The sequence below is a fragment of the Thamnophis sirtalis genome, unplaced genomic scaffold (assembly GCF_051295495.1).
Source record: "Thamnophis sirtalis isolate CommonGarterSnake01/CBP01778 unplaced genomic scaffold, rThaSir2_p1.2 scaffold_10, whole genome shotgun sequence".
Lineage (NCBI taxonomy): Eukaryota > Metazoa > Chordata > Lepidosauria > Squamata > Natricidae > Thamnophis > Thamnophis sirtalis.
The window spans coordinates 40618672-40679619 of NW_028261390.1; the positions used below are offsets into that span (position 1 = coordinate 40618672).

Below are 60948 nucleotides of genomic sequence, written 5' to 3' on the forward strand. Positions count from 1 at the left end.
CTCCGAGCGACACCATCTTGGGACAGCCCAGAAGGCGGGCGCAACTCAGTTGGTAGGCCAGGCCGTGGGGGCACGGTGTCTAGGGAGGAGTCATGGTGCCGGCAGGCGGCGGCCGGTAAACCACAATTGTTGTAACTGGGGAAAGGGGCCCAATCCGCTTGAGGTGGAACTAGGGACGTTGGCCAGCAGGTGGTGTCTGGGTAGGTGGAGCCTGCCTGGGGAAAGGCCCGCGTGTTTACATCAGGGAATGCAAACTTGGGTTGAGCAATTGAACGGGCAGGAGGAAGTCCTGCAACATCGGAGTATGAGAGGCCTGCCTGGGGAAAGGCCTCAAACTGAAACCTGTTGACCAGCTGGAAGGCAGCTGTGTCCTGGGCCCCTGGATCAGAAGGGGCACCGGTCTCAGTGGGAAGACACCTCCTTAACTGATCCACGTGGCACCTCCACTCCGATCCATCGGCCAATCCGATCCTATAAGAAAAGGGACCGGTTACGGACAGAATAGAGACAGCCACCCATTTTGTCCCCAGAGAAGGAGCGTGCCCAAACCAAGTCTCCCACCAGGAAAGAGCGAGGGGGAGGGGGAAACCCCAGGTTGCACGACTGCTCCCCTGAATAGAGTAGATGGAGCCTATCCAGGGGAGTCTGCAGGAGCCGACCTATCAACAGATCCACGGGGCTTTTGTTGGTCATTGGGCAGGGGGTGGAGTGTTGGCTTAGCAGGTAAGCCGCCACCCTCGCCAGCCAATCGCCCCATTCCATCCAGCTGAGCGCCTCCTTGGCCAAGCGGACCGCACGCTCCGCCCTGTCATTGCAGGCCGGATGGTACAGGGCGGTGGGCACGTGCTGGATGCCCTGCAAGGCCAGGAATTCCTTGAAAGTGGTGGAAGCAAATTGGGGCCCATTGTCCGAGACTACAATGTAGTCAGCGGCAGCTTGTCACTTGCACTAAGACAGCTGCTGACGTAAGCATGTCTTTGACAGCTGCAAACGCATGTGCTTCGCGGCTGCCCCAGAGCCAGGCCGTGGAACGGTCGAACAACCGATGCAGTGGCTAGATAAGTGACATCTTGTGCGGCACAAATGGCGCGTAGAAGTTCAGAAGCCCCAGGAACGCGTGCAGCTCCGCCTTGGAGGAGGGAGTGGGGGCGTTCTTGATGGCATTAACCTTTGATGGTGTAGGGTGGATCCCTTGGGCGTCAATCATGAAGCCCAAGAACTCCACCCTAGGCACAGCAAAGGAACATTTGCTGCGCTTCAATTTCCAGCCCGTGCCCCTAAAATGGAGGAGCATTTTGATGAGTTCTGAGCGGCTGGAAGCAGCAATCAGAACATCATTGAAATACGGAACCACACCGGGGAGCCCATGGAGCAAGCATTCCATGAGGCTCTGGAAGATCCCCGGGGCCACAGAGACCCCGAATTGAAGGCGGTGACAACGGAAAGCCCCACAATGGGTGACGATGGTTTGGGCTGCCGCCGCATCATCATCCACCGGGAGCTGCTAGTAGGCCTGTGCCATATCCAGTTTTGCAAAGGTGCAGCCCCACCCCAAGGAATGGAGCAGGTGCTGCACAACAGGGACTGGATAGGGGTTTGCCTAGAGGCCAAGGTTGATTGTCTACTTGTAGTCGGCGCAGATCCTGACCGACTCGTCGGGCTTGACAGGGGCCACAATTGGGGTCTCCCATCAAGAGTGGTCGATGGGTTCCAGGACACCCTGCGCCAGCAGCTTATCAAGTTCGGCATCAACCTTGGCCCGCAAGGCAAAAGGCACCCTGCGAGCCTTCAACCGAATAGGTGCAACCTGGGGATCGAGGTTGAGGGAGATGGGGGTTCCCTTGTAAGAGCCCAGCTGGCCATCAAAGACGTCCGCGAATTCCGTGAGGACGTCTTCCAAGGAGGGGGCGGAGCCATCCACCTGATGGATTCCCCCAATTGACAACCCTAGGGGAGGGAACCAATCTAAACGTAACAGGGCAGGCAGGGGCTTTTGAACAATTAATACAGGCAGGCGACCGTGAAAATCCCCATGGTCAACCCAGATGGGGAAACAACCTAGGGTTGGAATAAGAATCCCCTGGTAGTCTCTGAGAGTCATGTCAGCCGACTGCAGCTGGTCATGGCTAACGCGGGGACACAGGCGGGAGAAGGTGGACCAGGAAAGCAGGGAGCGGGAGGAGCCGGAGTCCACTTCCATGCTGCAGGGCTGACCTTCCAGGCTAAGGGCAGCAGAGATTTTCCTGGATCCCGCAGAGGTCTGGCTGACAGTCTCCCTGATGCAGTCAGGCAGGGTCACCGCGTAGCAATCTTCAGCCTGCTGCGGAGGCCGGCGATCCAGCTGGCGGCGTGCTTGAGGCTGGAAAACGGTAGGCTGCTGAAGGACGGAAGGTGCTATGTGGCCTTTCTTGCCGCAACGACGGCAGACGGAGCCCTTGAAGGGGCAAGCAGAGCAATTGTGTCTGCCGCCGCAGCCCACACAAGCAGATGAGGCAGGAATGGGCGGCTGGGGTGGAGGCCGCCTAGGCTGAGCAAGGAGGTGGGCCACTTGCTCGTAATCGGGCTCGTCAAGTGGCACTAGCTCGTCGACGAGGCAGGCACGAGCAGCAGGAGGAGGGAGAGGAGGAGGGAGAGGCTGAAGCTGCTGCATGTCGGCCATGGACTGTTCCAAGAGCTCGGCGAGTCGGGCTTTGTCCACAGCCTGCTGCAAGGTGATCTTTGGGTATGCCAAGAGACGGCATCTGAGGTGAATGTCCTTGACGCCACAGACAAACTGCTCCACAAGGTTGTCTTCCAAGTCCCCAAAGTCACATTGAATCGCCGCTATGCACAAGGATTGTAGAAATTGGCTGATCAATTCTGCCGGTTTCTGTACGCATTGGCGGAAAGCGTAGCGGCGGGCGATTTGCGATGTGGTGGGAGCGTAATGATTTTTAAGTTTGGCCATCAGCATCTCCCAGCTAAGCTGGTAAGCTGGCCGAGGAGAAGCCAGGGCCCTCGCTGAGACGAACATAGCCGGGCCACAGCAGCTGAGGAAGAAACTGCACTTCTCCTCAGGAGGCAGGTTGTGATTTTTTGAGGCTATGAGGTAGCACTCAAAGCACTCGAGGAACCCACCCCATGACTCGCCAGAGGTTCCGAATGGGGCGAATGGTGGCAGAGCTGCCATCGCTAGGTCAAGAAGGTGTGAGGTGAAGTAAAATTTTTGGAATGAAGAGCCGACGAAAGCTCTGCGGATTGTGCGGCTTCGCGGCTGACGGTCTTCTCATTCGTCCTAGGCACCGATCACTGGAATCGCCATGATCCCACCTTCATCGCCAGTTTAAAGGATCGGCGGAAGGACGAGACAGGAGCCAGAAGTGCCAGAACACGAACGGTTTAATCAGGCAACTATTTACAGGCGATTCAGCACCTTCCCTGCTTGACAGCTATTTATATGGAGCTGTCAAGCAAGGAAAACCAATGAGCGCGCCCCTAGCGGCCCATGCTCAGCCAAGCCATGCCTTAGCCAATCAGGGCACAGCTTGGCTTGTTGCTAGCCACTAGGTCCTAAGTCGAGGACTTTTCGAGTTTTCAACAAGAATAGAATGGGAACTCATCAAATTTGCAGATAACACTAAGCTGGCAGGAATAGCCAACATCCCAGAAGACAAGGCGAAGATCCAAAAAGATCTTGACAGACCTGAATATTGGGAGGATACATCACTGCAGAATGTGTTGGATACCAGCAAAGCTTATATTAGTGGTTTATGGTTCTGGTTATGGACTTATGGTTCTGGGGGATTTCAATCTGCCTTCGCTCGGTGATCACTCGGACGGAGCGCAGGAGTTCATGGCTTCCATGACAACCATGGGCTTGACCCAAGTAATCCGAGGACCGACCCACTCAGCGGGTCACACGCTTGACCTCGTATTCCTTTTGGAGCAGTGGAATTGTTACCTTGGTCTGAGGGGTAGTGAGATCTTGCCCCTGTCATGATCAGACCACTACCTATTGAGGCTTGACTTTCGGAGACCAAACCCCCACTGTAGGGAGGAGGAGCCGACCAGGTGGTTCCACCCCAGGCGACTTATGGACCCTTTGGGGTTCCAGACGGAACTTGGGGTTATTCATGATACTCTCGCCCGCAGTCCGGCGGAGACTCTGGTTGCTGCCTGGAACCTGGCAGTGACGAAGTCTCTTAACCGGATTGCGCCTCTACGGCCGCTCCGAGGCAGTGGATCCCGGAGGGCTCCTTGGTTTACTGAGGAACTCCGGGAGAGGAAACGCCAAAGGAGACGCCTAGAGCACTTATGGAGGTCCAGTAAATCCGAACCGAACCGAGCACGTTTAACAACCTGCACCAGAGAGTACATTCGAGCAATTAGGACGGCTAAGAGAACATATATTGCCTCTCTGGTTGCGTCTGCTGAGTCGCGCCCAGCCGCCCTGTTTAGGATAACCCGTTCCCTCCTAAATAGGAGGGATACGGGCGATCCGCTGCAGGGCAGGGCTGAGGATTACGTCCAATTCCTCGCAGACAAGGTTGCTCGGTTCCGGGCGGACCTGGACTCCAATTCTGCAGAACCAGCCTAGGCACTAAGGGATGATCTGGTAAGCCATCGCTGGGTTGAGTTTCAAGCTGTTACCCCTGAGGATGTGGACAAGGCGATGAGAGCTGTAGGAGCCTCCACATGTGTGCTGGACCCGTGCCCCTCCTGGCTGGTTGTAAACAGCAGAGAGGTGACACAAGGCTGGATCCAGGTGGTTGTTGCCGCCTCTCTGCGGGAGGGGGTCTTTCCCCCCGCTCTAAAGGCGGCGGTGGTGAGACCCCTCCTGAAGAAACCATCTTTGGATCCAGCTGTTTTAAATAACTACCGTCCGGTCTCCAACCTCCCCTTTGTGGGGAAGGTTGTTGAGAAGGTGGTGGCCTTTCAGCTCCAGCGGTCCTTGGAGGAAGCCAGTTATCTCGATCCTTTCCAGTCAGGCTTCAGACCCGGCTGCAGCACAGAAACCGCTTTGGTCGCGTTGACCGATGATCTCTGGAGAGCCAGGGATGGAGGCCACGCCTCCATCCTGGTGCTCCTTGACCTCTCGGCGGCTTTCGATACCATTGACCATGGTATCCTTCTGCGACGACTGCGGGAGGTGGGGGTGGGAGGCGCTGTTTTACAGTGGTTCTCCTCTTACCTCTCGGACAGGTCGCAGTCGGTGTTAGTTGGGGAGCAGAGATCGACCCCTAGGCCCCTAACATATGGGGTGCTGCAGGGTTCGGTCCTGTCCCCCCTTCTTTTCAACATCTACATGAAACCGCTGGGTGAGATCATTCGACGGCATGGGATAAAATACCACCAGTATGCGGACGATACTCAGTTGTATCTATCCGCCCGTGCCAACTCAACGAAGCGATGGATGTGATGAGCCAGGATCTTGAGGCTGTTAAAGACTGGATGGGGGTCAACAAACTTGTGCTCAATCCAGAAAAGACCGAGTGGCTGCTGTGTTTCCCTCCCGCGAATTGGCCAAGTGTTCCATCTCTCAGGCTGGGGGGTCAAATTGTACGCCCCTCAGACAGGGTTCGCAACTTGGGAGTCCTCCTGGACCCACAGCTGACCTTTGACCACCATTTGTCAGCTGTGACCAGGGGGGCATTTGCCCAGGTTCGCCTGGTGCACCAGTTGCGTCCCTACCTGAACCGGGAGGCCCTCACAACAGTCACTCGTGCCCTTGTGACCTCTAGGCTGGAATACTGCAATGTGCTCTACATGGGGCTGCCCTTGAAGAGCATTCGGCGACTTCAGCTAGTCCAGAATGCGGCCGCGCGAGCGATCGTGGGTGCACCTCGCTTCACCCACGTAACACCTATCCTCCGCGAGCTGCACTGGCTGCCTGTTGATCTCCGGGTGCGCTTCAAGGTGCTACTTATCACCTATAAAGCCCTTCATGGTAGTGGACCTGGGTACTTGAGAGACCGCCTACTGCCAATTACCTCCACTAGACCGATACGATCGCATTGATTAGGCCTCCTCCGAATACCATCTTCCAGCCAGTGCAGACTGGCAACTACCCAGAGGAGAGCCTTCTCGGTGGCTGCTCCGACCCTCTGGAACGAACTCCCCGTGGAGATTCGGACCCTCACCACCCTCCAGTCCTTCCGCACTGCTTTAAAGATCTGGCTATCCCGGCTGGCCTGGGGTTAAGATTCTAACCCCACCCAAATTGTGTGACTGTTGTGTTTTCTTTTAATATGTTGTACTGTCTTCATGTCGGAAAATTGTTTGTCCTTCCCCCCCCCCCTTTTTTTGAACTGTGAGCCGCCCTGAGTCCCCCCAGGGAAAAGGGCGGCATACAAATAAAGGGAAATACAAATACAAATAATAGTGGACTGGTAATGACATATTCAGGAAAAAGGAATAAACAGAATAGACAAACACGAAAGAAGAGAGAGGAGGAATATAGGAGGTTGGAGATAGAACTACAGAAAAACCCACAAAATATAAAGATTACAAACTTGATGGACTTGCAAAAACGTAAGTTGAACTTAATAGGACCCGGATTGTTGTTGGGGGCAATATGCTGACTCTGTAAACCGCTTAGAGAGGGCTGAAAGCCCTATGAAGCGGTATATAAGTCTAACTACTATTGCTTTTAATAGAAAATGAAGAAGTGGCAAATAAAATAAGACTTAAAAGACAACATTTCTTTGAGAATGCAAATAAACCAGGATGATGGTTGGCATATAGGATGAAAAAGGAGAAAAGAAAAAAAATATAAATCAATTAACAGATCAAGAAGGAAATACATGTTACCAAAATAAAGAAAAGAGAAAAAGAGTGGAAAATTATTATAAGAAGTTATACCAATGGGAGACAGTGGAGGGAAAAAAAAAACAGTATTTAGAAAATGTGGAAACACCTGAACATTGGGCCCTATGTAACAAAATGAAATTCAGCATAGATAAAAGTAAGGTTTCCACTTAGGCAAGAAAAACCAACTACGGTATATAGGTACAGACTAGGTGAAACTTGGCTTAATGACACTAACTGTGAAAGGGATTTGGAGTCCTAGTGGACAGTCACTTAAATATGAGCCAAAAGTGTGTGGCAGCAGTCAAAAAAGCCAATGCAACAAAAGGCTGCATTAATAGAGGGATAGAATCAAGATCATGTGATGTACTACTGCCACTTTACAAAGCCTTAGCAAGACCATAGTGGGAATATTGCATCCACTTCTGTCACCACAATATAAAAGAGTTGAGTTGTTGAGACTCTGGTAAGAGTGCAGGGAAGAGCAAAAGAATGATTAGGGAGCTACAGGCTGAAGCATACAAATTGGGTATGTCTAATCTAATAAAAAGAAGTACTAGGGATAACATGATAACACTGTTCCAATATTTGAGGGGGGTGTCAAAGATAAGGGGGTCAAACTATTTTCCAAAGCATCAAAAGGCAAGACAAGAAACAATGCTTGGAAATTAACCAGGGAGAGAAGCAACTTACTAGAGCAACAAGATTGCTCTTAACATTGAGAGCAATCAACCAGTGGAATAGCTTGTCTTCAGAAGCTGTGGGTGCTCCATCACTGAATGCTTTCAAAAAGAGCCTGAACAACCATTTGTTTGAAATGCTATGGGGCAGTGATGGCTAACCTTTTTTTGGCTCCTGTGCCAAAAGCGGGGGGAGTGCAGGGGGGATCGTGCACCGGCATGCCACACCCATGCTATGCATGCAAACACAGCGCGCATACGTGTGTGACACCCCCCTGCTTTTGGTGTGGGTTTTTTGCCTTTCTAGGAGGCCTGGGGAGGGTGAAAACAGCCTCCCCCTCCCGAGGCTTTAGGAACTTTCCTAAAGCCTCTGGAGGGTGAAAAACAGGCCTACGAGCAAATCGCAAGTCCATTCCTGAACTTCCGGTTTGCCCATAGGACTGGTTTTTCATGCTCAATGGCCTCAAAAGAAGGCTGAAATCAGCTGTCCAGCGTGCACATGTGCGCTGGAGCTGATAGGGCAATGCCTCACATGCCCTAATAAATGGCTAAGCATGCCACCTGTGCCATAGGTTCGCCATCATGGGTATAGGACAAGGGTGTCAAACTCAATTTCATTGAGGGCCACATCAGGGTTGTGTTTGATCTCAGAGGGCCAGGGTGGGTGGAGTGGTGCATCCATGGCCATGATGAGTGTTTGACACAGGCTCAGGATGCATTTTTTGCCCTTTGCATTCAAAACAGAGATTTACTTTCTGGCACAAATAGTCTGTCAGTGTTCCAAATATCATCCAGAATTAAATCAGAGTTCAAGGCATAGCTTTCATCAAAGTTCAAATTTAATAAGAGAGACATGTTGATACATTTGTGGAAAACCCCAATCTGAAAGCTTCCTGGATTTACCACCCAGTTGAAAGTTCAAAACCTTACCCCCACACCCACACGTTCATCACATGGTCCAATCTTCCTCTGCCACACTGGCATTTCCACTCATCTAGTTCCGGTCAGGTGCAGAGATGCAGAGACAAAGTCCACCTTGGGCTTCTAGAAAGGAATGTTTTATTTTGACAACACCACATTTTTCAATTCTACTCCTTACTGTTTCCCCTCCCAACTACCCCACTAATGAAACAGCATAGTAAAATAATAGAGGTTGTGGCAGGCCAAAGATCCTAAAAGGAATATGACTGCAGGCCTGACATAGTCTCAATTTCATAATGTAGAGTTTAAAGACATGTAAAGTCTCCAGCTGCTATGGGACTTGACTCTTTTGTATAGGAACAGAGCATAAATGAACTGACAATTTCTCCAAATGTCTCTAAAAACTGTTTGTCCAACAGTCTATCAATCTTTGTTACTGTTATGGGCTGCCAGCTGCCAGTGGAGCTGGCAGCAAACTGAGATGATGAGGAGGTTGGGAAGAACTTGGGCCAGTTCTGGAGCCTGGGGAGGCTTTGATGGATGCTCAGCGTCAGACACAGAGATAGAGCCAGGGCCATCCGGCATTTCCCAGAAAAGCAGTTGTCTTTGAAGTCAGAGATGACTGAGGAGGAACAGCTGGGGCCTGGTCCAGATGTATGTACAGGGCGGGGCATAACCTTTTCCTAGGGGGTCACAGCAACACTTGTAATAACAACACAAATAATTCATACACCATTCGAAAGCCCATCAAAAACTGAGTTTATTGACACGATTTAATAGTCAGTATGACCACCATTAGCCCTTCGAACAGCATTCAAACGAGGTGGATAAGAACACAACAAATCTTCAAACAGTTCCGTTCGATTTTCCAGATTTTTCAACACAGTTTCCAAATTCATTCTCAAAGTTTCAACCGAATATCGATTTTGACCTTGCTCCTGAATCATCAGAGCTTCCACTTCATCCTTAATTATGGCCCCAATGTTCTCTGCCGGATTGAGATCTGGCGAATTTCCCGGCCAGACGTCATTGCCCCAAAATTCGACATTGTTTTCCTTTAACAATTGCTGAGTCGCATTTGCACGCATGCAAGGAGCTTTGTCATGAAGAAAGACAGCCTCACCAACCACCAAGACATTGTCTGGATCACTGAGAAATGGAATGACATTCTCCAATAAAATTTTCTCACGGAAATAACTGCCATCCCAGGATTCCCCTTTATCCTTCAAAACCCAATGCAGTTTCTTGGCTGTGAAAATGACGAAAATCCCGATGCAAGTCGGATTGCGAACGATTTGTCGATATCGTTCATGTTTGGCGATGTCGTCGACGTCTTTAGCCCAAATTCGATCGTTCTGGAAATTCGGTTTTCGAATGGCATAAACGAAGAATTCGTCAGATGGCGCCAAATGAAGAAAATCTTCCTCGGTCCATTCAGACAACCAATCGCACAACCAAAGCCGATCTTGAACGTGTGTTTGAGTTTTCAATGGTTTGCAAATGACGTGGAATGGCTTCAAACCTTCTCGTTCTCGATATCGGCCGATTGTCCTTTGATCAACTCGTTTTCCACGAATTTGAAGGATTTCTTGGGCCACTTTTCGGTTTCCTTTTCGTTGTTTGCGACTGCCAGTTGCAATGATGGCTTTGCTTTCTTGGGACAGTTGCAGAGGACGCCCTTCTCCAAATTTTGTGAAACATTCTTGGGCTGTTTTGTTCCAATTATCAGTAACCCAATCCGGATGACGTTTCAATTTGTTTGCAATCCATTTTCGATTGATAAACGTCGCTCCAGCATCGCGAGCCTCTCGAAAGGCAATGCATTTTATTCTGTCAATGATCCTTTGTTCTTCCGAATCGAATTTTCCAGCCATTCTTAAAGCAAATTTAACATTTAATAGCTCATTCAATTCAGTTTTTTATGGGCTTTAAAATGAGGTGTCGCGGAAGTTGTAAACTGCTGTCGATCTTGCTGTGACCCCCTAGGAAAAGGTTATGCCCCGCCCTGTATGTGCAGAGCAGATAGGAGAGTTGAAAATGGACGACAATGAGCTGGCTCAGGAAGCAAAACAAACGTGGACGCTGACTGCCCCCTCCCTTACTGGGGAATAAATAGGAGGAAAAGGGAGTAGTTTGGTTGTCACAGACAATCATTCGCATTTCTGGACTGCCTTGCCAGAACACAGGTAAAAGATTAAGATAAAAAATGACAAACTCAGTGACACGAGGAGGTCATCAAAGACCTGGGTGAAGAGCCAGATGTTTTTGGCTCTTCTGAACAACAACCATCCAGATCTTGGAGGGTACCTAGTTTTAATTGGCAGATGCTGCTAAAGAGAAAGTGAAGAAGGTGCTCCCTCCTGCAGCACTCTGCTGGCCAAAACGGGTCGCAGGGTGCCTCTGCCTCCTGCCCACCGGGCTGGCCTTGAAATATCAAAGGATCGGGCCACGGTGCCTCTGTCGGCCAAAACAGGACACAGGGGGCCTCATGTGGCCTCTCATGGCCCATTTTGGCCAGCAGAGGCCCCATGGGCCAGTCTTTTGATATTTCCAGGCCGGCCCTGCAGGCCAGATCTAAGCACTCTGCAGGTCGATCCGGCCTGCGGGTCTTCAGTTTGACACCCCTGGTATAGGGTCTCCTGCTTGAGCAAAGGGTTTGACTAGAAGACCTCCAAGGACCTTTGAATTCTATAATACCAGTTCTATGAATTCTCTTTTCCCCCTGAGCAGAAACAGAGAAATGTGGAATTAGGGACAGCAGATATGAGAGAAATAGAGCCAAAAGATAATATGATTTATAACTTTTGTTTTTTTATTAGTCAAATTATTTTGAGTTTGCAAGTAGATGTTAAGAAATAAAAGCTGAATGTGATGCATGCAAAAGTAAATCAAGGAAAACTTGTTTCAAAATATTAAGATCCGGTAAAGATAAGAGAGCAAAATAAATTGTTCAACTATCTGAAACTATTAATATTTTCAATTAAAAATATTCAGATACTGATAGCTATCTTATTCAATGAGTTTTCTAATGTAAGGATGTTAATAAGATACATGCTTGCTTGACCTTGAAGCATTTTAACATTACCACCTCAGTTTCAATTCTTATCCTGTCATACAGTAAAAAGATAAAGGTAAAGGTTCCCTCACACATGTGCTAGTCATTCCCAACTCTAGGGGGCGATGCTCAATTTTGTTTCAAAGCCAGCGCTGTTTGAATACGTCTCCATGGTCATGTGGCCGGCATGACTAAATGCCGAAAGGCCACAGAACGCTGTTACTTCCCACCTATTTTTCTACTTGCATTTTTAGGTGCTTATGGCAGAAGCTGGAACAAGTAACAGGAACTCACTCTATTACACGGAGCTAGGGAATTGAACCTGCCGACCTTTCTGATTGACAAGCTCAGCGTGTTAGCCACTCTGTCATATAGCATATATGTACTTTTTTGTGTTTTTCCAGCTTTTCAATGCTTATATTTTTAAGGTACAGTAGCTAACATAATACAAATTCCCTTCTTAATTTCCTATTACTTAGATCAGGACTAGGCTAATTTTAATTACCACTAGGATTACTCAATAAAATTCATGGCAATCGGAGAATTTGTACCCAGTCCTCCTCTATTCAACCATCTTTGGAATGTGCTTACTATTTACCTGGAGATCACTATTTCTGCAACTGCTGCCTTTTCTCTCTTATTCATATTCAGATGTAGAGCCCTGCTGTCATTACTTTGTATTTCTTTTATTTTCCTGGGAAGACAGTTAAATTGTTTACACGGAAACTTAAAAATAGATTTCCCCCCACTGTTTTAATCTTTTAGACCCTGCATCACAATGAACATATTTTATCTGTATATATCTGCTAATTACATTATATAGTACTGAATATATAGTACTGAAATCTATACAGACAGCATGAACTTATCTTTTCTTTATGGTCTATATTAAGTGGGTTGTTCATGGCAATTCAGTCTGAAAGCATTCATCTTACAGATGTATTAGGAATGCAGGCAATTGGTACCACAGTGAAAAACATGGATAAAAAGTCAGGTATATTGCACAAAAATGTCAAAAATGATGTGTGGTTACAGAAAACTTTATTTGGCTTAGCTATCCAGACAGCTGTTTATCCTTAGTGGGGGGAATAATGGAAGCAGTTTGCAACACATTTTATTGAAAAAACATGACCTTTCATGAGCTATACCTCAGTTTATGTCCTTAATAACATTTTCTACTTAGAAGAGGTGCTATTAAAGTCTGATATATTGCTATCATAGACCAGCATGGCTCTCTTCCTACAATATCTCAATAGTGGGACATCACATGAGTACTGGTACCTGCAGAATATTTTGGGCTCATTTAAGATTTAATAGTTCCAAAGGTGGGTAATAACTAGATCTAGTATCTTAAAGGTAAATGTAAAGATTTCCCCTTTCCTGTTATGTCTGACTCTAGGTGCTCATCTGTTTCTTAGCCAAGGAACCAGGATCGTCCGAAGATAATTTCTGTGGTCACAGGACCAGCATGACTATAAGCTGAGGTACATGGAATGCTGTACCCTTTCTACTGTGGTACCTATTTACAGTACCTATTCACATTTGCATGCCTTCAAACTAATAGATGGGAAGAAGCTGGGGCAAGTAACGGGAGCTCACCAAGTTATGTGCCCTCAGGTCTCCAAAACCGGCTGTCAGCTTTCCACCTGACAATTCCATGCTAGGAAGGCTAGATCAAAAGATCTGAGTAACATGTCTACAAAATGGGGAAGAAAAATAGGGGGTTGATTAATAGTTTTTATTGGGGAGGTGAAGTGGTTCAGCAGTTAGGACACTGAGCTTGTTGGCTGGAAAGCCAGCAGCCCAGGTTCGAGATCCAAGCGCCATGCAACAGGATGAGCTCCCATCCTCGATCCTGTCAACCTAGTAGTTTAAAAGCATGCAAATGTGAGTAGATAAATAGGTACAACTTTGATAGGAAGGTAACAGATCTCTGTGATGTCATACTGACCACATGATCGCAGAGATGTCAAACAGTGCTGGTTCAATGGCCTTGAAATGGAGATGAGCACTATCTCCTATAGCCTGCAACAACTAGCGGAATAAAATCTGCAGAGTCCTTTTACCTTTATTAATCAAAGTAAGCTTTGATGAATAATTTTATTATAGGATTCAAGGATAAAAAGGATAGATAGTAATGAACTGATTTAGGAAACCAAGTCCTTGGAAAAGAAATTCTTAGCAGATATTGTAAAGAAATGAAATTGTGTGACAAGCCAGGTAATCGTCTCTTTTGCCATAGCACCTGCTTCCAATGTACTGGGATATCAGCTTCTTGCAGGAGAGATTTATAAAAATGTTTCAATGACTAGTAAACCATTCCTAATATGTGAGCTAGATTGACCACAAAAACAAGCCCAGTGTCAAGATTGATGTGATAACTAGTTGGCATAGCTTCTGCATTTATATACATTGCCCCGCCTTCAGTTTTTAAAGGTGTGGATGTAGAATAAAAGCAACCAGCAGTTGTTTTAACTGGTCCCAGCATGGCCATATCTTTGCATAATGCTTAGCTGGAGATGGGACGAAACTGCAAAGACAGCAACCAAAAGCGAAATGCAATTTTCAGAAGAACATTAGTTCTTTTTTATGATCTAACTCAACCAAACAGCCTTTGGTTCTTTAAACAGCATTAGATAGCATTCTATTTATTATAGATCTTCCTCCTGGATTTCAACAATTTATTATAGATTTTCCTCCTGGATTTCAAGGATAATAAGATCCTTGGTCTTAATATTTCATGCTATCCACTTGACTGAACATTAAACAAAGCATTGACAAAATAACAATAACCCCTCTAAACACGCCAGAGAATTAAAGCAGCTTTCTTCAATGTGTCCTCTAGGCGCGCCAAATGCAAAGATTGTGGCTAGAGAATGTCATCCAATGCACCTGGGTTGCACCAAACTGGGAAACCACGTTTAAAGAATCCTCCGGTTCCTGGCGCTCCTCAGGCTCTTTCCCGCACAGCAGCAATCCTCCTACGCATCTCCTCTAACATCCTTCTCCCAGCTTGCTTGACTGGCTGCATTTCAAGTCCTTACCAAGCGCCAATTCTCGCAGCAACACACGGCGGCTTCCTCACTTTCTTCTTTCGCTACTCAACCCCTCGCTCCGCTCCAAGCAGCTGCCACTTCGGAAACTTTCAAGGTGGAGAACCTGCGGGGAAGAGCGGAGGAGCCGCCTTTCTCGACCGGCTAGTGACTTGGATCAAGCATTCCATAGGACGCTTCATTAGCACGGGCTTTTGCAAGCCTTAAGGGCAAATATCAACAGCAAAGGGAAGTGCGGTTAGTTTGTCGCTCGGCGTTCTTTCGTCTCTAAAGTTTCGGGTTTCTCGGGCGGGATCCTCCGTCGCCCAGTTGTACTTCATTCTGCAGCGAGACGCTCGAACTTTAAGGCGGTTCTTTCGAGGACCTCGCCCAGGATCTCTTCACCCAGTCTAAGAAAAAGGCGGGCTCTTAATTGAAGGAGACTCTAGTTCTTATCCTTCGAGTTTAAACAAAACAAAACAACCCCGACGACGCCTGCCATGTCCGAAGAGCGAGGGAAGACAGAAGCTCGATCCTGAACTATGCAATCCCTGAACATTACGCCGGAACAGTTCGCGCAGCTCTTGCGCAACAACAACATAACCCGCGAGCAGTTCATCGCGCTCTATGGGCTCCAGCCTCTGGTCTACATCCCAGAGTTACCTGAGGGCGCCAAGCTGGCCTTCATGCTCACTTGCGCGGCCATCTTCGGCTTGGCGCTCTTTGGGAACTGCCTGGTGCTCTACGTGGTGACCCGCCGCAAAGCCATGCGGACCGTCACCAACATCTTCATCTGTTCGCTGGCTCTCAGCGACTTGCTCATTGCTTTCTTCTGCGTTCCTTTCACTTTGCTGCAGAATATCTTCAATAATTGGCTGGGAGGTGAGCTGGAGAGGCTGTTTAGAGCCTCGTCCTAGCAGGCGGGCGCTTTGTCTGCCAGCAGTGTGTGTGCTTTTGCTAAGAATCTGTGCCTCAAAGGCTGCCATCCCCTGCATACCTTTCTGGTTTCTTAAGGCTGGGTTTCCTTTTAACCTTATGTTTATGTGCACAAAGAAGGGAATGTAGAAATGCGGGAAGTGGGTGTGAGTAACTGACTTTGTAATAGAGAAAAAAGTATTCTTACATCTTTGGAGAGGTAACCTCTTTGTCACTTCTTTCTATTGCTCTTGTTGAGGTGTAGAGTATATGTGTAAAGGGTTTTCAAAAGTCCTTGCTTAATGGAAAGATATTCCCTCATTACATCATTCTTAACAGGTGTATTGGCTTTAGTGCTGCGTTGGGGAATCTTGAACCTAATGTTAATTCTTAATGTTTGAGAATTCTCTATTGGCAAAACTCAACTTCGTGCTGGACTTCAGTTTCCATAATTTCCAGAGTCAACACATTGGGAAAAGCTGATTTCCATTTTACAACCATTCACTGTTATCATACCATTATTAGTAGCTCAAAAGTAGAAGGTGGCTATCATACAATATAACATTTATATTTATGCAGTTAAAACTTTTAATATGTATAGGTGCTTATTATCTCAGATGCAAGATATAAATTATAATCTTACTAGGATCTAATTTTAATAAGTACAGTGTTTCGTATGGATTATTTTCATGGCCATTTCTTTATAACTTGCCATGGCAGAATTAAAGTGTTCAGAAAACTGTCTTGACATTGTTAGTACATAATTAGGAATCATACAGTATCTGTGTGTATACTATCAAACTTAAGAAAGAGTATAAATATATAACATTAGCTCTCTTAGTATTTTAAAAGTATGCATTTGTTTTATCACTGTCTTCACACTGAACAGTATTTCTCATTCCCAATTATCTACTGACTTTTTAAAACCTGGGGGTAGACTATTGAGAAAATAAGATGTTTGTGCTGCTGGAAAGGACCTCTTGCCTTTGCAGATCTAGTATTCTATTGAATTATTTGAAGAAATTGATTAGTTTTATATTAATATTAATTTCATATTTGTAGTAGATTATGATCCATTATATAATAACACTCTGGATCCCTATTCCCATCTTCTAGTTTTGTTCCCTATCAGAATTAGAAACTGGTAAATGACTGTCCAAAATAATCATTCCATTCATTTCACTTCAGAATTAGATTGCAGGAGAAGCTTAAACTAATAATGTTATGTATTCAAAATCACAGCCCTGTGGTTTTATTATAATGCACAATAATCATGTGTAAGACTGGAGTAAGTCTAGAAATTAATTGGAGTAAGTTTAAATGGGCTTCATCATCTATAATCCCAGTCTGAGACAACAACCCCTTTTAACAGGTTTTATGTTATTTATTTATTGGAATTTGTAAGCAAAAACGAGAACAAGAATAAAAGAATAAAAATAAAATGACAGGGACAATAGACATGTTGGTGCACTTATGCACACCCCCTCTGCTGACCACTTAAGTATAAAGTCCACAGAAGTCAACAAGTTTAGAACGATTTACATTGAGTTTAAAGTGGTTGTTCACGCACGTATTATTGTGATTAAAATGGATAAAGTCATTTACAGGTAAAACAGGCGGCGGACCACAGCAACCTGCTCAATCTTCTTCTGAAGCACTAGATATTTTGCAGTCAAAACCACATTATTTGTGTTTATGTATGTTCTAGTCCCATGATGGCAAATCTATAGCACGCATGCCAGAAGTGGAACGCAGAGCCCTCTCTCTGGCCGTGTGCGCTGTTGCCAACTGCTCTTCAGCTTTCTGGCATGTGCATGGATGTTGGCCAGCTAGTCTTTGCATGTGATGTAGCCCCGGAAATCCGAAGAGCAGCTGGCCAGCGCACATGCACGTGTGCCAAAAGCCCAAAGAGCCTCTGGCTGGTGCATGCATGCGCACTGGCCAGCTGCTTTTTGAGCTTCTGCGGCTCTGGTGTATGCGTGCACACGCATATGCCTGCATGTTCCAGTTTCAGCACTTGGTGCCAAAAAGGTTCGCCATCACTGTCGTAGTCCACGGTTTCCTTTTAAGCTTTCTAAATAAAGTGAAGTAACAAATTCAAGGAAAACACATTTACCACTAGTTACTACGCTATTTGCTAATCAGTTAATATTATGTATCTGTGTGTATGTATACATAGATACATACATCATCAAGGTGTTTTTGATCTTTAGCAACTACTACATTCTCTCTGATGATCTGTCCCTAACCTGTTCTTTCAAGTTTACCAACTGATTAGGCAGGCTGATGTTACCAAGAGAAGATAGTCTGTAGATATCCAGACCATGAACGATGAAGGGATTTGAAAGTAAAAATGAACATTTTGAATTCATTTTATAAAAAAAATGGGAATCAGTGTGGTGGGTTGCTGATGTGTACCATATTTTTCAGAGTATAAGACTCACCGGAATATAAGACGCACCCAGGTTTTGAAGAGGCAATTTTTTTAAAAAAAGTAGGTAGGTAGATGGAGAGAGAGGGAGAGAAAGAGAGAAATACAGTAGATAGGTAGGGAGAGAGAGAGAGAGGTAGGTAGATAAAGGGATAGAGAGAGAGAAATAGAGAGAGATAGAAATACAGTAGGTAGGTAGGTAGGGAGAGTGTAGATAGGTAGGTAGGGAGAGGGATAGATAAAAATAGAGATAGAGAGAAAAACATTAGATAGGTAGCGAGAGAGAGAGAATAGGTAGGTTGGTAGGTAGATGGGATAGAGAGAGAAATAGAAAGGGAGAAATATAGTAGGGAGGGAGAGAGTGTAGATAGGTAGGTAGGTAGAGGGATAGAAAAATAGAGAGAGATAGAAATACAGTAGATAAGGAGAGAGAGTAGGTAGGTTGCTAAATAGAAGGATAGAGAAAAATAGAAATACAGTAGATAGGGGATAGGTAGGTAGAGGGATAGAGAGAGAAATAGAGAGCGATAGAGAAATACAGTAGATAGGTAGGGAGAGAGAGTAGGTAGGTTGCTAGGTAGAGGGATAGAGAGAAAAATAGAGAGAAATACAGTAGATGGGAGAGAGAGTAAGTAGGTAGATATATAAGTAGATAGAAGGGGATCGAGAAATATAGTAGGTAGGGAGAGAGAGAGTAGATAGGTAGATAAAGGGAGAGAGAGAGAGAGAGAGAAATACAGTAGGTAGGTAGGGAGAGAGACAGAGAGAGTAGATAAGTAGGTAGATGTTTCCAGGTGTATTTATCCATGTGCTGTAGAAGGAAATCGCTGACAACCTGTAGTGCCTAAAACTCATAAAACACTCTTAACTAAACAGCTTTCCAAAAGGAAAAAAACGGTTTTGCACTCTGCAAACCTCCCCCAAACGGCCTGGTTTTTGCAAAAACGAGCCCGTTTTTTGCAAAAACAAGCCCGTTTTTTTGCAAATAAAAGGCATGAATAGCCTTTTGGGGGGAGGGGCTTGCAGAGTGTTCCTGGGGGGTGGAACAGGACAAAAAAGAGCAAAAACGACCAGTTTTTCACGAAAACTGGCCGTTTTTTGTAAAAAAAAATATATGCATACATAGCCTTCTGGGGGCTGGGGGACAAAAAAACGGCCCATTTTCTGCTCATTTCTGACCTCTCCAGCCCTCAGGAGCTGTCTGAAAGCCTCCATAAGGCTATGCACGGCCATTTTGGTAAAGGGGCAGGGCTTCAGGAGGCAAAAAATGCTGTATTCAGTGTATGACACATCCAGATTTTCAGCCTCTTTTTAGAGGAAAAAAGGTGCGTTTTATATTCCGAAAAATACGGTACTTAACACCACTGTAACTTAAGTCCATCCACTTTGCTGCTGGTTCCTAGGTTTTTTCTTTAAACTCTTCCTAGCATTAGAGGGTTTTTAGAGAGATGGGTCTTTGCATAATGTATCTAAACTGGATACTGTATGTATGTATGTATGTATGTATGTATGTATGTATGTATGTATGTATATATGTATATGTATGTATGTAAATAACTATAGATAGCTATATTGATATGCTTTATTATAGTACTTGACATTAATCTGCATTTTTACGCTTAGTAGCAAAACAGGCCATATTTAAAGATAAACTTAGTTTTCTCTTTTTTTCTACTCCAATGTTCTATAGTATTTTTTGATAAAAGCATTTCAATAATTGATTATTTATTTACAGAGCTGCTCGAGTCAGTTGATTGCATAGCTCCTGGTTATGTAATTGAGATTGAAGGAATCTCTTTGTCAGCACTCCTTCATTGAGTAATTAGGAAAGAAAACCACAAGACTCCATTGATAGAAATCAAGTGTACTTTTACTAATTATAAATGATCAGAAGCGTAGCAAAGCAAAGACTGATTATTTAGGCGCGAAAGCGAGTGATATATAAAATAACCCATTCCCCACCCCTTGGCATCCCAGTTGCAGTCCAATCATAATTCTCCCAATTGTCAGGTATGAGATAACTTCGAAAGGCATCACCAAGATGGAATGTCGGTGCCGTTGGCCTTGGCGGGAACCTCCTCCGCATGCGCAGTCCGACAGGCAGCAGAACTCCAGAATCTTCCTCCAGCACAATTAGTAAACCCCTCCCAAATACCATGCCCCCCCCCCCGTTTCAATGGCAGCCGAAGCAGCAGCAAAGCAGAGGCTGACATCCGGCCGTCCTCCGGAAAAAGACGGTCAGGCCTAGAAAACGACAAAACACAAACAAACAGATGACCAACAAAAAAAAGAAAAAAGGGGGGGGGAAGAGAATGTCAGGAAGGAGAGCCAATCAGGGTTTGTCAGGATAAGTAGAATAAAACTGGTGGAGCAGCCGGGGAGCACGGACGTGGGACTTGTCCACCCATTCGGCATGAGATGGAGGAAAATGCTTCTAAGCCACTAGGTACTGAATCTGATTCCACCGCCGCCGAGAGTCCAATATTTCCCGGACCTCAAAATGCTGTTCACCATCAATCAATAGGGGGGCAGGCGGTGGGTCCACTGGTGGACGTAAAGACGAGAAACGAACAGGTTTAATGAGATTAATGTGGAAAACGGGATAAACACGGCTGAGGTGTTTGGGTAGCTGCAAGCGAATCGAAACAGGATTGATGGCCTTGAGTATGGGAAACGGGCCCACGTACTTAGGCCCCAACTTCTTAGACTTCAGCGTAGTTTGAAGGAACTCCGTGGATAAGTAAACTTGGTCACCCACCTTGTACTGATAAGGTTGCGCACGTTTCTTATCAGCCTGTTTCTTATGCGCACGATGCGCAGCATCCAAAGTACTAAGTGGCAAAGGCCAAATATGCCTCAACCGCTCACTCCATTCGGAGATGGACGAAATCTGTGGCTGCTCAAGAGGAACCTCGGGAATAGGAACAAAGTCCTGGCCAGATACAACTCGAAAAGGAGTGAATCCAGTGCTGCTATGTACGGAATTATTATAAGCCACTTCCGCGTGCGGCAACAAGTCCACCCAATCATCTTGCTGGTAATTGATGAAACAACGTAAATATTGTTCTAGAACAGAATTAGTCCTCTCGCAAGCCCCATTAGTCTGAATGTGGTGGGCGGAGCTTAGACCCTGGGCGGAGCCAATGCGCTTAAGAAATTCCTTCCAAGTGCATTCATTGTTCTGAAAATTGAGTCTATATTTCCACCCTCCCCCCCCCACCCCCTGAACCCCCCTACCTGACCCCCTTCCGACTTCCCAGGTCCCATTCCCGGCATCGTTCTTTATCAAGCAAAGTCTGGAGTATATATATATATATTTCCTTTTTTTTTTTTCTTCGTTCTTTTCCTTTTTTTTCTTTTGTTTTAGTATAAAACAAATAGACCAATGAATACTAGAAATACACCGAAGCGAGGTGTAGAGGGAAAGAAGAGGGGGGAATTAAGAGGGAGTGAGAAGGTAATGTAAGGAGGGTGAGATGGTGGGAAGGGGAGAAAGGAATGGCTGAGGGGGAAGGGAAGTAGAAGAGGGGATTGTTGGAAGGGGGAAATGAAAGTTGGAGGGGTAGAAGGAAGGGTGTATGTAGGATAGAAGTGTTATGAGTTGTTTATTGTTTCTTTTTTTTTAAACTGCACAGTATTTAAGTGATTGTATAAAGGAAAATGAAAATGTAATAAAAGAATCTTTGACAAAAGAAATTCCTTCCAAAAAACAGAAGTGAATTGTACACCTCTATCAGAAATGATGCGATCAGGCACGCCGTGCAACCGGTAAACGTGAGAAATAAGAGTTTAGCAAGCGCCTTTGCAGAAGGAATCTTATGGCACAGTATAAAATGAACTTGCTTGGAAAATAAGTCAGTAACCACCCATATGACAGTGTGTCCCTGGCTCTCAGGAAGTTCGACAATAAAGTCCATAGAAATCTCCTTCCAGGGGGCGACAGGGCGGGCTACAGTCTGGAGTAAACCCTGCGGTTTCCCCGGCGGGCGTTTAGCGGCTGCACAGACCGGACAGCTGGCAACGTAAAGTTCAATGTCCTTCTTCAAAGATGGCCACCAAAACTGCCGTTTCACCAGATGCAGCGTCTTCACAAATCCAAAATGCCCCGCAAACTTGGAATCATGAGCCCATTGGAGGACAACAAGATGAAGAGAGGCAGGGATGTAAAGTTTCGCTCCAATCCATGGCAAATCGTCTCTCATTGTACATTCACCTTGATGCTGCTGGAACCAGTCATCCTGGGGAAGGGCCTTTTTGAGATCAGAGAGAAAATCTTGAGACACTTCCACCTTCGAGCATGCCTGCTGCCTAGTAACAACAGGAGCAGCGAGGCCAGACGTGGGAACCACGGGCTGGATAACGCTGAGCTTAGAGCAGTTGTATTGAGGAAGTCTGGACAAAGCATCAGCCATAAAAATTTCCCCCCCTGGGATGTACTTAAGCGTGAAATTGAACCGATTGAAATGCTGAGCCCAGCGCATTTGCTTAGGGGAGAGGCGCCTCGGAGTTCTCAAAGCTTCCAAGTTCTTGTGGTCAGTCCACACCTCAAACGGGTGCTTAGCGCCCTCCAGAAAGTGGCGCCACGTGGCCAAAGCCCAACATACAGCAAATGCTTTCTTCTCCCAGATTGCCCAACGTCTTTCCGTGTCTGTGAGTTTACGGGAGGTGTATGCACATGGTTGTAAATTACCTTGGTCGTTAGTCTGAAGTAAGACGGCCCCTACAGCCACGTCACTGGCATCAGCTTGAACGACAAAAGGCTTGTCCATTTCCAGATGCTTCAGAACTGGTTCCGTGGCAAAGAGTCGTTTCAACTTCTCAAAAGCAGCTTGACACTCCATGGTCCAATTCAACGGCTTGCTAGGCTTAGGTTTAGGCCCACCTTTGGACTTCAGTAAATTAGTGATGGGAAGTGCAATTTTGGCAAAAGAAGGGATGAACTGACGATAGAAATTGGCAAAACCCCAAAATTTCTGTAATTGCCTACGTGTACGGGGCGCCTCCCACTCAGTGACCGCCTTGACCTTAGCGGGGTCCATCTCAATACCAGCGGGGGAGATACGATACCCAAGGTAGTCTATCTTCTCCTGGTGAAATTCACATTTGGATAACTTGGCATAAAGTTCAGCAGCTCGGAGCTTCTTCAGGACAGTGCGGACCAACTTGACGTGTTCGTCATATGTTTGAGTGTAAATAAGGATATCATCTAAATATACGATAACGCCCTTGTAAAGGTGGTCATGCAAAATTTCATTAATTAATTGCATGAAAACTGCAGGCGCCCCCTGCAGGCCAAAGGGCATCACCCGGAACTGGAAACAACCTAGGGGGCTGTTGAAAGCTGTCTTCCACTCATCCCCCTCCTTTATGCGGACCCTATAGTATGCTTCTCTGAGGTCCAATTTAGTGAAAATACGGCCCTTCCCCAGTTGGGCCAGCATGTCCTTCATCAGTGGTAATGGGTATAGGTTCTGAGCTGAGATGCCGTTCAAGTTTTTGAAATTAACACATAATCTGAGGGAGCCATCTTTCTTTTCTCTGAACAACACTGGCGCTGCTACCTTGGGCCGTGCTGGCTCCTGGTGGGGTGTGATTGAGTCTTCGCTTACTGTCAGCACTCCTTCATTGAGTAATTAGGAAAGAAAACCACAAGACTCCATTGATAGAAATCAAGTGTACTTTTACTAATTATAAATGATCAGAAGCGTAGCAAAGCGAAGACTGATTATTCAGGCGCGAAAGCGAGTGATATATAAAATAACCCATTCCCCACCCCTTGGCATCCCAGTTGCAGTCCAATCATAATTCTCCCAATTGTCAGGTGTGAGATAACTTCGAAAGGCATCACCAAGATGGAATGTCGGTGCTGTTGGCCTTGGCGGGAACCTCCTCCGCATGCGCAGTCCGACAGGCAGCAGAACTCCAGAATCTTCCTCCAGCACATTAGTAAACCCCTCCCAAATACCATGCCCCCCCTCCCCATTTCAATGGCAGCCGAAGCAGCAGCAAAGCAGAGGCTGACCCTCTTTTGTCATTTTCCCTTACCACTTTAACTTTTTTGGCTTAAATTAAAACTCTTTTTACTTCAATAAATTTCTTCTTCTACTTGTTGCAATATTATATTGGAGATACCTAAGGGAAGAGGTTTTTAAAAAAGATCGAATCTGCCACTTGAACGCCCAAATCTGAAGCTTTTTTTTGCTGCTGTAACTGTTTTCTTTGTTTACTCTTATCTGACTATACTGACTGCAACAAAAGGACTTGGAACATCTCTTTAAAACCTGATAAAGACTCAAGGTTACAAATAGTGGTGTATGGAAAATACTTTGACAAGAATTGGAAAAGGAAAGACCCCTCTTTCTTTGAAAACCATAAAAGAACATTCGTCTAAAATAAAAATAGATATATTCTTCAAAATTTGTGATAGGCTAGGGTGGCAGATTGCGTGACCCGTCAAAAGCGTGGAGGACAAAATCGCGCTCGACGAAAGCGCGCATGTGACGTCATCACAGCGCGACGAAAAAAATTAAAAATTGAAATAAAATTAAAATTAAAGCAAGCCGATTCACATAAAGGTAAGGGTTAGGTTAAGGGTTAGGGTTAGGGTTAGGTTAAGGGTTAGGGTCAGGTTTAGAGCGTTAGCGTTAGGTTTAGCGTTAGGTTAAGGGTTAATGTTAGGTTTTTCGTTACGTTAACGGTTAGGTTTAGGGTTAGATTTAGGGTTAGGTTAAGGGTTAGGTTTAGGGTTAGGTTTGGGGGGGTTAGGGTAAGGTTTTAGCTTTATTTTTACATTTTTCGATCACAGCGCGATGTTTTCGTCGCGCTGTGATGACGTCAAATGCGCGCTTTCGGCGAGCGCGATTTTGTCCTCCGCGATTTTGTGGTGGAACCGGCAGATTGTACCTAAACCCTCCTTTTTTTGCTCTTTGCCTATATTATTCCTTATTCTAAAAAATGGAGCAATACTCAGATAAAGAAAACTTGTTAATCCAAAACATTTTGGCTGGACTTCAAAACATCTCAGAAGGATTTGAGAGATTCCACAAGAGATGGGACAGGCTATGGGATATCACAGAAAAAGATGATGGGGTTATAACCCCAGAAATTAAGGAGGTGAATGGAAATACAGAAAACAAAGATAAGAACTTAGATGAACTTATAAATGGAGTAAATGTGAGTGAAAGTGGAAAGAAGAGAAGCTGGAAAAGTGACTTTGATAATTTGGTGTTCCACCCCAATCTTCAAGATGTAGGAGAAAAAGAAAGAGCGAAAAAAATGGAGGTAATAAGACAAATCTATTCAGAAACAAACCTGACAACTAAAGTTAAGCTTACATTAATAACAACTCAAGGGCAACAAAACTACATGAGAGATTGTTTAAGCTTCAGTGTGCGGAGAGAAGTTTTAAACCCTGGGAAGGTTCTGGACACAGAATTGGCACAACAACTGGCGAGAGATGAAAGGCTATTTTGTTACCTTGAAAGATACTGGTTAATAATCCCAATTGATGGAAAAAAGCTAGTTAATATTTGACTGATTATTAAGTAGAGATGATAGTATCTTTTAGAATGTTTTAAATTACCACTGAATGTTTATCCATTAACATAAATTTACTATGATACTAATAGAGAAATAATAACCCTAGTCAGGATAAATAACCAGACCATAGAAATACTAACCTACATTCTGGGTGATTGTCAAGTAGAAATGTTAGTATTTCTTAGATTGTCTTAGATGTTTAATGTTTTTTTTCCTTAGCCTGTAATTAACTAATGTGGGATTGAGGGAAAAGTCCTATAAATTTTGTTAATAAATCATTGTTTAAAGATGGTTATAAAGTTATAATATTGTGTGGGCCTGGAGAGGAGAGGTGAGATAATTAGTAAATAACCTTTAGTTAACTACAATAATAACAATGAAATGTTAATGGACAATACTTAATGATACATACAGGTGTGTTGGTGGGGGAATGCTCAGATATCCTACTTAACCGAATTAATTTTGGAATATGTCATTAAGGTGTAATGGTATTGGAGATATATTGAAATTGCAAATGAACGCCAGTGGATGGTTGTGTCTTCTAATGTAGATGATTCTAGATAAAAACATATTTGATCAATGGTAGCCAAATGAGAATTAAGGTACAGGGATAGTAATTAGTAATTTAATAAATTTATATGCCGCCCAATCCCGTAGGACACCTTCTCTACAACCTTCCCTACAAAAGGGAGGTTGGAGACTGGACGGTAGTTATTAAGGATAGCTAGGTCCAGGGAAGGCTTCTTAAGGAGGGGTCTTACCACCGCATCCTTCAAAGGGTGCGGGAAAGATCCTTCCTGAAGAAAGGTGTTAATAATCCTCAGGAGCCAGCCTCGTGTTACCTCCCTGCTGGTCGAGACCAGCCAGGAGGGACACGAGTCCAGTAAACAGGTGGAGGCACTCACCGCTCCCATGGCCTTGTCCACGTCCTCAGGAGCGATAAGCTGGAGCTCGCTCCAAGAAATCCGATCAAGACCCTCCCCCGGCATCTCTACTGGTACTGACAAAGTGGAGTCCAGGTCTGTCCGAATCTGAGCGACTTTGTCCGAGAGAAACTGAACAAATTCCTCAGCTCTTCCCTGTAAGGGCTCTCCCACACCCCTCCCTTTCAGGAGGGAGCGGGTTATCCTAAACAGGGCGGCCGGGCGAGATTCTGCGGACGCAATAAGAGCGGAAAAATGAGCACATTTTGCCGCCTGTATCGCCACTAAATAAGTCCTAATAAAGGCTCTTAGTTGTGTTCGGTCAGATTCGGAGTTACTAGCCCTCCAACGTCGCTCTAGGTGTCTCTTTTGGCGCTTCATCTCCTGGAGTTCCTCGGTAAACCAAGGGGCCCTCCTGGATCCACTGCTGCGGAGAGGCCGCAAAGGCGCAATCCGGTCCAGAGCCTCAGCCGCCGCTGTATTCCAAGCGGCGACCAAGGACTCTGCCGGATTGTGGGCAAGGGAGTCAGGTATCTCTCCAAGCGCCGTCTGAAATCCCAAAGGGTCCATCAGGCGCCTGGGGCGGAACTACCTAATCGGTTCCCCTTTCCTGCAGTGAGGGAGGAGTTTCCGAAAATCAAGCCTCAGTAGGAAGTGATCTGACCATGACAAGGGCGAGATCTCAATGCCCTTCAATTCCAGACCACGTCTCCACTGTCCCAAGAGAAACACGAGGTCGAGTGTGTGACCCACTGTATGAGTCGGACCCTGAATTACCTGGGTCAAGTCCATGGTTGTCATGGAAGCCATGAACTCCTGCGCTCCATCCGAGCGTTCGCCGAGAGATGGCAAGTTGAAATCCCCCAGTACTATCAGCCTGGGGAACTCAACCCCCAGTCCGGCTACTAACTCAAGGAGCGCAGGCAGGGCTGTTGTAACGCAGCTGGGAAGTAGGTACGTTAGAAACAAGCCCACTTGACCCCCTAGGTCCAACTTCACCAGAAGGGACTCTCACCCGACAGTCTCCGGAGCAGGGATCCCACGAGGGACTAATGACTCTCGGATGATGGCAGCCACTCCCCCACCCCTTCCTTGGTGTCGCGGTAGGTGGAGCACCTGAAACCCTTCTGGGCACATTTCTGAGAGGGGGACTCCTCCCTCGTGGCCCAGCCAGGTTTCAGTAATACATGCCATGTCTGCCCTCTCATCTAATATTAAGTCCCAGATGAGGGGAGCTTTATGAATCACAGACCTGGCATTTAGCATAGTAAAATGTATAACTTTTCTTTCTTGATATAAAATGTACAACATGATTTAAATGAAATATATGTAAGGACTGTGGAAGAAACACACGGAATATATTAGTAACCAATCGATACGCTTTCAACAAGATGTAACGAAATATGATTTTTTTCTTTCTGTTTAATTAAAACAATAAAAAATTGTCTAAAAAAAAAAAGTATGCGTCTCGAGCCTTATCATCCTCTGTAGCGTCCAGGCGCCTGCAATGGTTGCGCCACTGGCAAGTGGAGTCCAGGGCTAAGTGGCACCTGGCAGGAGCAGACTACGCCGGGGACAAATTTTTCGGTGCTTCGCTGGATCCTATACTGGTGGAGGACAAGAATAAGCGGAAGGTCTTCCCGGCTACGACCAGACGGTCAGATCACCGGCATTCTCCATACCCCAGGAGAACATCTTACTGCCCGCCTGAATCGGATGTTCAGAACCAGAGGTACCAGACCCCCAGGTTCCATCGACAGGGGGATAGGCAGTTCCCTAGGGATAGGTTCAGGGGCCAGCAGCAGAGCAAGCAGCCTTTTCGAGGAAGGGGCGGCCGCCCTTTCCGCAGGTTCAGGTGATCCGTTCGCAGATCACCCCATCGGCGGTCGCCTCTCACTTTTTGTGGATGCCTGGGAGCGCGTCACTTCGGACGAGTGGGTCCTCCAGACTGTTAAGCTCGGGTTACAGCTGGAGTTCCGCTCGCAGCCCCCTAATAGATTCTGTACCTTCGCCTCCTCCAAATATCCCACCAAGGCCATCAAAAACCTGTTAGATATCAGGGCCATTGAGAGGGTCCCAGAGGGAGAGAAGGGCTCTGGATTCTACTCGAACCTGTTCCTGGTTCCCAAGAGTTCAGGGGGATGGAGAGCCATCCTGGATCTTAAACTGCTCAATTCCAGGGTGGTCTACCATAGGTTCAAGATGGCCTCCCTGAAATCCATATTAGAAGGCATCCGACAGGGCGATTTCTTGGCCTCCATCGATCTCACAGAGGCCTACCTTCACATCAGAATCACCCCGGAACATCGTAGGTTCCTCAGATTTTCGCACGAGGGCAATCATTTTCAATATAGAGTTCTGTCCTTTGGGCTGGCTTCAGCCCCCAGGACCTTTACCAAGGTGCTGGCCACGGCCCACCTGCGTTCCCTTCCAGTCCGCCTTTTTTCTTACCTGGATGACATCCTCGTCCTAGCCAGGTCCCCAGACACTGCCAGGCAGGACCTGGGGCTCACCATCGACACCCTCAGGTCCCTGGGATTCTCTATCAACCTAGAGAAGAGCCAATTGGTCCCTTCTACCAGTCTCCAGCACCTAGCTTCCATCATAGATTCAGTGTCTGGGAAGGTTTTCCTTTCCCAGGACCGAAGGGACAGCATTGTGCAGCTCATCCATGAAATTTGCAAGTTACGCTCTGTTCCTGTAGTTCTCCTTTCCAGGCTCCTTGGGAAATTCATTTCTTGGACAGAGATCGTGCCTTGGGCCTGCCTACACGCCAGGGAGCTTCAGCGGTTCCTGCTGCCATACCAGAGAGCCGGGACGAGCGACGCCAACTTCAAAGTTTGAGTGTCACCCCAAGTGCTACTCTCTCTCCGTTGGTGGCTGACTCCAGCGTTAGACAAGGGATCCCTCTTCAAGGAACCAGCAAGGAAGGTACTCACAACAGACGCAAGCCTGTTCGGCTGGGGAGCACAACTGGAGGCCCAGATAGCCCAGGGCCGCTAGACTCCAACAGATCTGCACAACAACATAAACTGGTTGGAGCTCAGGGCCATCCAACTGGCCCTACGTCACTTCAAGACCACGGTGACCAGTCACCACGTGGCAGCCAAAGCACATGTGAACAGGCAAGGGGGCACCCACTCCAAGGCCCTCTGCGACGAGGCTCTCCGATTGGGGAACTGGGCAGAGAGGCATCTCCAGTCCATCAGAGTGGAACACATCTCCAGGACAGAGAACCAGCAAGCGGATTGGCTCAGCAGGGAGACGATCGACAACGGAGAGTGGCAGCTCCATCCCAGCATCTTCCTGCAGATCTGCGAGAGGCTCGGTTCTGCAGGGAGTCCTAGACTCTCGAGGGGCTCAGGCCCATTGATCCCTCCCAAGGACATCTAGCTTTGGTATGTCCCATATGTTACTCCTCCCACACCTCACTTCGGAAACTGGCAGTTGGTCTTACCTGAACTGCATGTTTAGAAGAATGTGTGGGAGGAGTCACTTTCCCCCCTTTTTTCAGGGCGCCCCGGGCCAGGGGCCTGTGTTAGCTCAGTGGTCAGTCAGGGCCAGGCAGGAAGGATGTGTGCTTGCGCTGTTTCTTTGTTCCTTCTTTCCAGGTGCTCTGCTACGAACCATCGGTTAATCTGGGAGGTCAGAAGGAGGATCGGAGATGTGGCCTCAAGATTTACCTCAGTCTCCAGGGCAAAAGGGCTGGGTTAATACCCATATGTTACTCCTCCCACACCTTCTTCTAAACATGCAGTTCAGGTAAGACCAACTGCCATTTTCCTTGAAATACACTGCTCCAGAGTTTCTCTTTTATTATTGTATGATAATCAATGTCTTATTTTTTACATGGTGCAATTGGGGATATAATGGTTATACATTGAATTATACTCCTATCTTGTTTGCATATGTGAATATTTAGCCCACTAGTTCCACATCTCTGAGCTATTGCATTTTATGACTCCTTAAGGGCTAATAGTGAGCTTAGAAAATGTTGTTGATTTTAGAAATTACTGCATAAATGTTAAATGATGAATAAGAATAAGCATTTCAAATGTAGGCAAACTGCATCAATGAAGTCTTTGTACTGAAAACTAATGTAGTTCACTATTAGTAAATTTTCATGTCACTAAATAGAGTCATAAAAAATCCATTTTGTATTTACATAGGAAAATATGAGCTGTTCTAAAGGGATATTTACACACATGACTGCTTCCCTAGATTGTATGTGTGTGTGTGTGTTTAATAGAGGAAGAGGAAATTGATTTCAAACAAAGCCGCAAGAGTCTTGTAGCAAAACTTAAATAAAATCATACTCATTTGTATTAACTAAAAAAGGCTAAAATAAGTACAAAGCTAAACTACTGAATGCTACTTGATTAGATTTAGGCACTACCTGCAGGTAGTACTCTGGTACAATGGCAATTGAGATTGAAATTCTTATTGCTAAGCAATATGATTGTAAAGTGTGAGGTCACATCAGTGACGTGCGGTGAGGTTTATGGCTGGTGAGGCAGCAATTGTTTTAGACTTGTGGACTTCAACTCCCAGAATTCCACAGCCAGGCATGCTCAGTTCCGATTTAAAGCAACAGCATTTGTTTTTCTCCTTTGCTAAATAAGTTTCCTCCTTTTTTTTTTCTCCCTTCCCCTCCTTCCTCCCTCTCGCCCTCCCTCCCCCCTCTTTCAAACACACACACACACACACACACACACACACACAAAGTTGCACCAGGAGGATGAAGTTTGAATTCCTCCCCCTCCCTCCAACCCACACGTACCTTTTCCAGCTGTTTCAGAGAGGATTTCAACTCTGCTCTTGCCTGCCATCATGAAAAGAAAAAAAAATGTAAAAGGAAAAAGGCAAGAGCTGAGGTCAGGCTGGGCTAGTTGCTGCCAGAGTCACCGTGGATGACTCTGCTTAACTGTTTAAAAAAAGCCTCTAAAAAGCACCCTCTACAGGAGGAGGCAGGAGAACGACGTGCCTCATCTATGTCAGGAATTTTTTGGCTTTTAACCCTTAGTTAACTCTGCTCGAGTGATAATAAAAAGTCAGACTAGATGAAGCATGTCATTCTCTGCTGCCTCCTGTAGAGGGCGCTTTTTTAGAGGCTTTTTTAAACAGTTAAGCACTAAGCAGAGTCATCCATGGTGACTCTGGCAGCAACTAGCTCAGCCTGACCTCAGCTCTTGCCTTTTTCCTTTTACATTTTTTTTCTTTTCATGATGATAGTGGTGAGTCTCTACCTCCAGTGTCTCCCCTGACTGCATGTCCCTGGGTCACATAATCATGTTGCTGTGACAGCAATTCTAGCTCTAAGTTTCAGTGGAAGCCTCAGGTGATCATGACATCTTACTTTTTGCTGGCTTCCCCATTGACTTTGCAGGAAAAATTGTAAGATGTGACTGAGGGGATGCTATGATAGCCAGAACTCCAAGGACTGGTTGTAAGTTCCTCCTTGTTCTGCACTGTCATAAGTTTGAACATTCACTTAATGAATAATCCATAACCTGAGGGTTACCTGTAACGATGAACTAAAAAATAACATCACAAGACAGAGCTGCTATATCTGAGATTATGCAGAACTGAATGTATATTAAACTGAGTCCATTACACTTTTCTCTTCTTCCTGTTATGTCCCACCTATTTAGCTTTATATCCTTTATCTGAAAAATGTTAAGTACTAGTTCTTCGTCAAAGAATAAGGTGAATATTCATTTAGTAGATGTAAAATATCTACTAAGATTGCTTATGCTATTTGGATTCCTTGACTCAAAAGAACAGGAATATTTCTGATTGCTTTTATCAATCCATCCATCCATCCATCCATCCATCCATCCATCCATCCATCATCTATTTATCCAGAATAAGCTTTCTTATGCTGCAACTCAATCCATCAGATCCAAGTGATAAAGTATGCTGCAGCTCACAAAAATGTATTTTAATACATTTTGTTAGTTGGAAAAGGTATTACTAGATTCCTTGGCTTTTTGCTAACATACAGTAGATAACACATTTCTCCTCTTACAATTGCCTTCATGGATTGTTACCTTGCAGTACTAAACATTTGTAAAACACAATAAACTATAATTTTGGGACTATACAGTCCTAAAAGGGACATGCATGATGGCAGTCATAGTCAGGGGTGGGTTCTGGCAAGCACTACTGCCAGTTCATTCGTGTGTACTTTGCGTGCTTCGCGCAGATGTGCAGTACAATTAAAATTGTTATATGCATGCGCAGAACTGAAAAACAAGATGGCAGTGCATATGACGCCGCCCGGAGAACCGGTTTGGGGGTATGGCAGGCCTGGGTCGATGCCGGTTCCACTGACCCAGGCTGCCAAACCATATCAGTTTGGCCAAACTGGTCGGAATCCACCACTGGTCATAGATAAGGTAGCAAAACTGGAGAAGAAAGTGACAACCTGTCCCAGAATGCTGCCAAAAAAACCAATGAACATTCAAAAGTAAGATAATACCAATGTTTGTATAATGAACCCTCTAAATTGGTAGGCATCCAGTGAGTTATTGGAAAAGTGTAGAAAAAAGGGCAAGGATGAGTAGTACTGCTCTTTTGGTAGCAGGCTTAAAGTTGAAAAGAAGTTTAACTCTGGGTGTGTCCAGGAGCAAAAGGAAAACTTAATGTTGCACACAAGAAAGATGTATTTATTTATTTAATCAGCCAGCCAGCCAGCCAGTCATCATCAAATGTCTGACAATGCCAAGTCATCTCATGAGAGAGTGACTTGGCATTGTACAGCAAAACTATGAAATAGTAATATAAGAAAACATTTTTATACATGAAATATGTGAATCAAGATCAAAGTAAACTTGATTGGATAAGAACTGGAATACCAACACTGAACACTGACATCCTGATGCTATAATTGCTATTGACTAGCAGGTGGAATTACACAACCACTTTCATCTTTATTAAGGCTTATCAGGAAAAAGTAGTGTTTGTATGTTAAAAATCTCTACCAGGATTTGGTTTGGATAATCCCTAAAGAGGGCTGAATATAAGGACTACCTATGCTAATGCATCGCAATAAGGATGCAGATGTTCCCATAGTGACTTTTACTGGTCAGTAGTAATAATAATATCTGTAAAATCTTTATAAACCCCTTCATAAGTGGGGAAAGTCGAGTCTTTTAGCATGAGGCCCAGACACATAAGAACCGTAAGGTCGCTAATCTGACAGTATATAAGAAAGGAAATCTATTGTAATATCTATTGACATTCCAGGAATTAGCAGACCAAAATGGACTGGAATTGATTCAAAGCACATCTTCTGTTGATAAAAAATCATAGAATAGTGTAGCTATTGACAAAAAGATATCAATCAGTGACTGAATATCTTCCTTCTTCGAACAACCTAAAGGATGCCACATGGGCCACAACAAAATTTAATTGGCAATATGGTGTGCAAGCAAAAATGGAGAGGCATTATTAAGTCAACAAAAACACAAAAATCTTGAAAAAATACAGCTTAAACTAAAATAAAAATATCTGACCAAGAAGATATATTCTTAGCAATAGTTTATGTGCTTATAACAGAACTAGAGCTAGACATGAAAGTGAAGTCAAATTGTCTCTAGAAAATATTGCTAAGAATAAACATTGAAATATCATGGTTGGGAATAGTGTTAGCAACAGGAAATATTGTATTTTAATAATAACATATGATCCAATGTCTCAGTTGATGTTAGAAAAATTATAATAATAAAAAACAAAAAAAAATCTGATTCCATGGTGTTGCCTTATGTTAATAAAAATTTTTTCTAGTATCTATTAATTAAACTATTAATTATATAATGCTTTATTCACTAAAATTTTCAAAGTTAGTGATGCTTTTTACTTTACCTCATGGCGCTTTAATTATTCATTAGCCATTGTAAAAGCAAATACTGCAGTCTTCATTGTTATACTGTATGTAAACTCACCTGGAAGTGCTACTTAAGTATTTGCGTGAAGCAAATTTATTTTACGGAATCATAGTTGGCACAAAGATTTTCTATTCCCTTCAGCATCTTATATTCTGTGTAATGAATTTATAATTATTTCTATGTTCCATGATAATCAGGAATACTTGATTTCCTGGGAAGCTCTGGGAAATAAAGTGGCAGAAGAGATCCTTGGAAAATCTGGGAGACAACTCATCAGACACAGGAGGGTTCTCATCAAAGTCCAAGATTAAAGTCTACATTGTGATGATGAAGGGGTGTCTTTACATTAGAGGTTTTAAACAAGCATATGTGTTCCAAGAGTACCAAAATTAATCCATAATTAATAACTTAATAAATCAAACAATTTATTAAGTAATCTTTGGAATTAAAGTAAAAAATCAATCAAATAAAGTGGCTGACAGTTTATTGGGAATATAGTACAAATATCTAAAACCAATAAACACTCGAATAACAAACAAATAATAAATAATTTGAGAGAGAGGCAAATATTTCAGAGAGTAGCATGTTTATTTTAATGATACAAAAGCAGGAGCTTCAAGGAGTAACATTTAATTCAGACCTTGGAGACCAACAAACTGAATTCAAGAGGAAAATAGCCTGGAGTCTGAAGAGCAGCATACTGAGTGCAGAATGAGATAAAAGCATGGACATAAGAAAATGGCATGGGAAATGATTGATGAATTACAGTACGTGCCATCAGCTCCTACCAACTATATAAAGATAACCTTCAACTTGGGACCAAAATTGGGAACAGAATTTTCATTACTAAGTGATGTGGTTGTAAAGCAAGACATCAAATGACAGCAATGCTTAACAGCAATCCTGACACTTGCTGTTGCCATCATTAAATGGCAATCTTGAGTCGTTAAGCGAGTACCCACTCCAAGCCATTCTCAGCTTAATCCTTCCCAGTCCTTAGTCTCAGGTAAGGGACTGCCTCCCACTCCTCTCACCTGTGTATCTCTCTCCTGTCTATTTACTTTGGCTCCATGCCGGTGGTGCAATTCAGCCTGTTCTATCCAGTTCGGGTGAACCGGTAGCATTGGCAGGAGGCTCCGCCCACCCACCTGGATGTCGTCATGTCCCATTTTTGATGCTCTGTGCATGCGTGGAAGGTCACATTTGCAAACTGGTAGCAAAGGTAAGTTGTTCTCACCCCTGCTCCATGCCCCCCTTGGCTCATGTACTGCCAAGATCTCCAGACCCAACCTAGGGCACTGCAAAAAGCAGAAGCAAGCCAGAAGCAGAGCCAGATCCATGGCAGTTTAGGAAGCCCAGTTCAGTGCAGGGCAAAAGGAATTCTTGGGGTGAAGGACAAGGCTGAGCATGCCTAGTGAGTAGCGGGAGCAAAAAGATGTTGAGTTTCAGCTGGAGCAATGGACTGCAGAATGGCAGGGGCCAAAAAGCATAGACAGAGGACATAGGCTATTGAAGTGGGATGCATATTCACTTAACAATCCAAGATTCTCCATTGTTGATAACTGTCGGGATTGCTGTCACTAAGTATCTTGGTCATGTGATATAACTTGCTTAGCAATAGAAATTCTGGTCCCAGCTTTGGTCGTAAATCGAGGATTACCTTTTTGTAGTTGGTAAGAGCTGATGGCAAATAATCCACCAATCATTTCCCATGCCATTTTCTTGCATCCATGCTTTTATCTCATTTTGTACTCAAGTGTGTTATTCTGGACTCCAGGCCATTTTCATCTTGAATTCAGTTTGTTGCTCTCCAAACTCTGAATTAAATATGTAACTCCCTGAAGCTCCTGCTTTTTTCTATTAAAATAAATATGCTTCTTTCTGAAATCTTTGCCTCTCTTTCAAATTATTACTGTAAGTTATTTGTGTGTTTGAATTTTGGTTTTAGAAATTTGTACTATATTCCTGCTTATTTGATTGTTTTTCTACTTTAATTTCAAAGATTACTTAATATTACCAGTTGCGACCCTACCTGAATCGGGAGGCGCTCACAACAGTCACTCGGGCCCTTGTGACCTCTAGGCTGGAATACTGCAATGTGCTCTACATGGGGCTGCCCTTGAGGAGCATCCGGCGACTTCAGCTAGTGCAGAACGCAGCCGCGCGAGTGATTGCGGGTGCACCTCGATTCACCCGCATAACACCTATCCTCCGCGAGCTGCGCTGGCTACCTGTCGATCTCCGGATGCGCTTCAAGGTGCTATTAATCACCCATAAAGCCCTACATGGCGGTGGATCTGGATACTTGAGAGACCGCCTTCTGCCAATTACATCCCTGCGACCGATAAGATCCCATAGATTAGGCCTCCTCCGTATTCCATCGGCCAGCCAGTGTCGGCTGGCGACTACAAGGAGGAGGGCCTTCTCAGCAGTAGCCCCGACCCTTTGGAACGAGCTCCCCGTGGAGATTCGTACCCTCTCCACCGTCCAAGCCTTCCGCATAGCCTTGAAGAACTGGCTCGCCCGTCAGGCCTGGGGATAAGGATAGTTACCCCTCCCGAATGATGAATGTATGTTGTTTACTATTTTATTATATGTTTTTGTCTTAATGTCTGTATTCCCCCTTCCCGGTTTTGTGTGAGCCGCCCTGAGTCCCCTCAGGGAAAAGGGCGGCCTACAAATACTAATAAAATTCTAAAATTCTAAATTCTAATAAATGGTTTGACTAGTTATTAATTATAGGTTCATTTTGGGCCTCTGGAATCCATGTGCTTGTTTAATAACCTCTAATGTAAAGATTCCCTCTACTGCCACCTTAAAGTAGAACTTAATCTTGGGTTTTTATGAGAACCCTCATGTGTCTGATGAGATTTGCTCCCAGCTTTTTCAAACATCACTTTAAGGATCTCTTCTGCCACTTTATTTCCCAGAATTTCTCAGTAAATCAAGTATTCCTCATTAACATCATATATAAAAATAACTATAAATTTGTTGCCAAGAATAATCCAGCAATATGCATCATTATAGCAGAGATTTTATGATATTTTGCAATAACACTTTTTATAGATTTTATTGTAGTAGTGAATTTATTAGCAAGACAGTGACTGTTGAAAAGTTAAAAAAAGATAAACTCATGATTTCTCTATACAATTGAGTTCTCATTTATTATGTTGAGGATAAACAACAGGTAGCTACATATCATATTTATCTTTTTTAATGCTTTAGTTTCATTACATTTTCTGTTCTTTTATGTATCATAAACAATTATGATCTATTATGACAAAGAACATTTGATTTTATATGCGTACTTCCAAACTGTCTCCTTAGAATGTGGATGCAAATCTAATTTTGCCTTGCTATTGCACAACTTCTGATTATATTAAATCCGGAGGGGAACTAATAAAATAAATTCCTGGGTTTTTTCTTTGGGGGGGGGGGGGAAATGGTGTAAATACAATCTTGACCTTTATTTTTAACTTTAGTATTGATTTTGGTTTAGTACTTTAGAATGTGTTCATATGTGAACAGCTCCTGCAATTAACCAGAATGTTAGTGCTGACTGAGAATGTCAAATTCTTGACATCTGCTGGGAACACAGTCTAGCTTTGGAAAAAGCTGCACTAAATCATAAACTATGTATTACAAATTGCAGGGGAAACTGCTTGTAATACCAATGACTAGATAATTGATTTCAGGGGTGGGTTGCACCAGGTTTGCATTGGTACGCCAAAGGGGTTCGTCAAATTTACTGTACCTTTTAGAACCCCTTTGTCTGGTGGGATAGTACCGGAACACTCCCTCCTGCCTGCCTCCCTCACTCGCTTACCCCGCCCATCCGGTCGCTGCTCGCTCGCTTGCCCCACCTGTTCTGTCGCTGCTCGCTCGCTCCCCCCAGCCGTCCGCACCAAGCTTGCCCCACCCGCCGCTCACTCATTGGCTGGCTCACCAATCACCCCGCCTCTGAGAGGCAGTGAGAAGGGCTTTCTCATATGCCTTTCTTTCTCTGAAGGCATGCGAGAAAGTTCCCTTCCCATTGCCTGAACGTGTGAGAGAAGGAAGCTGCAGGCTCATTTCCCTCAGCTATGCTATCTCCTTTCGTTCTCTGATTCTCGAACGAGTGAATGAGGCAGACCGAGAATAAAAGGAGACAGCATAGCCGAAACCAATGAGCCTGCAGCCTCCTTCCTTCACACGTTCTGGCAATTGAGGGGGGGGGCTTTCTCGCATGCCTTTGGAGAAAGAAAGAAGGTTTGAGAGAAAGCCCCTGCCCATAGCCCAAATGTGTGAAGGAAGGAGGCTGCAAGCTCATTTGCCTTGGCTACGCCATCTCCTTCCATTCTCTGTCTCCCTACTTCACTCGTTCGGGCAGCACAGAACGAAAGGAGATAGTGTAGCCAAGGCAAATGAGCCTGTAGCCTCCTTCATTCCTTCCTTCCCTCAGCGCCCACCAAAATGTTCCCCCTGATCGGTTGCCATCGCTGTCAGCATGTCCCCTCTGTGTGCCCGCCCGGCCTCCGGCCTGAGTGGTAGCAAACGATTGCAGGGTGGCTGGTGGCGGCGGCTACTGCTCCTGGGCTAGCTGTGGTTTGCACTGCTCGTGGGCAGTGCCCTGACTCCCCCGCTGCTGCCGCCACCGCACCAACTCAGCAGCAGCACCTCTTGCCTGCAGAACCAAGGCGGGAAAGAAGATTGAGAGACGTGGAGCCACAGACTCCCCCCTTTTCCCCGCCTCACAGCTCGCCTTCTTGGGTGGGACCAGGGCACGCGCAGGGTGAGTGGAGTTTGCAACCAACTTTAAAGTGAATGGGGCTGTTTATGACTAAGTGGGACAGAGAGCATAGAGCGATGCAACTGGGCATAATATCTTATTCTTGCTGTGGCTGAAACTTTATTAGACTCAGATTACAAGGCATGCTGGCTAGGCACCTATCTACAAATTCCCCACACACTTAGTGATATGACAATGTTCAAGAAAAGTTTTAGTACCTTTCTTTCTGCTGTTTGATGGAGTATAATTTACCACATGTATCTGCATGCATATTAATTTTGTGTGTCACTGAGTTTAGAATTTATTTTAAAGTTCCTGACATATATACACAATTATTTTTTCTTGTTACGTTAACAATTTGTAGTTTATAGGACTGGAAACATAAGATTGGTGCCACTTAATAATTTATATGTACTATGTGGGAAAGTTATAAACTTTAGTCTATCCTTTTAATTGCTAAAAGTATACTGGGTATGTTTACTACAATATATGTTCTAGTTATGTTCAGTGCTATTTACTAACTATATACAACAGGAATGGGCTGATTATACACACACACACACACACACATATATATATATATCAGCATTTATTCTCCTGTTTGTTTGTCCTATGTATGTGGCAGGGCAGATTTTGCATGGTATTTCGTTGACTCCTTGGTTTTCTAGCTGGATTTTGTCTTTGGGGATTCTTAAGAGGTTGGCTATTTTTTGGTCAGTGTTGAAGGCTGTCTTGATATTGTGTTTGTGGAGAATTTTGCTGATTTTATCTGTGGTGCCTTTGATGTAAGGAAGGAGGGCGTTGCCGTGGTCCTGTTCTGTGTCTTGGTTTTTGGGGGGAGTCTCCCTTTGGATTAGGTTGGTAATTGTTTTTCTTTGGAATTCGTTGGAGATTAATACATACATCGGACAAACGAACAGGAGAATAAATGCATGCATCGCAGAACACAAGAACGCAGTAAGAAAAAAAGAAAAAACTTCCTCCCTTTTCCAGAACTTTAAAGCTATAGAACATGAAATTAATTTTGAAAGAACCAAGTTAATCTCCAAAACAGAACACTTCAACAAGAGAATAATTATGGAAGCGATCGAAATAGAGAAACACCCCCACAACATGAATAAATGTGACGATACCTCCCGCCTACCAGACATATGGAAACCAGCCCTAGTCAACAAATGAGCCCCACCCACCACTCAGGCTGTTACAACACGAAACAACAATAGACACACAGCCAGCACCAATCAACACCAATCTACCAATCATGATACAACCACACAACCAATCATTCCACTTACTGAAGCAAAGCCAGCACTCCACACACCCCTACCAAGATTTATAGAAAGATGGCAGCTCCGATCACACTTTAAGCCATGTATGTATGTATGTATGTATGTATGTATGTATGTATGTATGTGTTGTGACTCGGCTAGAGCCTTGGGAGCTGTTATCAGACTCTGACAGCGAGGGGGCTTTTGAGTCATATTTGGAAGAGGAGGAGGGTTCTGGACAGGGGTCTGCCTCCGAGCAGGGCTCAGAGAGACTAGTTGGTCCCCAGGTAATGGCTGAGCCTTGGGCCAGTGGGGAGGACATAAGAGAGACTGAGCCTTGGAGCAGTGGGGAGGAGACAAGAGAGGCTGAGCAAGAACCCTTCTGTGAGTATTTTCAGGATGCACGTAGGAGACGAGCTGACCGACGTAAGGCACAACGGAGGACTCCGAGGAAGTGATTGCAACCAGATGTGCCTCGTTAGAGGCTTCCCTTAGGGATAAAAGGACTGGTGGTGCCACGCCCTGCGTTCAGAAGTCAACGTTCCTTGATCCTGGAGTGTGGTTTCTTTGCTGTGCAGTTCGAAAAGTGGTTTGACTTCTGTAACCCTGATTCGCAGAGACTTTGGGAAGAAGGGCTTTGCTTCCATTTGGATTCTTCTTGTATTTACTGTAAGAAAGATTTATGTTTGAGTTCGTTATCTTCTGGCAGAGACTTTAATTACTTTAGTTTGGCTCGCAGCTGTTTTGAAACTGAGAACTGATAAAGAGAATTCCCTTTCCTTTTATTTGCCTGTCGTCTGTTAACAAGTGAAGGAGGGGGGAACAGAACATGTATGTATGTATATATGTGTGTGTGTGTGTGTATGTATGTATGTATGTATATATATATAATGTGTATGTGTGTGTATATATATATATTTGCAGATTTTCACGGGTACAGGTATGCAGGACTTGTCGTATTCGGGTCTTTTCGCGTATAAGATTGAGAGTATCTTGGCGACGTTTCGACGAGGTCCTACTCGCCATCTTCAGGCTGGTGTTTTTGGCTTTGTGCTTGTGCGAGCAAAGTGTGATCGGAGCTTCCGTCTTTCTATAAATATTGGTGGGAGTGTGTGGAGTGCTGGCTTTGTTGCTGTAAGCGGGTTGGTTGGCTGTGTTGTTACATCTTGATTAGTTGATGGAGTTGATGCATGCAGATTAGTTGGCTGTTTTGTAACATCCTGTGTGGCTGAGGTACTAGCTGTGTGCCCATTAGTCTTTTGTGTTGTAACGACCCGTCGTTTTGTGTCATTACAACACAAAAGACTATTGGGCACACAGCCAATAGTCGGCTCAATGTCACCAGGAATATGAGAACTAGCAGGAGGTTATTTTTATTTGTCTACTTGGTATAACCAAATATATATTTAGATTGATAATAGACATAATATACATTGCCATGAAGAGTAAGATTACTATTTCCCTCCCTCTATCCATAAATTAATGCAGATTATTTTATTAATATTATATCTATTTGGATAAATAGGTCATGAGAGGTTTGATTGCTATAAAAAATTAATTCTCACAGTTTTTTCCATTATGCTATCTATTATATTGTTACAGGTGTATATCAACCATTGCATTCTGGAAGAATTTTATCCTTCCAGATTTCTCTTTTACTTGAGGAAAAGAAAAAGGGAAATATATTTTTCCTTAAGGAATGGTAGACAGGGAAACCAGATATCAACCACTTCCTGCCTTTAAGAGGGCTTGCTATATTCTATGAATGGTTGACCCATGTATGACCTTGATCATGGGAAGGATTTGTTTTGTGGTAGATGTTTTTAAAGAAAGACTTTAGCTTTATCTAGATAGAGACATTTCTCTGCAAATTCATATTTCAATTTTTAGTCCTTTGTTTACTGGATGGTTGAAGTGTTCTTACATTTGCTATCTAAATATATTAGAATGTGTTTTAAGTAATTAAATTATAAAAAAAATAAAAATTGAAAAAGAACATCCCGTCACACACAAACTCAAAATAGTTTCAACTGGCACAGAGCAGAACATATATGTATAGAGTAGACCTAGGAGAATATAAGGGAACATGGAGGTAATCTAGTCCAACCCCTTCCCAAGGCAGGACTCCTTCCTTCTCTTTGAGAACTGTCAGTGGCAGACATAAGGGAAATGGTGTGTGTATGTGTGTGTGTGTGAGAGAGAGAGAGAGAGAGAGAAAACAAGTGGGAGAGAGATAAGAAAGAAGGAAGGAAGGGAAAGAAAGAAAATAAGTGTGGGAGAGAGACACAAGAAGGAAGGAAGAGAAAGAAAGAAAATAAGTGGGAGAGAGAGACACAAGAAGAAAAGGAAGGAAGGAAGGAAGGAAGGAAGGAAGGAAGGAAGGAAGGAAGGAAGGAAGGAAGGAAGGAAACTTATGATTACAATTGAGCCCAAAATTTTGGTTGCTAAACAAGAGCGTTGTTAAGTGAGTTTCACCACATTTTCCAACTTGGCCATGCCCACAAAGCCAATCCCACCTGGTCACTTGACTGCCGAGCCACTCCCACAAAACAGGCCACACCTACAGAATAGGTTCTAAAAAAATTGAAATTCACCACTGGTTGATTTGCATTTCTAGGTATCATGACCTTTGATCACTGACTTTATTTAAATATAATTTTGTTTAGGTCTTACCTAGATTTGGTATATAAAAGTGGAAATTTTAGTCAAGGCACCCGGACTATAAACCAGGAGATCGTAAGTTCTAGTCTCACTTTAGGCACAAAGCCAGTTGAGTGACCTTGGTTCAGTCACTTTCTTTCAGCCTTAAGAAAGAGGCAATTATTTCCATTTCAGAAAAACCTTGCCAAGAAGGGAGCAGTGAAGTCCAGGCAATCTCTGAGAGTTGGACATGATTGGAATAAAAAGAAAGGGAAATTGTGCTTTTCCTTCTACCTTTATTTTTGAAATAAAAAAGAAAGCTGAATTATAGCAGTTTGATTACAACATATTGAAGAGGTTACATCAAGCAAGGCACTATCTATTCTGCCAATTTGTTAAAATTTTATCATTTTCTCTACATTTAAATTACATTTTGAGTCTGGTCTGATGTTTGATATGTTTTTCTCTACATTTTGAAGCATAGCTTTGTTACCGAACTAACTGAAAATTCAGCATTATAATTGGCTAGTCTCTTGCCCTTAAATCTGAATAAAACAGACATTGACATGACCATATTTAATGAGCTGTAATTGTCATTTATTCCTAAAAGATCTGGTGAATGATTCTGTAGAGGTAACAGCTAGGGCTTTTCATTGTAACCGAGAAAGAAATACTGGTAGTATATTTTTCTGGGGGCGTGGAAAGACCAAACATCTTTTATATAAATGCCTAGGTGCGGATGATTTGTGTTGCTCTTAACAAAGAGACAAAGTTGATTTGTAAATGAGCTTGAGCAAAAGCATCACAGGATACATGGGGTGGAATTGGTAATGACATTTTTAAATACCTCTAAAAACTAGGCACTTATAGTATCTGAGGAGAAAACAAAGCTATTTGGGAATGCTGAATGAAAGGCATTAGTCATAATATTAGATTAACCTGTATAGCTGTCTTAATTTTAATGGTTTTGCAAGATACTGGAAAGGTCACCCAAGTCCTAATTGACATGTAGTTAGCTCTGCAGAATTTTTGCAGTGTGGTAGTTGTCTCCTCTTCTATCATTTACCCATCACTACTTCTTTCAAGACTAGGCTTTTCAATTTGAGTCAATTAGGCGGAAGCTTTCCGAAGAAAGAAATGCGAAGAGTAGTAAAACAAACACTTTGCATAATTGGTTGAGTCAGTTTGTGGAAATGCTTTCTTCAAGCATCTTTCTGTTAGTTTCAATGTAAGGAATTTAAACATTCAGCATACTGCATTCTATAGTTAGTGCTTCTCTCTGCAGTTGTAATGTTTCTACTGTGTATAATAGGGGATTTTACTTTGAAGGCAAGCATGCTCATTCACCAAAGACAGGAGAAAAGAAAGAAGCAGCATTTCCTTGTTTTAAATCAGTTTCTGTTAAACTTTATGTTAGATACCATCAAATAGTCATGGGCAAGATAATTTTAATGTTGTTGCGCTTTTAGAAGAAGTGTACATACTATTAATAATGTTACATAGTGTTAGACTCAAGTGGCATTCCTTAAATACTTTCAATTGAAGTGTTTCATATTATAATACTGTATTAAAAAAAACATTGGAGATCCAGGAAAAGGCACTACTATATGTAGTTCTTACAGGTTTATCCACCATTTTTCAAACAAGGAAAAATATATAATTTTTTAAGCAAGTGTGCTTATTGAACTTAATATTGATAAAGTCAAGGCTTAATCCACACATTTCAAAGAAATTACTTCTTATTCAAAATTGATGTTGCTTCTTGAGATGTTGCCTGTTTCATGATAAATAAATAAGTCAATGTGAAGAGAATATCAATTCTGTTAAAGTACATATCACATACAATCTATCCCCAGAAAAGAGATAAAGATAAAATGTACTCAAATAAAATTTGACACCTGGGTATTTCATCCATGCAGCTTTTTGGCAACATTATTGATGTTATTGGCCATTGCCTTTTTCTGAAGTGCTTTTCTTCTTAGTCCAACCAACTCCCTGGAGTTCCTACATTGTCTGTCTAGTTTGTCCTTTCATAAAGTGACCCTGCAGGCTCACTTTATGGCAAGATCAATAGATGTGACCACCTCCACATTCCTCAGAAATAAGAACAAATATAGCTGAGCCTGGTTCTGAATATATTAATAATATGATTAATTTCTTTTCTTTATAGGTGCTTTTGCTTGCAAGATGGTGCCATTTATGCAATCTACTGCAATAGTTACTGAGATACTTACAATGACTTGCATTGCTCTAGAAAGGCATAATGGCATTGTTCACCCTCTAAAAATGAAATGGCAGTATACCCACAGAAGAGCATATACAATATTGGGTAAGGTCCCATATAATTTTATTACTTGTTTTTAACTTTTCTTTCTTTTCTTTAAAGAACATCAAAATATTCATATAATTGAAAGACAAAGATAGAAAGAAAGAAAGCAAACTGTTGAGCTCACACAAATTAGAGTAATAATGGTCTGCAAAGCTGAGTGTTGTCATTACCTTGGCTGCTCATTTTTGTGAAAATGAAAGCTCTTGAGTTCCTTAACCAAAGCTCCCTTTTAAAGGCATTTATCTGCATCTTCTATCACATTAAACATGCCTTATCCCTAGTATACAATGGTGATAACATTGTGTAAAGATGAGAAGAGGAAGAAAAATGTCTAATGATTTTATTTAAATACTTTACTGTAATCCAGTATTTTTTGATTAGTAGTTCGTGAAATAATTCTAAATCTCATTCAGACATTTTGGCTAAGTCGGAGCAATGACATTTTGCCCATGCTGTCACCTCTACTTTCTCATTGCTTTATCAGGTCTCCATGTGCAAATAGTATTTTTATTAGATTAATAGAAATAGAAATCCACTTTAATCAACCTAGGAAGTGATGAGTAATTGAAAAGGAGCCAATTTATATTGGGATTTGGTGTGGGGGCTAATGGATATAATTTTCCTCTGAATGACTGGACTGGTAGGGCACAGTACAGAATGACTAATATTGACCGCAAATCATCCACAATGAAGTAACAAATAAAAGTATTTACATTCAAAAGAGTTTGGACTACTTGAGCATTCTTGAAAGTGCTATTAAGCTACTTATCTTAAATAGAACTTAGCTAGGATGACCTTAGCTAGAATGACTCACAAGGACTCACTGGAGAAGAGCCTAATGCTGGGAAAGATTGAGGGCAAAAGCAGAAGGGGATGACAGAGAATGAGGTGACTGGATGAAGTCACTGAAGTAGTAGGCTTAAGCTTAAATAGACTCCAGAGGATGGTAGAGGACAGGAAGGCCTGAAGGAACGTTGTCCATAGGGTCATGATGGGTCAGATACGACTTCGCAACTAACAACAAGAATAAGGTGACCAGACGTCCCGATTTTGGCGGGACAGTCACGATTTTGCACAATTTGTCCCGTGTCCCGTGGCGTTCTTAAAAAGTCCCAATTTTTGTGACTGGACCCAGAAGTAAGCCTGCCCCGTCCCCAGCCCTGTATACCCATCCCGGCCGGCCAGTATTTTGTCCCTTCTATCTCCCCGTTGCTCAGAAAAGCAACTTCGGGAAGGTCCTTTGCTAAAAGGCAGGTTCTAGGACGCCTGCCGCCACCAAAGGACCTTCCCGGAGTTGCTTTTCTGAGACAGAAGGGACACAATCTCCTTTCATTCTAGCTCGTTCGGGCAGCAGAAAACGAAAGAAAATCGCATAGCCGAGGACAAAGGAGCCTGCAGCCTCCTTCATTCAAACGTTCAGGCAGTGGGGAGGGGGAGGGGGCTTTCTCGCACGCCTTTCACTGAAGCTGTGCCGGATTCAGCAAACCGGGTAGCCCGTGCGCTTGGGCTTGTACAATAGCCGAAGAACAGGAGGCGAGAGTTCGGGTGCTGCACAAGTCCACGGGCACACCCTACCCTCTTCTCTCTGATAGCCGCCTGGTTAAAAAGGAGGAGGTGGCATTGCTGGTCCGGAGCCCATCCAGGAAGATGAGGAACGCAAGGGGGATCCCTCCCCTTGCAGATGGGCTCCGGACCAGAAGAGCCTCCTCCTCCTTTTTAACCAGGGCAGAGAGAAGAAGGCCACGCATGCCCATGGGCTTATGCAGCAGCCGAAGATCGCCTGGTTAAAAAGGAGGAAGAGGAGGCTTCGCTAGTCCGGAGCCCATCCGCGGGGCCAGGGATCCCCCTCGCGTTCCTCATCTTCCTGGATGGGCTCCTACTCCTTTTTAATCAGATGGCTGTCAGAGAGAAGAGGGCAGCGCATGCCCATGGGCAAGAAGCACAAAGGAAGAGCAGAACGGCCTTAATCATGTTGAGCTGCCCAGTCAAAAAACCTTTTCCTTCTGTAGAAAAAAAAAGGGGGGGGGGAAATTCCAGAGACCGACTGAAGGAGGGAATCCTCAGCCAGGGCACCCTTTACTCCGCCACAGCAACCTTTTCAAGCAGGATCAGACTAGTTTGAAAGCCTTGCCTTCTACTTCGGCAGGGAAATTGCCTGCCGCCCAGGCTCCATCCCGCAGAAAAAATCCCCTTCCCCAAAGCTCGAGAGGCAAGGGCTGCCTCCGCCCGCCAGAATCTCTGGAGAGAACTTTGCAACTAGTTGAGGAGCGGCGAGCAGCGGACTTGAGCATTTTCACGCATTCAGCCAAGGTCCTGCTGAGCCCCGCTACTTTGGACAACCCGATGGATTTTACGATGGACGTGCACCCCCGGGAGGTGTTGAAGAAGGACAGGCAGCTCAGCCTGATCCAGGACGACAGGCGCAACAGCAGCTTACAAACAGAGACCGACACACACAGAGAGAGTGAGAAACACACACACACACACACAGGGAGGGAGGAGAGACAGAGACAGAGAGAGACAGACACACAGAGAGAATGACACAGAGAGAGAGCCGGAGGGAGGGAGGGAGGGAGATAGAGGCAAAGAGCCACACAGAGAGTGAGAGACAAACAGATACACAGAGAGGGGGGAGGGGACAGAAAGAGTACCGTCTGTTTTCCCCGTGCCATGAGGGCAGCAGGAAGACTAGGACAGGGATCTCCTCTCGGCTCCAGCCTGGGAGAGAAACAGCAGAGAAAGGTATACCAGCATTTTATATTTTATTTGCTTTATTTGCTTTCGGCCCGAGCGGGGTGGGGAAGACACCTTGCCAGAGGCTGCTGGAGTTTAGTGACCAAAGTTACAATGGCATTGAAAAAAGTGACTGATGACCCTTTTTCACACTTAGCGACCGTTGTGACCATTTTTCACACTTAGCGACCATTGCAGCATCCTCAGGGTCACGTGATCAAAATTTTAATGTATGGCAACAGATTCGTATTTATGATGGTTTCAGTGTCCTGGGGTCATGTAATCGCCTTTTGTGACCTTTTGACAAAATATAAAAATTTTAATCAACACCTCCTCCCCCCCCCCCCCCAAGTCAATGGTGTCCCTCTTTACCAATCTGAAAATCTGGTCACTTTAAACAAGAATGACATTTATTTTTTAATGAATGGGGAATGGAGAAATATAATAATTAGAATATCCATCTGAATAGTACTATTTCTCTTCCCCAAATATTGGTATTAAAAAAAATAGATCAAAACTATAGGATTCTGTTATTAACCCTTCTTTAAATAAAGCTCATTACTTTGAATCTTCTGAGAGTAGATCAAAAAAGTTGCATCTCACCTCTCCCTTTGATCATATACTGGCTAATCTTAAAAACAACTACCAAATGCCAATGACCCATATATTATATTATTTTAATTTTCTGTGTTGTTTTTCTCACATCACCAAAAACTATTTACTTTTAGGCATTGTTTGGCTGTTGGCTGCTGCTGTTGGCTCACCAATGTGGCATGTACAAAGAGTGGAGGTATGGTCGTGTTGTACACTGGCATTTATTCAGGATTGTAATTTGGGATGTTTTTGTATAATGTGTTCAGGAGCTGAATATAATCTATAATGGAAAAATGTAAAGATCACATTTCATGTCTGCAGGGTTTGATAAATGTCAAAAAGTAGAGCGATTAAAACTCTACCTTTATAAAAAAAAATATGCATCACTTGTACAACACCCATAAAAATGGACTGAGCTTTAACCTCAGCATTGTGGCCATCATCTTGACTTTTCTGCAGATACTCCTGCTATGTAGCATATAGTTAGAAATAGCATTTACGATAATTATGGACTGAATTGCTGAAGTATGAATCAAGTAAGTTAATGGAAATCATTATCAAATTTAATAGGATCGGAAATATACATAGGTAGTCCTTGTTTAGCAATTGCTTAATTTAGTGACCATTTGCAGTTATGAAGGTGATGAAAAAGTAACTTTACAATCAATTTTCATATTTATGCCCTTTATAGTTCTGTAAAGCAAAGTAAAGTTGAAGTCATATCATGGGCACAGTTGTGGTTTCACTTAGTAAAAGCTTGCTGATCCCAATTGTGGTTGCTAATTTGTATATGCAGATTGCACGTAGAGTGCAATAAAATCACAGTTTTTTGCAGATAAAACTTGTAGCAGCCAGATTTGCTTATTAAGTACAAAATGGGTGAGATGCATGCTAGAGTATTGGTCCATTTCCTGGTGTTTTATTGATATGTATAGATAAGTAGTCCAAGCTTGGATGACTTAATATGAGATCCACATTTGGGGTTATAGTTTCCTATAGCTGAATGTTCCATCTTTTGATATTTTTTCTTACGGATAATATATTGAAAAAGGAATCTGTACTAATATCTGCTTAATGTCTTGCAGAACAAATATGACTTCCTTTATGAAAAGAAATATGTTTGCTGCTTGGAAGAATGGCCAAGTCCTGTCCACCAAAAAATTTATGCCACTTTCATTTTGGTCATTCTTTTCCTTCTCCCATTGATGCTAATGCTATTGCTTTATAGCAAGATTGGTTATGAGCTCTGGATTAAGAAAAGAGTTGGAGATGCTTCTGTTCTCAGGAGCATTCATGCAAGTGAGATGTCTAAAATTTCTCGGTTGGTACATAAAATTTTATCTTTATGTTTGCTATGTTGAAAAAGGTTGTTATATTGCTTTCTGTAATTTCCATATAATTTTTATATTATATATTTATATTTATAATATTTATTATACATATATACACATACATATATATATATACATATATATATATATATATATATATATACGTATATATACGTGTATATACGTATATATACGTGTATATACGTATATACGTATATACGTATATACGTATATACGTATATACGTATATACGTATATACGTATATACATATATACATATATACATATATACATATATACATATATACACATATGAGACGTGCAATGAGCTTCATGGCTGGTGAGGCAAGTGCGAAAGCCCCGCTGAAGCCCTGGCACAGCTTTAAGATTTGTGGACTTCAACTCCCAGAATTCCTCCTCCAGTCATGTTGTGATGACATCATCTGCATGGATCTGCACCACTTCACTTTATTCACGGGGGGGAGGGCTGCCGCTGAAGATGCCGACGAGCCCCCGCCGCCACCAGAATAACTGCTGCTGCCTCCTCCTCCTCCTACAGCACCACCACATTTGATGCCCGGCGCTGTGGCCTTTTTTCCTGCTCCCGCTCCCTCCCGCGGACTCATGGCTCCTCAAAAGCACGGCGGAGGAGGAAGGGCAGGGGTAACGTGGAGCCCAGCTCAGGTGCTCCAAGCGAAGGGGGAGACGCCGCTGCCACGGGCGGGGGTGCCAGTGGGACCTTTGCCGGCTTCACCTCAGCTGCAGCGTCGGGCGGCAAATCCGGCAGTGCTGTTGGAGGAGGAGGAGGTGGCAGCAGATATTCCGGTGGCAGCAGGGGCTTTGGGGCTTCACTTCAGCTGCAGTGCTGGGCGCAAGCGGCTAAGACTGGCCGCCCTCACCGGGCTTGCTTTGCTGAACACGGGGTGACTGGGGCTAGTTTGAGCGGGTGCGGCTGGCGCAAACTACTGTCAGTCGCCCCGCACTCATCCAAACAAGTCTGGGGAGGTCTTTTGCGGGCGGCCAATCTTAGCTGCCTGCAAAGGACTTCCCCACGCTTGCTTTGCTGAACACGGGGTGACTGGGGCTAGTTTGAGCGGGTGCGGCTGGCGCAAACTACTGTCAGTCGCCCCGCACTCATCAAAACAAGTCTGGGGAGGTCTTTTGCGGGCGGCCAGTCTTAGCTGCCTGCAAAGGACTTCCCCACGCTTGCTTTGCTGAACACGGGGCGACTGATGGTAATGAACAGTGCAGCCGGCGCCTAGCAGGTTCTAGGAGACCTGCTGTGCCGCGTAAGCTTCTGCTGCCATCCCCGCGCCCGTGCTAAGTAGATTTTCTGAGGCCCCTCAGCTTTTGGAGCCTGTGACCGCCCCTCGTCCCCCAGGCTGGTTCACCTGCCCGAGCAGCCTCGTTTCGCCACTTGCCCATCGCCTCCAGTCCTCCCTCGCCCTGAATGGCCGGCCCAGAATGGCCGGCCCGGGCCACCTCGGCCCACCATAGAGCGAAACATGTCCTGGTTTGTGGCTGGGAGGCACGCTGGCACTTTAAAGTACATGCCGCCGCCCCGGCCATACAGCGGGGCGGCGGCATACACTTTAAAGTGCCAGTGTGCCTCCCGGCCAGAAAGCAGGACATGTTTCGCTCTATGGCGGGCCGAAAAATGAAAAATAAAAATAAATGTGCGACCCGCACGCCAGCAGAGGCGGGTAAAACACACACACACACACACACACACATAATAAAAACAAATTACAATTACTTACATTACAAATAATTTTGAATTCCTCCCTCCCCCTCTGACCCACAGTCCTTCCAGCTGCGTCAAAAATGCAAAATTTGGTCTAGCCAGGGCCAGGCGGGCTAGGATAGTTGCTTCTAGAGTCACCACGTGGATGACTCTGCTTAAATGTTTTAAAAAAGCCTCTAAACAAAGTGCCCTCTGCAGGAGGATACGAGAGAATCACGTGCCTCATTTGCATAAGGAATTTTTTGCTTTTTAACCCTTGCTTAACTCTTAAAAGGTGAAAAATTCCTTATGCAAAGGAGACCCATAGTTCTCTCGCTTCCCCCTACAGTTAGCACTAAGCAGATTCAGAGTCACTGTGAGTTGGAGTCTGGCAGCAACTACCTTGGCCTTTTTAATTATTTTAAAAATTCTTTCCTTTTCCTCAAACATCAGCATATTGCCCACAATAATCTGGGCCCTCATTTTACTGACCTCAAAAGGATGGAAGGCTGAGTCAACCTTGAGCTGGTGAGAATCGAACTGCCAAACTGCTGGCAGCAGCAGTCAGCAGAATTAGCCTGCAGTACTGCACTCTAACCATTGCGCTATCACAGTTTTAAAAGCATACCTTTAAATTAATTTAATTTTGGATTGTCATTTCCTACCTTTCTGTATAGAGAATGTTCTCAAGAAGGGCAGGATATAATTTATTTTAAAAATAAAATGTAATAAAAAACAAAATAATAAAATAAAATGTTAAACATTTAATTAGATATATGAAAATAGGATGTTCTGAATGCAAAGTATCTTCCTTCCTACTGAGATCTATGTTTTCATCATACAAATTATTTGTATTGCCTCCTTATTATCAAAATTATTTCGATCAACAGTCGAAAACTATTTCTCTTTTCAGAAAGAAGAAGCGAGCAATTGTGATGATGGTGACTGTTGTGGTTTTGTTTGCTATTTGTTGGACACCCTTCCATGTAATGCACATGTTAATAGAATACAGTGAGTAGTTTTTTTAATTAAATAGTAGCAGAGAGGGTTGTTTTGTTTAAAGAAAGTAAACAAGATAATATATTAAACTATACCAGAATATTGAATTTTATATGTGCTATTATAATAACTCTAGTCCAATAAAGACAATTTTTCATGTTTACTGGGATGTATGAGTCAAGTTTAATCAAGTTAATAAATATGTAATCCCCTGCAATCTATTATTTATACATAAAAGCTATTAACACTTGAGTGCATTGAAATTAGTTTTATCTGTTTTTCTTTATGCTTTTCTTTTATACCATACTGAGTATATACATTTCCCTCTTATCCCTTCCTTGCAAAGTTGAATTACAGTGCATTTTGAGAGTCCATTGAGAATGGTCCATATAAATAAATGACTTGTAATTCAGTCTGATTATGAATTGATTTTTATAAATTCACCCGTACTTTTTTACTTCTCATCAATATAAACCTTCTTCAACAATCAGAGTTTTTAAAAGAAAAACTATCCCAGAATTGTTCAGATACAATTCTGAATTGCTCTATGAATCTGGCCTTTGAAAGTAATAATGAAGCCAAAGCTATCAGGGTTTTGTTGTTTTGTTTACTTAATTGGGTTCCTGTCCACCCATAGAAAAGCAGTACAATTTGACATATATTTTTTATTTATTTTAATGTCCTATTTTCACATGGTTAAAGCTTGTATTAAGTTTTTTTCTCCATCTGCTAATAAAGGAGAAAACTATGTATATCTAAACATAGAGAATATGGAAAGTTGTATGAGATATTATATAAATAATAATAGTAAATATGATTCATACTATTTCTGCTTTCAGGATACCAGAGAGTATTAAAATAATATTTAAATATTGTATATGGCAATCGTAGTTTAATATTGTTTCATTTGATTAAATTAATATATATTTTAAACCAACATTTAATTTCCTGTTGACAAATTCCTAAAAATGTGAACATTTTACAAGGCAATGCTTGATCTTACTTTTATGCTTTACTTTCTTGTGCAAGAATTTAGTCATAAATAGTGGAAAATTAATAGCGCAGTTTTATGCATATAAATGAAATAAATAATGTAGGTAGGATATTAGACTTCTATTTAAGAGAGCAAGTTTGGCACAGTTGTTAAGGTGTTAAATTAGAAACTGGAAGACCATGAGTTCTAGTCCGCCTTAGGAACAAAACAGGGACGTGCAGGCAGGGGAGGCAGGGCCTCACCACTGTCATCATGAAAAGGAAAAAAAATAAAAGGAAAAAGGCTGAGGTAGTTGCTGCCAGAGTCACAGTGGATGACTCTGCTTAGTGCTTAACTGTTTAAAAAAGCCTCTTTAAAAAGTGCCCTCTGCAGGAGGAGGTGAGAGACCCATGTGCCTCATTTAGTCTATCTTTATGATCACTTGAGCAGAGTTAAGCAAGGCAAAAAATTACTTATGTAGATGAAGCACGTGGTTCTTTCGCCTCCTCCTGCAGAGGGCTCTTTTTTAAGAGGCTTTTTTAAACAGTTAAGCAGAGTCATCCATTGGAGACTCTGGCAGCAGCTAACCCAGCCTGACCTCAGCAGCTCTTGCCTTTTTCTTTTTACATTTTTTACATTTTCATCATGGCAGACAAGAGGAGAGTTGAAATCCTCTGTGAAACAGGTGGAAAAGGTATGTGGGTGGGAGGGAGGGGGGAGGAATTCAAAATTATTGTAATTTGTAAGTAATTGTAATTAGTATTATTATAAGTAATTTTTGTGTGTGTGTGTTTTACCTGCCTCTGCTGGCGCACGGGCTGGCACTTTATTTTTTATTTTTTAAAGCCATGCTGCCGCGTCCTGCTCTATGGCGGAAAGCCGTGCTGGGGCTTTGGCGCAGCTTTCCAAAAGCCCCGGCGAAGCCCTGGCGCTGGCAGACATAGGTCGGCAGACATAGGTCCGCTTTTGCCTGCTTGCCTCACCGGCCATAAACCTCACCGCACGTCACTGGAACAAAACTAATTGGGTGACCTTGGGCCAGTCACCCTCTGTTAATCTTAGCAAGGAGACAATGCCAAACTACTTCTAAAAAAATCTTGCCAAGAAAATTGTAGGGACTTGTTCAATCTCCGGCAACCAAAAATTTACTTAAAACACACAAACAGAAGGTATAGGCTTGCTTATTGGTAAGGCATGATCCAGTGTATTAGTCATCATCTTATTATTACATTATTCACTATAAATTATGTATGTGGCAGATAAAAGTTTTAATAGCATGTTTCTAATGAATTTCTTAAACACGTCTTATAATTAATTTGGTATAAATTTCATATTTTTCTCTGTAGGTAATTTTGAAAGAGAATATGATGATGTCACTATTAAGATGATATTTGGAATTGTGCAGGTAATCGGATTTGCTAATTCCATTTGCAATCCCATTATATACGCCTTTATGAATGAGAACTTCAAGAAGAACTTCCTCTCTGCACTTTGCTTTTGCATTATAAAAAAAAAGTTGTCTCCATTCAGACATCACAAAAACTTAAAAATCACAACGATGCAGCATGAGGAAAGGGCCTGTAGAAGAGAGTTGGTCTCCCTGGAAGAGACTAGAAGAGAAGCATTCAGTGAAGGGAACATTGAAGTAAAATTATGTGATCGATCCTTTCCTAAGAAGACCTCTAGAAGACATCTGGCATTGTTCTCATCAGAATTCACTGGGCACACTTCACTGGAATCCTAGCAAGAATGGTTCTTTGTGTTTCAATATTTGGCAATGGTTTTTCAAATATTGTATTTAAATGCTTTGCTTAATATATACAACAAAGATGTTTTGTGTTTGCCTCAATTGAGGCTAGTAGCTATTAGGTTTAGATATGGTCATCACCGCATTACACAAACAGCCCACACTGGTTGATTTTCATTGCCTGAGACTGTTTTCTTTTTCCACCTTTTTTAAAAAAAAAAGTTTTATGTTGCTTTATCTTCTGTTTTATTGTGTGTTTTTAGTACAAGAAATTAATCCTTGCCCTGCCAGATGAACTATGTTTAGACTAATGTGTTCCCTTGTTGCCAATTAGTGTAATAGTAAAAAAAATCACAAACCTGTGATCATGAATCACAGCCATGCAGCTATTTGATATCATAATAATCAGTATTTGGTTATTTTTTTAAATAACTTAATGTCTCCATCTTGAATAACAAAGGAAAAAACCCTAGAAATTTATTTTCTACATAAAAAGTGCAGAGTAAGTATTGAGAAGCATTTCTGATAGAGAAAGCAACCTTAAAACCAATTCAGAAATCATTTTTTGAGTTCAGTGGATTTGAAAACCAGCTATTAAGTAAACAATGTAACATAGTTGACACAGTGAAGCCAGTGTTAACCTTGTAAGACCTGTGAATAGAATTGGCTTGCCAAGACAAACAACAACGCTGCTTAAAAGCAATTTAAGGATTAGTCATGGCAGATCTCACCAAGTTGGATGGAAAATAGGTTTTACTTTTCTCCAAAGGAACTTGCAGTGAGAAGCACATACAGGCTACTATGCAGCAGTTACCAACTCCCCTTCAGTGTTTAACTACAGTTATTGGCATAATCAGCTTAGAATTTCACCCACAAATATGGTAAGCGCTTGAGAAGCAGGAAGCTTTGCATTTACTACAGAATGTAAAGGCAGCTGCCAGCACAGCAAGACCGCTTCTACTGCAAGATGCATAGACAAAAGACTAATGTACAAATAGTTTAAAACTGAATTCGGATTTCAAAATATCCACCAGCGACTTTATTTCCTTTTGTAATAAATTTGTTGCAAAATACCACCTACAATATAAAAATGCTTCATGGTAATTTCTCCCCATCTCTTCTCTCTGAAAAAATTATGTTAGCACACTTGTTTTTACAAGCTAGAGACATGAACCACCATAAGGGCCTTTGGACATCAAAAGCACATAATTCCTGTCTTATGTGTTGTCCAATGACCATTCAGTAGAGCTTCTCATTACTTTATGGAAAGCATTAGTGAGTTATAGTTTGTACTTACTAAATTGCAGCTTAATATTTGTATCCCTGTTTCTTTGGCTGTTTAGTCATTAGTGTAATCCAAGATTTGTTGACAACAATCTCTAGATTTATTTTCTTTATTAGATTTGTGTGATGCTATTTTGTCTAGAGGTGAGGAATAGCTAGATATATGTAAATAAATACATTGTGAATACATAGCACCTATATATAAACTATGTAATTTTTTTGCCTTCTTTTTTTGTATCTAGACTTATTACTAATTTGGTTAAATTCAAACTTAGTTATTTTGCAACTTTTACTTTAAAGATGCTAAAGTATAAACAGATGTTTAGCTTAGTCAGCACAGCACTTTTGTTTTTATATTAATAATACTGCTCTATTATTTTTTATTCTTTAAATATTTTATTCATTTTCACATTCCATTTTACAGTCACTTATATACTGGATATTTGCTATAAGAAAAGAAATAAAATAAAATAAAAAAGAAAACACAACTCATCATCATTCACAACCCCACCTAACACTTCCATCCTCCATGCACCCCATCTTCCCCCTCCAACTTTCCTTTCCTCCCTCTAACACTCCCCTCCTACTTCCCTTTCCCCTCAAACCTTCCTTTCTCCCCTTCCTCCTAGCATTCCCCTTACGCCCTCCTTACATTCCCCTTACTCCTTCCTTACTCCTCCCTCTTCTTTCCCTCTACCTCTCCCCTTGGTGTGTTCCTTTATTCAACTATTATTTATTAATATGATATGATAAAAAAAAAATAAACCAAGGAAGAAAATTATAAAGAAAGAAAAGAAAAAAAAGAAAGAACAACCGTATACAAGTGCATTCTTCTTCTTATTGAAACTATATTAACACCCACCCACCCACCCCCCATAAATCCCCATCCCTAATCCCCCCGACTTCCCAGGGCCCACACCTGGCACTGCGCTCTGTCAAACCCCTTCTAAAGTATCTTATGATCGTATGAAATAAAAATAAAAGTAATATATATAAAAAAATAGATAGAAAGAAAATACAAATTATAAAAAGGAAAAGAAAACAGAAAAAAAAGAGAAAAAAACTTTGTATTAAGCTCAGCCCCCCATCTTTCTTTATGTTTAAATAGCGTAAGTCATCCTATATGTATTTTATTCTTGTCTCTTGCTTCTTTGTTATTTACCCCAACCTCCTGTAGATTCTCCAATTCCTCTTCCTTGACCTTATATTCAGATAAACATTTATACAAATTTGTGTAGACATCAATATACAATCTAGCTCAAAATAATCTCCCAAACTTTCCCTTCTAGTAAAATTTAAGCAGCATGGATCATTCCACATATTCAAATATTACTTTACAGAAGAATAGTCTCATCAAACTTTCCATTCTAATAGGATTTAAACAGCGTAAATCATTCCGCGTACATTTTACCCTCGTCCCTTGCTTCTCTAATATTTACCACTATTTCCCATAGTCCCTCCAAATAATCTTTCTTAACCTTATTTTCAAACAGTAATTCACACAAGAGTCAAAATTTATACAAATTTGTGCAGACATCAATTTACAATCTAGCTCAAGATAATCTCACCGAACTTTCCCTTCTAGTAAAATTTAAGCAGCGTGGGTCAAATATTACTTTACACAAAAATCAGTTTGCATTCTATCTCCCATCCAGCTTTCCCTTCTAATAGGATTTAAACAACGTAAATCATTCCGCATGCATTTTACCCTCATCCCTTGCTTCTCTGATATTTACCACTATCAAATTTATGCAGACATTAGTTTACAATCTAGCTCAAAATAATTTCACCAAGCTTTCCCTTCTAATAAAAATTAAATAGCATGGATCATTCCACATATTCAAATAATGCTTTCAACAAGAATCAGTTTACCTTCTATTTTAAAATAATCTCATCAAACTTTCCCTTCTAACAGGATTTAAACAGCGTAAATCATTCTGCATGCATTTTACAAATATACATTCAGCATCACCCCACCAATATCCGATTCCGCTTTTTCTACCGGAGAGAGGTCGCAAACCCCCATTCAATCCACAACTTTGACGAATATTTTAAAATGTCTAAATCCTCGATCTCCACTTTTCTGCTTCTCCGAGGGAGGGAGAGCTACCCCCTCCATCTTGCAGCCATGAGGTCTGCTGCTTGCCTTCTCCTTCGGCTTGTCTTTCCTCTTTTCCAAGTGAATCAGGAAGTCCCGCCTTCAAAGTCTTGTAATAGAAATCTCGAGCCTCCGAAACAGAGTTGAGACGAAGTCTTTGATTCTCAAATGTGACCGTAATGCCGGCTGGGGCCTCCCATCTATATTGAATCTGATGATTTCTAAGCTCTTTAGTTAAGAAAGTATAGTCTCTCCTTGCTTTTAACATCTGGGATGGGATTTCTTTGAAGACAATCAAATCCTGGCCATCAATTCGCAAGCTGTTATTGTAAAACTTTTGCATAATCGCATTTCTGGATTCTTTTGTGGAGAAATATATAATTATGTCCCTCGGGAGCTGTCGCTGTTCCGCTACCAACGAATTCTGGCGATAGATTTTCCGAATCTGCCAATCAAAATTAAGTCCCGGGCTTCCCACCGCATGGCTGAAGGCTTCAACAAAGGTCTGTTTCAGATTCTCTCGCTCCTTTTCGCGGAATCCTCTGACTCTTATTGCAAATGCCTTCTTGTTAAAGTTTATCATAACGAGCTGTTCTTGAGTATCTCCAATTTTTTGTTGTAATGTTTGGATATTAGTAGTCAAATGAGAATTAGCCTCCTCCAAGCTTTCCAATTTATTCTCCATTTCAGCGGTATAATCTGACAGGGCAGACACGGCTACAAACGTATTCGCCTTCAATTGGGCAATTTTAGACTTTAAATTACCATATAGCTCCAATACAAATTCTTTAATTTCTTGTTTAAAATCATTAAGCATTTGAAGGAAAAATTCCTGTGTTAAGAATTCTCCAGTAGAGGGCGTAGGAGACAAGGGCTGTGATTCCATAGTAGATTCTTTAAATTCATTCGTAGATTCTTTAAGCACATTCGTAGAGAGACGCTTCGATTTTGACCTGGGTGCCATTATAAATAAACAAATAAACAGCGCTCTCGCTCCCCTCTGTTTCCAAAAAAAAAAATTATTTTATTAAGGAGAGGTCTGCAGGAAGGTAAAGCCGGCTAAGTACATCCCCTATCAGTCACCAACGGAGAGAAATCGCCATTTTGAAGTCCGTTTAAACAAAGAAGCCTCTAGGACAAATGAGGCTGGTGTTTAAGATAGTAATAAAAGCATAAATCTCTCTATTGCTCTATTATTTTTGATCCCTGTCTTTGCTTACTGGAGCAAAACAATAGTTTGTAACATTTTGTCAGAAAAGTGAGAAAATGGCATTTTCCTGGCTTAACTAGAAAGCCTAATGAAACATTTAATTTTATCTATTACCGTATTTTTCGGAGTATAAGATGCACCTTTCCCCCCTAAAAGAGGGTGAAAATTTGGGTGCGTCTTATACACTGAATGTGGCCCCACCCACCCACCGGTCCCAACCCTTTGGCCTCTGCCTCCAAGCAATTTACCTCTTTGCAGCAAATGGGGACTTGCGGAGGCATCAATAAGCTATTGCAATCCCTGCAGCCTGTAACAGCTGATCATCGGGAGAAATTGAAAGTGAAACTTGCTGTTTGCTCCACGTGGCAAATTGCTGGGAGGCAGATTTTTTTTCTTGTGCTAATCAGGTTGTTTACTGCAAGGAGGTAAGTCAACAACTATAAATGCCTATAGAATATTCAAATTATTAGACTTATTTTTTAAAGACTGCTTTATTATTATTCTAGACAATTTAACAAAATGAAGAAGCTTTTTAAAATAAATGCTTGATCTGAAGAGGTTTTGTGGAATTGTTTTAAAAAGTGCTATTCTTTTCAATAGCAGAAAATAACTATACTTCCAGAAAGCACATCAATTTTAACAGCATCTGTACAAGTATAGTCTGAAATACAGACAGTGTATATTGTCTGTACTGTTTGTTGCAAGGAGGCAAATTGCTAAGAAGCAGAGGCACATATTTTTCCCTTGTTTTCCTTCCCAAAATCTAGGTGGGTCTTATACTCTGGAGTGTCTTATACTCCGAAACATACGGTACATTCCGGAAGGTTTCTAAAGTCAAAGTTACAGCTAAAATATTTCTAAAAAATATTCTTAATGTATATAATTTTAAAAATAATAAAATAGAAATTTATCCTTAATTTATCATTTTTCTTCTCCATGAACACACTGCTACTATATTTTAAAAGCGATCAACGGTTCTAAATTTTTTTGAGATACTTTCAACAAAACTGATAGAATCTAAATATATCCTGAATTTTTAACTATTCAATTCAGGGAAAGGTTGCCATCAGTGGTCGGTTA

At 42.9% G+C, this 60948-nt stretch overlaps 1 protein-coding gene across 1 annotated transcript; it reads left to right on the forward strand.

Annotated features, from left to right (window-relative positions):
- Window positions 1–14254: 14254 nt before the first annotated feature.
- On the forward strand, window positions 14255–56938 carry QRFPR (pyroglutamylated RFamide peptide receptor). The gene is made up of 6 exons (XM_087724432.1): window positions 14255–15356; window positions 45018–45176; window positions 48638–48699; window positions 49589–49824; window positions 52471–52568; window positions 54876–56938. The coding sequence occupies exons 1-6, from the start codon at window positions 15017–15019 to the stop codon at window positions 55271–55273; spliced, it is 1293 nt and encodes a 430-aa protein (XP_087580558.1). The 5' UTR covers window positions 14255–15016; the 3' UTR covers window positions 55274–56938.
- The last annotated feature ends 4010 nt before the right edge of the window (window positions 56939–60948 follow it).

What these genes read in the sequence shown, in the direction of transcription:
- QRFPR (XM_087724432.1), top strand. Translation starts at nt 15,017, where the DNA reads ATGCAATCCCTGAACATTACGCCGGAACAGTTCGCGCAGCTCTTGCGC. An exon ending in CTTCAATAATTGGCTGGGAG is followed by an intron (nt 15,357 to 45,017) that starts GTGAGCTGGAGA and finishes TTTTCTTTATAG; the next exon opens with GTGCTTTTGCTTGCAAGATG. An exon ending in GCACATGTTAATAGAATACA is followed by an intron (nt 52,569 to 54,875) that starts GTGAGTAGTTTT and finishes TTTTCTCTGTAG; the next exon opens with GTAATTTTGAAAGAGAATAT.